Source organism: Anarhichas minor, unplaced genomic scaffold, assembly GCF_050575085.1.
Source record: "Anarhichas minor isolate MPS153535 unplaced genomic scaffold, ASM5057508v1 ptg000012l, whole genome shotgun sequence".
NCBI lineage: Eukaryota > Metazoa > Chordata > Actinopteri > Perciformes > Anarhichadidae > Anarhichas > Anarhichas minor.
The window spans coordinates 3,190,593-3,257,500 of record NW_027466458.1 but is presented as its reverse complement, the minus strand read 5'-3'; the positions used below and the strand labels follow the sequence as shown (position 1 = coordinate 3,257,500).

The following is a 66,908-nucleotide window of genomic DNA, read 5'->3' as shown; positions in this document are numbered from 1 at the left end:
CCAGATGACATACATGCATGATTAGTGTCCCTTGTTTTTAGAAATATGTCGCAAAATGCACCACAAAGTGATCTTCTCACTATGTGCATATAAAGTTGAATATTAATAACAATTCAAAAATAAAACTGTGATTTTATTACTTCACAAAGCAATGAAATCACAGACCGTGGGCTGCTCGGTATCATCCCAGTGACAAAGAAAAAGCCCCACATGGTACTCAATTAAATGCGATACATTTGGGATTCATGAATTGTGCAATCTTTGCATGATGTCGATGGAAGCATGCAGTGATTCAAGTTTAGTTTAGTTCATGTCTACTCATGTCTACTGCCTTTCTATTCATTATTTTATATCTAAATCAACAACAACACAAATGAAACTGCTGACATGTTTCATTCTTGGTTGAACCTTGTATGTATGCTCTGGGTCAAGATGATGTGAAGTGTATCATCACAGATCATCACACACATCACGGATCTATGGAAACACCTATTGTAAACACACACATACAGTCCAAACTATTTACATTTACACAATTTACTATAAAATAAAATCTCTCTCACACACGCATGCCTGCGTTAGTAGAGGGGGCGTGGCCACATAATAGTGACGTCATCGAAAAACGGCCTTTCTGAGTTGCACTTCAACCTAACAAGTTTACCTGCAGCACCTAAAAGATTGAGCTCTCAGAGATCTGATCACCTCGAAAACAAACTGTTGGAGAACTGAGTTGAATACCTACAGCAAACAATACCTGTTGGATACAATGGCTTCCAGTGGACCCCCGGCGTGCAGACCAGTGTGCATCTTCAGACCTACAGGTAAAGATTACTTTTTTTTTTTTTTATTTCATGCCAAATGTGTTTATTAATGTTCCTTGAATCCATAAAAGGTCATTTCAGTACAAAATGTGCGTTTAATTACGTTAAATTGTTGAATATTAAGCTAAAGAATGTTCAGAATTGTAAGCTAGCTAATTACAAAAACTCAGATTTTGAGGCCACTCACAGTTTCTGGTGTAAAATAATAATTATATGTTAAGACTGGACTTTCTTCTTCGAAATGGGTGTGGAATATGTTAACACATGTGTAGGGACATGAAAACACCGTTATTTTTGTTTGAGGGGATCAAATCGTCGATTTTTGTGTTGAAAATCTCAGAAACAAAATGGCGCCTCCACCATTTTGAGAAATAGAACCTTCCTAGCACCATGGCAAGATAGCACTAACATAAGGAGCATTTCAGAGCTAGCTTCAAGATATTCATTAAAATGCACCAACGGATCAATATTGTTACGAGCCTGAATGAAAGAGATGTAGCGTTAACGTTAGTGAACGTAAATGTCTGACAGTTAATGGACCTAAAAACTAAAGCGTTCAGTCATCTGTCAGTCATGTTAGTGTCATCATAACATTGTGATTTGTGGTTCATGTAGTTTTATCTGTAAAGTGGTTTGTCATGCAGCGGACTAAATAAAATAAATTAGTTTGAGGTGCCAAGACGCACATATTTCACTGGATATTTTGCAGAAACCATGTTGTTACTAGCGCCTGAATTAATGGCAGGGACCCACGTTTTGGCGTGTGTAATTGCGTGCGTAATTGCGCACACGGGTCTCTGCGCATCAAACCTTTTGGCTTCATCGCAGTGTTTTTCAAAGTTTATTAGAAACTTTAGATAGTATTGGAGGCAGTGTCATCTCTCACTGAATAGAGTCAGAATCACCACAAGGTCCAAACTATGATGCAACACGCTTTGTTTTGACTTATAATATAGTAGTCTGACTTTTATTATGGCTATACAATGTGAAGAGGGTTGTTATGTAGAATTGTGTTGTGCAAACAAGGGTTAAACTGATCCATTCTTCCCTCACCAAGTAGACAGAAGTACTGTATGCCAAATAACTAAATCTGACTGAATACAACTCCACATCACTTTAGCTCTTTAGCCCTTCATTACTGCTACTGTGCTCTTTAAACAAACGATAACAAATGGATATGATTTGGATCCATTCATCACAATTTAACATGTGTTTATTGCACAGCACCCCAGTCAATATGTTCTTTAAGTGAAGAAACAGATGCTATAAGAGCATGATGGAGTATTTGTGTGTAGTATTTTGCAGTGTGTACAGCATGGTACAATGGAGGACAACAGCTTTTACCAACACATCTCTTACAGTACAAGGTTGCATATACATGAAGGAGTGGAAAATAGTTTGGGCAAATGTCTGATTGTATTAGTGTATGTGAATGACGTTTTCTGAATCCAGTTCCAAATGTAAGAACGTTTTTTAAAAGTGCTCGGCTGGTGATAATGTGCACACTGGCCTTTCCCTATAGAATAAGTTTGGACCGTGGCTATGGTCTCACATGGAAATAGCATTTTCATAATTTGCTCCTGATAAATACTGAAATAGCTGCCTTTTGAAGCAGACTAGCGGTGGCTTTGTGTTAGTTGGTGGCTTGTGGATGTGACTTTTTTTAAATAAATGTTTTTCTTCCTACCTCAGTCCGCCCTGATGCCGCCCTTATGCCCGACGACCCGGTCCTTCTTGATTACGAGGACGAGGAGGAAGAGGTTGGCGTTGGTGCGGATCATGTGGACGGGCTTCAGGAGGCTGAGGGTGAGCTGCAGTTCCCACCACCACACTTTGTGATGGAGGGACAACAACAAGGCTATGTTCTTCATCCTGTTTACTACCCTGTTTACTACGCTGTTTACTACGCTGTTCCTGTCGCTGTTCCTGTCGCTGATTTCCCTCACGCTGACCCTTACGCTGACCCTCACGCTGACCCTTACGCTGACCGTCACGCTGACCCTTACGCTGACCATGCTTTCCCTCACGCTGACCCTTACGCTGACCCTGCTTTCCCTCACGCTGGCCCTTACGCTGACCCTCACGCTGACCGTCACGCTGACCCTTACGCTGACCATGCTTTCCCTCACGCTGACCCTTACGCTGACCCTGCTTTCCCTCACGCTGACCCTTACGCTGACCCTGCTCTCCCTCACGCTGACCCTGACCCTGCTTTCCCTCACGCTGACCCTTACGCTGACCCTGCTCTCCCTCACGCTGACCCTGACCCTGCTTTCCCTCACGCTGACCCTGCTTTTCGTGACGCTGAACCTTTTGATAATAATGCTTTTGAAGCTGCTTCTGAGCTTATTATGGACAGGTACGGGTATTTGCTACCTGAAGAGGAGGATGACCCTGAGATTGATGTCTTCGGACTTGAGGACGAGGACTTTGAGTTTGCATTTGAGCTCCCTGTACTGGATCTTGAAGAGGAGGATGACCCTGAGATTGATGTCTTCGGACTTGAGGACGAGGACTTTGAGTTTGCATTTGACCTCCCTGTACTGGATCTTGAAGACATCGGGCCATTCTCCTTGGAAGATTCTTCAGAAGAGCTCACGGATGCAGCAGTTCCCTCAGCTTCTGGCCTCGGCTCCTCCACAAAACGACGCAGGGAAGAGAGCGACGAGGAGGAGGAGGCTGCTATGAAGAGACCGAGGTGGTCCGAAGACAACGACTCGGATTGACTCTACGATGGGACGGGCTGACAATACTCCCAGAAACGTCATCGGAGCAACCACTGAGTCCACATCGAAGCAGGACCAGTGGTTCTCATGGTAGCCTTTGCATCTGGCAGGGCTGATGACACCCCATGTCGCGTCTTGCACTGGGGCTTTTCTGTAGTATCTCTTCATTTTTTCACAGCTCAACCTTTCTTTATTCTTGAGGGCCGGCCTTTGCATCTGGCTGAGCTAGTGACACCCCATGTAGTGTCTTGCACTGAGGCTTTTCTATAGTATCTACTCATATATGCATGCTGGATGGATCAATCCTCCCGGAAACGTCATTGGAGCAACCACTGAGTCCACTTTGAAGCAGGACCAGTGGTTCTCATGGTAGCCTTTGCATCTGGCAGGGCTGATGACACCCCATGTAGCGCCTTGCACTGGGGCCGTTGGATTGACCCACTTTAACCCTGAGGGCCTCATATCTGCACGCTGGATCGATCAATCTTCATTTCATCCTGAGTGCTGGCCTTTGCGTCTTCAAGGCTGGAGAAAACCCATGTCGCGTCTTGCACTGGGGCTTTTCTGTAGTATCTCTTCATTTTTTCACAGCTCAACCTTTCTTTATTCTTGAGGGCCGGCCTTTGCATCTGGCTGAGCTAGTGACACCCCATGTAGTGTCTTGCACTGGGGCTTTTCTATAGTATCTACTCATATATGCATGCTGGATGGATCAATCCTCCCGGAAATGTCATCGGAGCAACCACTGAGTCCACATCGAAGCAGGACCAGTGGTTCTCATGGTAGCCTTTGCATCTGGCAGGGCTGATGACACCCCATGTAGCGCCTTGCACTGGGGCCGTTGGATTGACCCACTTTAACCCTGAGGGCCGACCTTTGTGTCTGGCAGGGCAAGGAACCTTTAGCTTGATCGGTGTTCCAATGAGCACAATATTTCTTGTCACAGCACCAGTGGCTCATAGTAGTTGGTCTGCAGTCTGCACAGTGGGGGGTGTGCTTGAATCACACACGTCATGCATCCCCCTCAGTGTCTGTAATCCTCTCCAGGTCAACACTAAAGACATCAGCTTTCAGTGATATCTTGCAAACCTCGTTTTCATGAGGAGCAAACCTCATGAAAACGGGACCAGGGAAACTCCCCAAAGACAGTTTGGTTAAAGTCTGCGGGTTGAAATTGCCTTAATAATATTGCTCAAAAAGGTATAGTAACATTTAAAATATATTAAATTCTTAATTCAATAATTCAAAGATCATTTCTGTTACTAACCATGTTTGTTTTCCTTTTGGCCGGAAAAAGTAAGTAGGAGCTTCTGTTTTGTTGAGAAAGTGACCTAGAATAGTCTACAATATAAAACAAAGTAATATTATGTAACATACCTACAAAGTGTATGCTACGTCTATTTGTTCACAATTCATTTCTTATTTGGTCATTCAAAGATTATTTGTCCGTCTTACTTACGATGATTTATTGTTCCCTCTCTTACTCCATCACCGTGGACAGAAAAGGTGAGTCAGAGCTTCTGATTTAGAATCTATAATGTGAAGGCAACGTTAGAAATAGCTCAATGTATTATAATGTTAATCTGTTTATGCCTTTAGTATGTTTATTTTATAATTGAAATATTGTTTTATTAACCATTCTGTCTCATACTTAACTTTTACAATACTCCACCACCTGAGCTGCTGCTGTTCACCATGGACAAAAAAGGTTGGTATAGCGTCAAAATATATTATAAAATATATTAATCATTTACTATCTTTGATTCACGCTGACCCTGATTTCCCTAACGCTGACCCATATGATGGTGATGCTTTTAATGCTGCTTTTGAGTGTATTATTGACAGGTACAGGTGTGGGCTACCTGAAGAGGAGGAGGACCCTGAGATCGATGTCGTCGGCCTTGACGACTCCTCCACAAAACGACGCAGGGAAGAGAGCGACGACGAGGAGGAGGAGGAGGCTGCTGCGAAGAGGACGAGGTGGTCCGAAGAGAGCGACTCGGATTGACTCTACGATGGGACGGGCTGACATTGTGTTCCCTTTGGCCGGAAAAAGTAAGTAGGAGCTTCAGTTTTGTTGAGAAAGTGACCTAGAATAGTCTACAATATAAAAACAAAGTAATATTATGTAACATACCTACAAACTGTATGCTACGTCTATTTGTTCATAATTAATTTCTTATTTGGTCATTCAAAGATTATTTGTCCGTCTTACTTACTATATGAATCATTTAGTATCTTTGATTCAATCAATACAATATGCCGTGGTCCTTGTTAGTGAAATAAATATATATATATATATATATATATATATATATATATATATATAAAGTAATGTGTGTTATTGTGTAAACACAGAAACACTGAGATAATTAATGAGGACGTTTCTTTATTTACAGATGTTTCCTGGTCATTCTTCTGCAGGATTGTGTGAACTGCTCCGACTCATTTCTCAACTTCACGGGTTTTGTGTTGCATTCAATAAAACACTCAAGTCATCTAAAGTGACACTTTTGTATTGTGAGATTTTCTTTGGTTCAACTTCAGTCATGTTGAGTTCATGTGAAGCTTCTTAAATAGTGAATATAACATGTATAGTGGCTTAAAACAGCTTTGCATCTGTCAACAAGCAGCTACACCGAGTCATGAGGATTACGTTGTAGAACACAGGATTTTAAATCAGTCCATATACAGATCAAAGCATTGCCACATATCCAACAGCTCTGAGAAACCATCAACGGTCAGGGAGGTAAGAAGATGAACACATAAGATGGATTGTAAACACTTCAGGAATAATACTAAGTATTTCATTAGGTAATTAAGCATTAAGTTGGGTTTGTTAGACAGAAAAAACAATGCTTTCTCCACACATACAACTAACAGGCCATGCTGGCAGTAAAGATGTGATGATCATTAAACAAAAAACATTGAAGGATGAAAAATTGAGGGAAAAGAAACATTGCTATTCTTGGATACCACTCTGCAAAGAAATAAACCAAAAAAAAAGTGAATTGTGGCCTGAAGGTGGACCCAGACAGGATTTCTTTAAGATCTTGCAGTACTTGTGTCTGCACAACCTTATCTACTTCACGCATCAGAACACATGTAATCCTTCAGGTTTAGAGACATTTGTACATACAGCAGCATGATTTAACAGCAAGTAGGCATTAAAGTCATTATAGTGGATAATATACATGTGTATACATCTCTTATACTGGAAACAATGCAGCCTTGATACACATACTGTTGCCCTGTACCTTGGGCCGTCCATTTTGTACTGAACTGTGTTCTTCATTAAGTCATAAATAAGTCATATTAAAACAAATTCAGTTTATAACAAGGAACACAATTGAAATGTAGGTAACTTTGTATCTGAAATGCACATTTGCACTTCCTTAATGACTTTGACCCTTATCCATTAAAATGGCACCTTTGTGATATAGCTTTGTGGCAAACAAATGACGTCCTTTTGGTTGCCATTTGCAGGGGTAGGATTTTCCAGAGCTAACACACTAGTATGAGGTTATGGTCCTTTGACAGCTTGGCTCGCATGTGGCTTTAACACGTGTGAGGCATTTCTTTGACAGCTACACTACCCAGCCCTCTGGACACTAAAGACAAAGGCCAGACTTTGTTGAAAGCTCTAGCGTGTGCCTGTCTTGTGTGAAGCCAAGCTCACGTGAGGAGGACTTCAAATCACAGATGAGCATTTTATACAGTATATCTAAGAAGACTACGAAGCAACAGAGCATCAATCCTTGTCACCGACCAGGACCGAACTGCACACATGTAAATTCACTCCGGACCTATAGGTGGCAGTAATGCAGCTACTGACTCACCACCACCGAAGAAGCTCAAGAATCGCACGTGCAACCCACTGTCAACATGGGGAAAAGGAGGCAGACTAAGCAGCTTCTCACTAATTTAACCAAAAAACAGAAGAAACACTTGAAGGAATTCGGGGAGGAGCATCCATTTCATGATGTGTAAGCAGTGCTGCGAACTTCGGGCAGTTTTAAATGTATAATTAAGCTACTTTTATGTTAGCCAACTAGCTACGTTGCCTTTAGACGACGGTGGTCACAGTCGAGACAGATTCAGTGGGCTATGTGTTAGCTATATGTATACGTTACTAGTAAAAACCAGTGGCGGGCCGTGCATTTTATACCTGGGCCTTCACTGCTGTCTTACCACCTAATAACCTCATGATGGCGCCACAGCTACGGTTATTTGTTTCTAGGGGTGTAACATCACGTATTCGTTTTAAACCGTTCGGTACAAGGCTTACAAACCGAACAATAATACTGGTGCATTTGGAAAATGCAGAAGCTTAAATTGTGGTAAATATAACGTTTTCGGTGGACACCGGTCTGTCTGTCTGTTTAGTTTCCGGGTCAGCGTCTGACCCCGGAAGCAAAACAACACGCACAAACTCGCGCTACATTCTCCCCGCAGCGTTTAGCTGTTCCCTACTGATTCAAACAGGGCTAAAGCAATCGCCACACAATTCCCATTTCTCCAGACCATAATTCTTGTTTGTAAAAGAAAACAGCCCAAACTGATTCAATTATCCGGACCCTAAACCCACGCAGGACGGTATGCTTCGTAATTAACGGACAATGCATATGGTCAAAATCGATGTAATTAACACAATGACAAGAGCTAACTCACAAGAACCGTCACATATATTCACAACAAAGCATGACAAAACAATCCAGCAACGCTCACACTAAAGAGCAAGGGCCATTCAAATATTATTTACATCAGGGAACAAAATAGCTGTTAAATGTTTATATAGCTGTTAAATGTTTATACCTACATCTGTTCTACTTTTTTGCTGCCCTTTTTTATTCTTATATATTTTTCCTTGTTTATTGTAAAATAGTGTATTGTATGTACATTGAGAGCGGAGTGGAAACCGGAGACAAATTCCATGTATGCGTACGCATACATGGCCAATAAAGCTGATTCTGATTCTGATATCCATAAACGACACGATAGGCAAAATTAACACACTGCAGATATAAAGAAAACAAAAGCAGTTTCACTTAACAAAAGCTGTTCTATTTAAATACAAAGTCCATCCTCCTCTTTGTTTACAAAGAGTTCAATAACTCGGCTGTGCAGTACATCCGTGCGTTTCAGTTCCAGCAAGAGGTCCTTTTCAGTATTTCCCTATTCTTCTTAACTTTTTCAATGTGGAGCTCCGTTTCCCTGCGAACTTGTTCGTTGATCTGGAGATCCACTCGGGTCCCTCCAAACGTTTTCAAGAGCACCGTAGTTTGTACGTGTCCCGCCGTACTTTGGTGTCGCGTAGCGGTCTTGCTCAGGCAGCTCAGGTTACCTTCAGGTTAACTTCATATAATCTATTTACTCGTTTTGTCAAAACAGCTTCAATGACAAAATCAAATATTTGATGAATAAATAAATAAATATCTTCTGATTTCATGTTCATTTTTGTTCAATTTTTAACCCTTAATGTTTCTGAGTAAATTTAATAAGACAGGCTGAACACACGTGATCCGTCCTCTTTGTTTACCTTTTTGTTTACGTCTCCATGCGTCCACTGGTTACCCCGTGTTTAACGTCACATTGCAATGATTTGTGGGTAATTCCCTTAGGCTAAGTCAGCATCTACTGCTGACTTACGGAAAGGGTTCATAAAGGGCTCAAAATGTCTGCAAGAGAGCCCTCAAACACTTGACCATTTGACAGTGGGGCAGAACTAAAGCCTCACGGACTTCGCGGGAGCGCGCCTCAAAGTCCGTGAGTCTGTAAGGGAGGACATTGGGATTGGACCAAGGACACCTTGTCACAGCTCTCACTTTTCCAGGAGACCATAGAAGAGGAAACATGGGTGGGTGCTTGTGTTATTCTACTGTTGTTAACTTTCAGCTTATTGTTTAGATCACCTAACGTGTCATATTTGAACACAAGCCTGGACTGCATCTGTTTTTTATTCCCCTTTTTTGTGGTACTTTTGTAGCTTGCTTACTATCCATGCTATTTATATCCACACACAGGCTCGTTACTGTGGCTCTCTATTTGTAAAGATGTGTTATGTAACTAGAAAGTCCCCTCAAGTCCTCATACCGTATGATAATGTTGACGTGCAGGCAGTGGTGTATAAAGTACCCAAAAGCCATACTTGAGTAAAAGTAAAGATACCTTACTGGAAAATGACTCCAGTAAAAGTAAAAGTCACCTATTAGAATACTACTTGAGTACAAGTCTTAAAGTATCTGATATTTATTGTACTTAACTTCCATTGTAAAACTGGACATGAAAAAGTATTTCCCTCCACTTCAAACATGCAACACTTTTACCAAAATTCACCCGTGGCCTTTTTTATTACAATTAACCTCATCGCCTCAATTCCTCACACACAGCAGTCCTCTTCCTCCAACCAACACACTCTTATACCTATTAACCCCTCCACCGTCAAAACTTTAGCCCTATTTCCAAATGATATTGTCAATCAGTGGAGTCCTTTCTCTTCAAAATCCATGCTGTCATTCATACTGGATACTTGCAGATCTGGCTAGTGAGCCACAAAACTAATGTAAAGTAAATGGGGCCACACTTCAGTCTGTACAAACCCAAAAGTTGTCCTTGGTCATGGTGGCCACAGCACTTAAAAGAATAAACTTCATAGTTCTCAAAATTCTGACCCTTTGCTTTTTTATTAACAGCATTTACTTTTACTTTCAATACTTAAGTACATTTAATGTCAGAAAATTACTTTTGATACTTAAAGGAGGTCACTGAAAAGGCACCTATCTGTACTTTCACATACACTTGAAATGTATGGGTGGGTTGGTCAGGATGAGATTACACCTGTGCTGTAAAAAGATAAGGCAGAATGTCAGTGTCATTTTTGTAATGTTTGTATAAGTTAGATGCTGTGTATATAAAAATTCTTCAATGAAAACTCATTGACCAGTCACAAGTTCGTATGGCTGAATCATGTAATACCAAAAGGAACACATCATCATTTTGGAAAATACACTAACTGGCCACCTCCCCCACAGTCAGATGCAGAGATTGATCTTCATCAATCATCTTTGTGTTCATCTTTGTGTGTCCAATCGCCCCAGAGAGAGGTCCGGGTGAATTCTAGCCGGCCTTAGCACAAGGACTGAGCATTAAGGATAGCCTAGGAATGCTCCATCAAAATAGAAGAAATACAACTTCTTAATTAATTCACATGTGATCCCATGCCCCAGGAGAGTATATTAAGTATTTGAAAACATGCACCACCCTCTCTTAAAGCTAAAATACAGAGAGATAACCCTCCAATCAGTCATGTTACGGGGATGTAAAATCTGGGGCTGCTCCATAAATGATTAATGAAATGTTTGTATTGCAGTTACAGATAAATTTGGTTTTAATTCCGGTTCAGGCCTTCTAACAATGCTAGAATATAAATCTCACAAGCATTTCATGGCCTCATAAATGTAGGCAGGTGAAATTTGATATGACACCGGACACAAAACTATTTTTAGGGATCTTTATCTCTCGACTACTCTGAAAAGAGAGAGTAGTATTAAAGAAATTGGGGATGTTAAACTGGTGATAGATTTAACAAAGATTTCCCTGTATATTTAAAATTACACTGTAGACACAAATTCTCCCCTCAAAACCCTGGTCAGTAACCTGTACAGTGCATTAACCAATCTGATTAAATCCTAAACTAATTTAAGGTGCCTTGAGACTATAGCTCAGTGCATCAATCTAGTGCATGCTGTCAATGCATAAATAACTGTAGTGGTAACTCTTCTGTTCGTACAAAAATAAAAGAAGAAAACATACAATACCACACAGTTCACTCTCTCTCTCTCTATATATATATATCTCAATATACTCACAACGTCTTATCTTTGTGCTAGCTCAAATGCACATTTGGCGGCCACGCACACCACTCCCATACAGCACTACATAACCGAAAATAAACATTTTCAGTACAGTATACACACATTAAATGTTCTTAAACATGAATGATAACAGAATGCATAGAATGTATGTAAACTGTGATGAATGTGTTAGCTGTTCTGACAGAAATACCCTATTAGCTAACGTTAACTGATAAATGCATGAACTTTTCCTACAGAAATATAGATATAATTAGTTAATGTGATAAATTTGCATTAGCCTTTATGACAGTAATAAATCAAATATTATCTAGAAGTGATGAATGTGTTAGCTATTTTATCAGAAATACCGCTGATATTATCAGCTAAGCTTATCGGTTTGTGAGGTCAAACGTCTCTCGTTGCTGAGCAGAACAAACAACGAACCCGTTACAGTCAGAGAGGCCCGTTTCTTATAAACCAGCTGACTTCACCTGCTTTTCTTCACTTTAGTCACCGGCAAACCTCCCTCTGCAGCTGACAAATAGAATAACAGAGAAGATAAGGAAGTCATAACGTAACTGAAAGTAGACTGACCGGGCATAAATACGGCCATGGACTGCACGTTTGTACAAAGGAGTGAACAGAAGGACACCTGTCACAGCTCTCACTTTTCAAGGAGACCATAGAAGAGGAAACATGAGTGAGTGCTTGTGTTATTCTACTGTTGTTAACTTTCAGCTTTCTGTTGTTTAGATCACCTAACGTGTCATATTTGAACACAAGCCTGGACTGCATATGTTTTTTATTCCCTTTTTTTGTGGTACTTTTGTAGGCTTACGATACATGCTATTTATATCCATACACGGGCTCGTTACTGTGGCTCTCTTTTTGTCAAGATGTGTTATGTAACTAGAAAGTCCCTTTGAGTCGTCATACCTTATGCTAATGTTGACGTGCAGGTGTGGTGATGAAAACTAATGTGATGAACTGATCATCAACAGGTTACGGAAACATCATGAGGGTTCAAACTACTGGTGCCTCGTCGCAAACAGCTCGGCACGACAACCCGGGGTCCACAGGTAAACACTAAGAAACACAGACGCGGAAATTGTCGAAAAAGTAACGTAGTGTATATATATATAAAATTCACATATTGTAACGCACTGAGTGAGATGTGACATGTAAACTTGTTATATTATTAGTGTTATTGTGTACAGGAAGAAGTTGTTCAAGATAAGAGTAATGGTTATTGCATTTACTGAGTTCAGGAGGTCAGTGAAGGTCTCATGACCTGTGAAGCTGTTAAACCTGTCAATCATTCCAGCTAGCTATGGGGGTGGGTGGCACAAGAGAACGTACCTGGGATTGGCAGAGAGAGTGAGATGGGATGTTTTTGTTGTTGTCCTGCTAGCCTTTTGGGGAGTTAGTTTGTCCGGGAGCAGATTGTTAAGCCTGTTAAGAGAGCGTTTATCTCTGTTCTGTTTGGTTTCTCTCTTAAGGTGTGAATGCATCACACGCCATGGCACAGACGGATTTAGGCAGAATGGAAAAGTACAGGTCCATGATCAACAGAGTGGGAGGCAAAATCGATCCAGCTCTCATTGCTGCCATCATCTCCAGAGAGTCCAGGGCTGGAAAGGCATTAGACGGAGGCTGGGGAGACCACGGCAAAGCCTGGGGACTGATGCAGGTGGAAAAAATGCTACTGTTTTACTCACATTTACTCACTCTTAATAGAGTCCCTCATTACAACAGTGTTCATTTAATTACTATTTCCCTAGGTTGATGTCACTCCAAATGGAGGCAATCACGCTCGACGTGGTGGTTGGGACAGTGAGGAACATCTCTGCCAAGGCACTGAGATCTTGGTTTATTTTATCGAACGCATCCGTGACAAATTTCCAAGCTGGAGCGCGGAGGAGCAGCTGAAAGGTTTGTTTTACTGAATTAGTAGATTCAAACACGCACAAAGCTCTCGTCACACCTTCTCATTTGTGTTTGTGTCCGCAGGAGGGATAGCGGCCTACAATATGGGGGATGGAAACGTCCATTCCTATGGTCGCGTGGATGAAAACACAACAGGAAGAGACTACTCCAATGATGTGGTTGCCAGAGCGCAGTGGTACAAAAACAATGGACGTTTTTGAAACCTGGAGCTGTGTCTCCTGCAAATAATCACTCTATGTGTGTCATTTTGAAGCTTTGTAATGAGTCACACCCTGTATTGTCATGTCTCCCCTCTGGTTTTATTGTTTAATTCCGTATACAACTACAGGAAATAATCTTCCTGTTAACTGCTTGTTGGAAACTTTGCTTTGGCAAGAATTAAAGATAGACTTGAGAAACCTGGAATTAATGGAGGATATCTGTTTCAACCTTTTTGATGCACATAACTGATCTGATCAGAAGACATTTACAGAGGCGCCGTCTAAAGTCTGGGGGGCGTTACAGTTTAATTGAGTCCTGCACAGGAAGGAAACACCCGTTCAGTGAGCTTGACTGCGCATCCTAAGGACATGAAAATGAAAGAGTAAGGACAAAACAAGTTCAAAACTAGTGACATATCATTCTGAAAGGGAATAACAACACAATTAATCTGACTAATGTTCAGGGTAAAAGACTGAATGTTGCCTCAGCAGATTTAAGTACCAAACCTGCAAAATATGAATCTATTAAATTCTAGAAAGGAATAAAAATGAAACTGAAGAAGACTTGTGTGCAAATCTCAACATTCCTCAAATGAACGGGAGTTTCCTGGTGAAATGTGCACAAAATCATCCAACATGCTCTCTGAAGGCTGCTACTTTGCCTGGTTTGCAGCCTGACACAGTGAGCTGCTGACTGAGCAGAACAAACAACGAGTCTGTTACAGTCAGAGAGGCCCGTTTCTTATAAACCAGCTGATTTCACCCGCTTTTCAAATCACACAACCCTATTTAATCAAGTCCTCTGCAACGGACAAATATAATAACAGAGAAGGTGAGGAAGTCATAACGAAACTGAAAGTAGACAGAGCGGGTGTAACATACTTGGAATGGCATTAAAGGAGACAACTCAGAGGGTAGTTTTCCAGCATTTATTCGCTGCAGAAGACAACATAAACCACATTAGTTTCTTCCTGGTCTCACTCTCTTTATACATCCGCTCCCTCAACATTACGAAACGCCACTGTGAGGGCAAGTCGGGACTACGGGGGCTTTGGAGGTACAAAAGAGGCGAGACGCCGCTTCCGCAGGAAGCATTAACAAAATAAAATGCTAAATAAAAATAGCTCATAAAGATAGAATTCACACATACTCAACAGAATAATAAAGTACATTTTTAACTCTGTTACACGGGCATAAATACGGCCATAAATCCTGCACAAAGGAGTGAACAGAAGGACACCGGGTCGCATCTCTCTCAAGGAGACAATAAGAGTTAACTGGTCGGTGTTTGTGTTATTTTACTGTTAACTTTCAGCTTTCAATTGCTTAGATCACTTCACGTATTCATATTTTTAACACAAGTCTAGACTGCATTTGTCTTTTATTCTTTTTCAAATTTCATTTAATTTAATTAATTGTTGTAGCTCATTTTTTTGTTGTTTTTCTTTTACTCTTATTTTCCCATGTTTTTGTTTCTTTGGGACAACATTGTTTGAAATGGTCCAGTATTGAGTTAGCTCCATAAAGTAAAGTAACATTGGTCTCTACGGCTGTGAGATGAGTGCGCACGGGCCGTCTACAAAGTGCAACCCGGGAAAGAGACGCTACTAAAATATTTAAAAGCTCCACTGTTATGAAGTGAGGTGCCTCCAAAATAATAGTCTGCTGTTGGTTGCAACACTTACTTGGAAAAACGTGCTTTTGAATAATTTTGGCGGATGTTTATGAGGATATATATTTAATAACTTAACTGTTGTGTCACCAAAATCACTTCACTCTTCAATGGTCTCCCCACACTAAGTTTGGAAGAAAGGTTTGTTCATATTCTTGTCTCAAATAGATTAATCTGTTGATGCATCAGCCCCCGATGTATGAGGTGATAACAGTGCTGAATATATTTCACAATAACAATTCCCCAAAGTTATGCAAAAGCACGTTCTTCCTAAATAAGTGTTGGAGTACAAGCATCATGGTTAACTGGATTAGCGAAGTGTTTCTGGTATTTAAACTTTATTGCAGTGAAGTTATTCATCTTATGATGCCACTTCCGGTTCTTACTCAATTGTATTTGTCTTTCAATAGCGTTGTAATAATGAATGGTATTTGATTATTAGAAAGTCACCAATATTTCAAGATCATTTTTCTAATGTGACCCGAATGGATGTGAAAATTACCATTTTTCAAGCATTTCAAATATGGTAAAATTTTTAGAATATTTTGCACAGAAATACATTTCCAGAAAAGTTGTTTCACCGAAAAATGGCCACTAGAGGGCGAAAGACTTGAACTGATGGGGCCAAATTGCCCTGTGTGATTAATCCTGTGAGCGGCTGTGTGAGAACAGCCGCCTGTAGATAACCTGTGTGATAAATGGCTGAAAAGAGAACATTTATATTCACTGTAGTCCTGTGTACTTAACTGCGGTGCTGTTGAAGCATGCTTCTGTATTTAGAACATTTACTCAATGAAGATGCTGCACTACATTAATTCCTTCCTTTCTTTTCTTTCTCAAGTACACAAGGGCTGAAGAAGGAGGGCTCACCAGTCAAGAATAGACTCTCAGATTGAGGTTCAAGTGGACTATCCGAGGAGAAAATGGAAACTCGTAAGAGCTTGTGTTGTTTTACTCTTCTGCTGAAGAAAACTTGATTTTCAACTGTGACTAACCCGGCCTTCCCTTAAGAAGAAACAGCAGGAAACAAGGAAATGTTTATGTTTCTTATCACTTTATTGTGAATTCTTGCCATATTTTCAAACTCTGCTCTCTATCATTATATTTGTGTAATAGTCAAACATAATGAACATGTTTGTTTATTTTTGTACATGCATGGTGCTTTTGTAGTTAGATGAGTTTTTTTTAAATATATATAATTGTATATGTTGCAGTGCTATTTGTATACTAACCATCTGATTCATGACATACAACGACTAAAGAGCTTGTTAGAAACACTTCCACTTTGACATAACAGCAAAGTCCCTTATAGGTGTGTTGATGCAAAGTAATCTAATAAACTGAACAAACATTTCTCATGGTGACATCAGGAGGGTGGCTGGTGGTGCCTCAAAGGAAACAGCTAAGCAGGACAACCTGACCTACTCGGGTAAACGCTGCAGTAGAGAAACACAGGAGGTGAACTGATGTGACGGTGTTAGAAATAATCATGAAACTTCCATCTACAGTAAACATACATCCATATCTACAGTATAACTATACATCAATATATTGACAGGAAGATACCGTTTGTTGCACTGAGGTTATCATCCTATTCTCTGTTTGATTTCTCTCTAAAGGTGAGAGGGCATCATGCACCATGGCACGCATGGATGCGGGCAGAATGAAAAAGTACAGGTCTATGATCTCCACAGTGGGAAAAAAGTATGGAATCGGTCCAGGTCTCATTGCTGCCATCATCTCCAGAGAGTCCAGGGCTGGAAATGCATTAAAAGGAGGCTGGGGAGACTACAACACAGGCAGAGGAGCGTATAATGCCTGGGGACTGATGCAGGTTGTAAAAAATTCTTCTGCTTTCCTCACAAACTCTTAATAGAGTCCCCCATTACAACAGTGTTCATTTAATTACCATTTCCCTAGGTTGATGTCAATCCAAAAGGAGGCGGACACACAGCACGTGGTGAGTGGGACAGTGAGGAAGACCTCTGCCAAGGCACCAAGATCTTGGTTGGTTTTATCAAACGCATCCGCGACAAATTTCCCAGCTGGAGCGCGGAGTGGCGGCTGAAAGGTTTGTTTTACTGAATTAGTAGATTCAAACACGCATCAGCTCTCGTCACACCTTCACCTTTGTGTTTGTCTCCGCAGGAGGGATAGTGGCCTACAATATGGGGGACGGAAACGTCCATTCCTATGGTGAAGTGGATGAAAACACAACAGGAAGAGACTACTCCAATGATGGTTGCCAGAGCGCAGTGGTACATTAAAATTAAAAACTATTACTGAAGCTGTCCACAACAGAAATCTCCAAAAGAAATCTCCTGCAAATCATGAGGAAACACTAAATAAACATTATTTGAAACCAAACCACCAACGATATCTCCATTTATTGCACTCAGTGTGAACTTTGCAGAAAAGCTCTGTAGGTCACAGATCGGCAGAGAACATGGACAAATCATGTGGGCATAAACTCAATCATCTTCAGTAGTGACATTCATTCTTTTGTTAGGAATCACATGATGACATTTGTCCATTTTTGCTCATGACACGATGTTAATGTGTTTTTCCTGCCGGTTATTCAAAAAAGGCTGCAGATGTTGCCTCGGCTGCGTGTGTCCGAGTCAGCGGTATGTGCAGTGCTGCTCCTGGTGCTGCCGGAGGTCCACTTTTTGCTGGAAGCCGTAGGGGCAGCGAGGACAGCGGTAGGGCCGGTCGTCTCTGTGTTTGCGGCTGTGGGTGATGAGGTTGGAGCTCTGGCTGAATGCCTTCCCACATATCTGACACACATGGGGCTTCTCGCCTGGCACACAAACACAGCACAAGTCATTCGGAGGCACAGGACGCTCAAACCGTGTAGATTAAACACTGCTCTGACGTGGTGAAAGTTTTTCCAGTTGGTCACCTTGCACAATTTCTGACAGCGGCACGTAGCACTTTAATCATTGCATACATTACCTTATTTCATTCCATCGCTTGTTTGGTCCAACTTAGCTTAGCATAGCATAAAGACTAGAAACAGGGGGAACAGCTAGCCTGGCTCTGTACAAAGGCAGCCAAATCCGACCTGCTCTACCGGCACAATATGTTACATCTCAATAGTTCAATAAAAAAAAGACTTAACGGCAAGTTATGTACTGGACTACTTCTTGGCCGGGTGAAGTGACAAGACAACAAAGAGTCCAGAACATAACGCCTCTACACTTTGGTTTGTCGTGCAGATTCAACCGGAATTAAACAGTACACAGATCATGGCTGTAGTGTTCCTATGCTCATTTAGGCAGCAAGTACTGTCTGTGCACATGAACAGTGTTGTCATAAATATGTTTTGCACAGGTAAGAGTACTACAAAGGGACTCTTATGGTGACTGAATACATTATAAACACTATAAACATGTTTGGGCCGCAGATACTACTGTGACTTTGAGTTTGCATGCAAGGAAGGGATATGTGTAGGTGCTGGAAGCATTAGCGATAATAAACATAAGGGATGTATGGGAAAGGGCAACTGCGGTTTAGTTTGATAATGTCACATGATGTCAGCATATTGAAAACAGCCAATGAACCCACCGGTGTGTATGAAAGTGTGTTTCTTCATGTCAGACTTCTGGTGGAACCTTTTGCCACAGTACTGGCAGGGGTAGGGCCGCGTGTCCGAGTGTATGAGCAGATGAGTGGAGAGGGTGGAGGAGCGCTTGAACACTTTCCCACACACGGTACAGCCAAACGTCCTCTCCTAGAACAACAGGCGCTGTGGTTATGGATTCAGAAGTGTTTAGCCTCATGTGTGCATAAAAGTGATTATTTCAGAGTGAGGCAATAAGATACGGGAACAGAAACGTGTTGCCGAACCTTGCCCCTGCATGGTGACCGCTCAGTATCTGTCCTGCTGGACTTGATGTGTGCCGGTGCTCTGCCCCCATGGTTCTTGCATATGTGAGTCTTCAAACTCGACAGGCATGAAAATATCTGCAAAGACAAGACGTGTTATAAAACTAAATTGAAATAAATAAATTCATGTGGGAAACTAGTTAAATGTGTTTAAAAGTTGACATTTCATGGCACTTTTGACTTTATACTGCCCATTTCCCCCTGTTTGTTCAGCTTCAAGTTTAGTTTAAAGTAGATCTGTGTCTTAATCCTTCAGAGTTATTGTTGGTCTATGAAGTAATCTGTAATGGAGGAGTGCCGTACTTTGCTACAGAGTGGACACTCCTGCCTCGGAGCACCGATCTTCGAGCAGCCGCTGCTCCTGGTCTTCCTCAGGATGTAAGGGTGCTGTGTCAAGTCTTCCAGTCCCACAGACAGTTTGTCTGGATATCCTGAGATCACATGAGGTCTGGACCATGACGCTGGTGTGCGAGGGCGAGACTCGACTTTCTCCACATGGCTAAAAGTATTTGTGATGACAGGACTGCAAGGCTCAGCAGATCTACAGTCTGAGTACAAAGACAAACAGGTTGAATGGCTGCTATTTATGCAACACTCTGAAACTTTGGATTGATACACTTTTGAATAATTGAATATATATAAATAAAATTCTGTGCTTACTATAAATACGTTAGCTTTTTTGAAGTTATCTAGAAAGTGTTTTGTGAATTTTCTGTTTCTGTGAAGTCATGCTTGTGATAAAAAAATAAAACAAGAAATAGCTCGTCACCCACCATAATATTTGAGGCTGAATGGCTGAATGTGCTCCCTTCCATCAGACTGGCTGGCAGCAGGAGGATCCTGCTCCAGTAATGTGATGGGCACTGCGTTATTATCTGGTCTTTCTGTGGAGTACTCCAGGGAAGTATACCGGGGCCCTGTCTTTTTCCCAAGGTGGTGCAGCCCCCCTCGCTTCACCAAGAAAGAACGAGGCATCACTCAATCGGTAGGAAGAACTGCTCAACACTGCTCAACACTGCTCAACACCCAGAGATAAAAGAGATCTAGAGGTTTAAAAAAATTTAAAGTAATGTCAGTGTTGGTGATGATATGCAAATATAAAGTTAGCTTTAATTTATTATTCATACAGTTTGACACTGCCTGTTTTGTCACACAGACCAGATAAATACATTTAAATTTTCCCGATCTAAATCTTACTGATGGCAGCAGAACTATACATTCAAAAGTTTGTTTCCTGCTGGAATTAAACAATATATTGAATAGATTAAACAATAACAGTTTAAAAAGATACCCTAAAACATGTAATTTACTGAAGCATCAGGCCCTTTATTTAGTGACGTTACAGTTAGCCTTCTTGTTTCAATAGCTTTTTGCGCCTCTACAGCATTGCACATCTGGATTTAAGCAGTTTGTTCTCCTTGCAGTCCTTCTCTAGCTCTCAGACTGGAGGCTGAACTGCGAACTGCGATGTTTTCACACAGGGGCGCTCTAGACAAAGTTTTCTTCTTGGACCTCTCTTGTGTGATTTGGTCTGATTAGTGTTCCCTATGCTTCGACAGTTTACCAGCGCCTGAGGCGGATTTGTCACATGCGACCAAAGGACTTCTTCTTCTTTTTGTTCTGTCTTTAAAATTCTTCTTGGCAAACTGCGGTTGGCCTGACAGATGCCCTTTAGCCAGCAGTGGCTCACTTGACAGTAAAGGCCTCATTACTGAGATGTTTCTCCCATCTGTGGAGCTTCTGTTAAGCTACATTCACACTGCGAGTGAAGCGACCCAAATCTGACTGAAACATTTAGACCTAAATTTACCACAAACCTGGCCTGTGACAAGATGACACCAACAGTCATATCAGAATTGCAAATATATAACTTAACTCTTAACACTCTTGGGGGAGAAAAAATAAAATAACAGCAGCCGGCTCTGTGAAGAGGACCCGCTCAATATGTAGATATAAACGGCTTATTTCAAGGTTACAAAAACACAACCATTCTGATTTTCAGGAGATTATACACTAAAGGACACATTCTTATTAATATTATTAGTTTAAACTAAACAACTTTACACACATTAGTTTGTTTAGGTCAGTGGTGCCCAACCTAGGGTTCAGGCCCCTTCAAAGGGCCATGAGGTAAATCTGAGGGGTCGTGAGATAAATAATGGGGTAGGAAGAACGAAAAATAAAGCTTTTCCACACAAATATGTATCAATATGTTGGACTTTTCTCTGTTCTTTGTTTTCTTTGTCTTTACATATTTAGCACATTATAATGTGTAATATACATACATAGGCCTGAAATACACAGACACACCAATGGGCAGTGCCCTGGAAGCAGTGGGACTATGGTTCCCAAGTCAAGTCCCCACAAAATTTTGTTTGTACATATATATATATATATATATATATATAGAGTATATATACATACATGTAGTCAAATTCAGTCTGTAAAACTATGTGAAGAAATAGAAACGTTCTGTAATGTGTATGTGTGAGTTGAAATACACTTGACAGCTTCCTTTGAGCTTGAACCATGTTAGAGAAAGCTCGTGAAAACAATTGTGTTTATGTTCTCTGATATAAAAAAATGATAACTTGACTGGAACTACATTTTGAATCACCTTGTTAAAAGGTATATGTGCTTCTTTTTGCTGAACTGAAACAACTAAGAGAAAGATCCACATGGCCCCATCATGGAGATAATTACATAACAAGGTGATTATCTTCTGAATCCATAAAAATCTTTTGAAATAATTCAACAGTTTGTTTTAGCCTAATGTTTGTCCGACAGTAAACGTCGGACAAACATTAAGTTAAGATCAAGAAAAAAAATATACAATGGTCAGAGTCCAAAAGTTTTTTTTTTCTGTTGTTAAATTTAAAAGAAAATTAAAAAAATTAACAAACAAACTGTTGTAACTTTAATTTAATCTGAAATATGAAGATAGTTTTCAGAAATAAATATGCAAATACTCACCAGATTTTTAAATCCCACAAGTTCTTCTTAACGTCACAAACTTCCCACCAATAATTCAACTGAGATTAAAGTCTTATTAGACAAAGTGAAGTCAGTGTCTCACGTGTGAGGTCAGTGTTCACTGAGGTGGATTATAAACCGTCGATGTTCTCTGCTGGTTGGTGTGATGATGAGAGTTAAAGAGGACGAGGAAGTGTTTCAGCTGTGACACCTTGAAGCCGACAACCACACTGCTTCCTCACACGTAAACCCAAATGCTGCACACTCACAGCAGCACTAAATCTGTCCAGTTCTACTTTTAAAACCAATTTAAATAAAACAACCTTTTGGTGCAAATTGTGGACAGATGTGTCGCAGTGGTACACAGAACAAACTAACCACGGCATCACGTTGATTGAGAGAAGACAGATAAAGCCGGCGAGAGAGGAAGAAGGTGGTGGACGACGTTGCTGAAAATTCTTCAGAAAATGTTGACACACTACGTTGAAACACTTGTGTTGCAAAATAACCATCGAGGTCGGGTTCGAAAGAAGTTGGCTCATGAAAACTAACCGAACAGTGATGAGAAAGAGACACAGCAAGAGGAAATGTGAATAAAGTTGTTGAGGTGAAAAACACATGAGTCACATCACTGTACTCACAAGTTCCTTCAGTGTGATGAACATGAGCACAGCAGCTTATTTTGAGTCCCAAATACAATGTCCTGCTGCCTAAAATACTCAACGGGTATCTAAATGTGCATCAATCCGCTGTTGAAAAAGGTTCTCAGAGAATGCACTATTTGCTCCTGTTTGAGTAACGTTTAATTTAAGGGAATTACTGAGCCTTTTATAACAAATGCAACTATGATTTTATTTCAAAAGTCAACGACTTCAGTAGAAACAAATGGGCTGGATAGGAGAGTCGGAAGGCATTGAGAGATGTTTCACACGGGTGCCAACAGACAATGGACGCTGAACACAGCAGATAGGTCAGTGATGATTTCAGTCGAAGAACAGGCAAAGGTACCCAAGGACACTAGTCTAAATATACAGACGCAAGGTGCAAATCACAGATGGAAGTCACCGGGAACAAAAAAGGCTGGGACGTTATTGCTGCGTTCCCACTACAAGTGACGAGAGCATCACAACGGCCAAGCGTGTGTTGCATCATTGGAGCGCTGGGGCTGTGGTCGAATATAGTAAAAACTAAAATGACATCCTTTTCCGAGACACCTTTCGTTGCCCAAAATGGAATCACACCTCCTAAGAAGGATGTTTTCAATGTATCCATAATGTGCAATTTAACAGCGAGGGTTGTTATTGATGGCCGAATGGTGCGTCGCATTAAATGTCGTGGGATGGTATTATCTCCTTTCCCTTTGTAAAGGACGGTGGCAGCGTACCCTATGCTGAAGGAGATAATAAAGGAAGCAATGAGGCATTTTTTCCTTAGCATTTAGAGAATTCGAACGGCTCTTATCATGGCTGCCACTTAATACTTCCATTTCACTCAGTTAGGAACAGTTCGAAACAAGACTATTAAAGTAAAGGATGACAACGATGCGAAGCCAAGTTTTCACACTGCCTTCTAAAACTGATCTGAGAACACAAAATGACGCCATGCGAGTGCGGCCCCAGTTCAGGCCAAAGAATAAGGTCAATACAATAAATATGTGTCTGAGACAGTAGAATTCATGCAGTTTGGAATGAGTGGAAAATGTCCCATTATGCTAACCTAAACTGCTATTAGCATAGCGTTTTGTAATTTGAGGTATAGCCTACTGTGTTTACACTTTACATCATTGTCAAACATGTATTAGCAGCTAACGTTAGCTTTGTCAGGTAGCTCCGTGAGCTATGCAACAATTAGCTACACCTAGCAGGTATTGGGTCTAACAACTTCTTTGCGTGGTGCAACCTGTTTTAATGTAGTGATGATTAAATCTCAATTTAGTGAAAGACTTAACAAAACCCAAGTTACACTAAGCTAACGTTCAACATTTGAGTGAATATAATCAACCCAGTAATAACCAACAACACCACAATCAGGCTTTTGCAAAGGTGCATTGTCAAAGTTTATTTTGTATCATTCATTAGGATACAGAACACTGAAATGTATTTCTCCCCCCCCCTATCATACTGGAACTTATATAATCTTTACCGTCATTTCATATATTTGATAACATCAGTTGAATTGCAAGACAGAAAGAGAGAGATGGTGGGCAGGGTTCCTGGGTACGATGCTGCGGACATCAAACAGCCGTCACAAATGGCAACATGAATCTGAAAAATTAAACACCAGACTAACCAGGAAGAACTCACATGTGACGCACACTGTTTTGCACGGCATTGTCTTATTTCCCGCTTTCATATCGGGGGGAAACACGTGGACGTTCCAGTTTCAAGATTTGAAGATGATACATCTGGAGCAACACAGTGCGATCTGTTCAGTCCACACTTTACATCACATGGCTGGTTTAATGACGGGCGGCGGTGGCTGACTCGCCGCTGAAACCCCCGTTAAACACGCATGAAGTCGTTTAGCATAGCGTGTAAACCTACCTACCTTTATGGCACGTTATACGATGTTTAATCTTTATCATCTCATGTAATGCTGTTAGCAGGAGGAACCAAAGTACTGATGGCAATTATAACAAAATAATGTTAACGATGAGAGCTAGTACCATATTCAAAAGTAATTTACAAAACATATCAAAGTGTTTCGTCACAGTAGATTTCGTTGTATTTAGCCAGTGGTGAGAACAGAGCACCGTCACTGAACAGCAGTGTACAGATGTGTTGAGGAACCGTGTACAGATGTGTTGTTGAAGGAATCCAGATTGGGGTTCATTTTGGGATGCTCAGTCCTTCTTACTTACTTTATGCATTTTAATTGTTTAACTGAAATCCAAACTGAAAAGTTACAATCCTTAAGATTTCAATCGTGGTGCATCTGGCGACGGCTGAAGCCACCGGCACCGTAAAGAACACAGTCAACAATGTTTTCCGACTCATGGTCCGACGATGCCTTTGCGCATTACATCACTCTTTTTCTTGTCAATCCTTTGAATCCCTCAAGGGAAAGACTCTCTGTTAACAATGAGAACTACAGCGCAAAAAGGCAAAGTAAATGCATCAAATAGATAAATACGACAGAATGGTCTTAATGGCAGAATTAGAAGGAACTCAACTGAAACCAACGCTCATTTGGTCAGACGATATCCAAAGACTGTGTGGAGATCTCAGTTGCTACACCCACCAATGACCACTAAAAGGCTGTTATTTGCAACAGTATGGTGGGCACACCAACATCCTCTTTAGCTCTTCGATGGCCATCGCTGGAAGATCCAATTTCCTTATTTCTCAGAGGACAGCAATACTTCTCACCATTCCTTCGATTGTATTGCACAACGGCGTTAGAAATGAAATTGGGCCTTTAGAGAATTTAGACAAAGTCCTACAACATCAGTCCGTAGAATAACGAAGCCCATCACAAAGTCGGGACGGATAATCTTGGAGCTCCGATAACGTCAAGGTGAAGAGCGGACGATAATAAGAAATGATCCCTCCTCGAATCCATTCATCCACACCATCTCTCACTGCTGAAAGTCATCAGCAGACACTTTCTCTGTAGTGCAAAGAGCAGATTGCTGCTCTCCATGTGACACCCTGTTTGATAAAACTATACACACTCACCGGCTTTCAGCATGACTTGACTGACAGTGATACAGCTTTAAATCTTATCCATATACTCTTTGCTCCAGTTACTTTGTATATTTCATATCTCGTCATACATTTTACACCCTCTTTTTCTCTACACAGAATATATTATTGTCTGATATGTAAAATATTTTCCACCCACACACTCTCTGTTGGCATCCTTAGGATATGAACCTCTCCCTCCACTTTCATTGGGCCACATGCTGCAAGTTTTAGCTGTCAAAAAGTGATATGAGCACATGAACTGGGGATTCCAGATCAGCGCCGTTACCTGGGTTTCTTTTGGCGTGTATGGGACTGACAATTAAAAGGAACTGTTTGACATTTTGGGAACTACACTGAGAGGACTGACACCACCCCTCGTGTCCGTCTGTTAAATACGAAGCTACTGCCAGGAGACGGTTTTCTTAGCTTAGCACAAAGACCGGAAACGAGGGGGAAACGGCTAGCCTGGCTGCGTCCAAAGGTTAAATCTTGAGCAATAATGAATGAACGTATCCTCATCCAACGGTTCGTATGATATCTTACGAAAAGTCATTCCTCATTTTTCCCACATTCTCCTACGAAATGTCCAGCATGTAACGAGCTCATTTGTTTAGCTCGTTACATGCATACTGTCTTTTCAATCTAAACTTCGGTCTTCACAGGAAACAAAGATCGTGGTTTGGGTTAAAGTACCTACACGGTATTGGCGTTGCTAAAGTAGAGAAGTTACATGTCAAGTAAATAACCACTGACTTCTGGTTTTCACACGGGGCACGAACAGTGGGGGGGGGAGGCGGAAGGTTCGGTCTTGTTGGAGATGGACCCTGACCTCCTCGCTCTTGATACCACATCACCTGTCCTGGTTCCCGTTTACGTGAACTACATTAAAATGAATTACATTACATACAAATTACAGTGCATTACTTTTTTTACAAGCTGCTTCAGCCCCACTTGGTCTCGTATGCCCAATAGCTTATAATGCTAAGCTAATTTTAGCGAACCTATGGTAGATATTGCATTGCATTTGCAGTTGTAATCGACATTAGACTATTATCCTTTTTTCTATGTGTGCTAATGAAACTTTAGCATGTACCATTGTACCACTCGTGGCTACAATGCAGTTACTCAAAGAATTGTGTACGTTTTACGTGCTGGATTTTTTGTGACTCGACACAGAAAGTCACTGTGCGTGGCTACGCTACGCTAACTATCTCCTGGCTTCAGCTTCATATTTAACAGACAGACGGGAGAAAGGTCTCGATCTTCTCATGTAATTCTCAGCAGGAAAGCAAATGAATGTCCTGAAATGTCAAACTGTTCCTCTAACTCGAACGTAAACAATGATCATGCTCGGTTTGGAAGAACATTGTTTCCCATCTTTGCTGAATGTTGAGAACCTCCAGGGAGGAATCAGGTCAAACATGGAGGATGCATGTTCACCTCACAAAGATTACAACAAAAACAAAAACAACAACAACAACAGAAAGAAAAAAAATAGGAGAAGTAAATCCAAAATCATAGCAGCACATTTCCGTCTCTGAAACACTCGGGGGTGTCACAGTAATAAACCTGTAACAGACGACTAGTTGGCACAAAGGACGGTGTAGAAAGTTTGGCCTCTGTCGGTATCTCTACACTCCTATAGTTTCATATAGATATATAAAATATATTAAAAAATATCAAAATAAATTACAACATATAAATAAGAAAAAAAAAATAAGAAATAAAAAGATTTGGCAACATCGAGTTTCTTCCTTCCTCGTTCTCTGGGTTATGGTGAACATGCTTTTTAACATGAACTGTTGCATTAACTCGCTTGGCGTCACACATATTTAGTATGTTAAGTACAATAATGAATGCCATCTTGTGATATCCCTACAGTTTGATGGGTACATATTCCTACACTGCACCTCTCTCTTTTCTCATACTCACCTCCTGTTTTCTTTTAAACACTACTGTAAGTGAGTAAATGGATGGCTGATATACGTCGTTTCTTTTTTGTGCGTTTCTTCCTAACGAGAGCTTAAAAAGGGAAAAGAGAGGATATTTAACTCTGAAGGAAGGAGAGTCGTATCAGGGTAGACAGAGCATACAGTGTGTCAAGTGTCTGTCACTCAGTTTTTAGGGAGAGTTATTTTCTGTCTACCCAGGTTTCCCTTCTTGTCACGGTCGCGGGAGCAGGTCCCGTGGTAGATGTAGAGTAACGAGAGGCAACAAGAATCTTGCTGGTCCAGTGTCAGTCCTTTTTGTTTGGTTTGCGTGTCATATCTTTGTGTTCGGATGGTTTCTGGCGCAGTTACACGAGGGAACAAGGAGCGAGGCTTTACGTTACCTCTCGGTCGGGGGAACACAGGACGGGACAGTGTGGGGGAACAAGGTGGAGGAGACGGTAACAGGAGCGGAGAGACAACATGAGTGGTGATGATCAGAAGGGGTCCAATCAATGCCGCTATGTGTGCATCAAGTTAAAAGGTAAACACTGGAAAAGAGGAGGACTGGATTGGATGATACAGCCCCAGTTTACAGTAGCAGACCCGTCCTGAAGAGCTCCAGCGTCTCTTTAGCTCAAACAAATCCAATGAAACCCTCACACCCCCTTCTCCGGGTCTCAGTTGTCCAGCACCTCGGCGCACACCATGCCGCCGTACAGCTGCTGTGGGTCCGGATGTGTCAGAGCCCGCTCCTCTGCCTCGCTGTCCGTGCTGCCCTCGCTGTCGAGGCGGGCAGACGGGTGACACGGGCCGGACAGGCTGGGGTAAAGGGCGTTTGGAGGCAGCGGGCTGGGGAGGAGGTCCTCGTCTGAGCTCAGATAGTCTCCCTCAGCGGAGGCGGGGCTGGCCAGACACAGATCCTGGTAGTTGGTACTTCCTCCTCCGCTGCCGAGCCTGGAGCTGGGGGCCGCCTTCTGCCCTCGCAGCTGCCTGATCTGAATACAAAGAGGAAGGCTTTACTTTAAGTTTTGCCTTTACTTCAGTGGTATTTTTAAAAAGGCATTATTGTGTCTTTTTCTTGACCATAAATAAAAAACAACGTGTTCGTTACCCGTCTGTGGCACTTAACCCATTGGTCTTTGTGTTTGTCATCTTCAAAGTACACTCCCTCCACCGAGATCTGTGTGTCAGCTCTCATCTGACTTGCTAAGCATCATTAGGGGAATCCTTGGGTAATAAAAGACTATGGTTCAGTAGTCTATAAAATGTGTTGAATCTGTTAGATGAGTCCTTTTGCAGGTGCTGGGAGTTTTTGTCAAGAGGTTGTTGGGTGTGAAAAAGAAACCTAGTCGGTGAAACCCACTGACCTGACTCCTTCTTACTATTTGAGGTTGTGCAAACAAAGCAGAGCGGTCTTTACAGCTAAAGCTGATACATGATAAATAAAAAGGGTGCGTTTGCTGGTTGCTGCTGTCCAGCTGTCAGACTGCAGTGGCTGTTCTTGCCTGACACAAGAGCTGCCGCCACAGTTTTATCTACTACTGCATGCCGTCTGCGTGTTAACCTTGCACATGTACCACAGTGACTCATGACAAATCTCAGAGGTTTTTTCTTCCCCCCTATCATACACTCGGGCTGGCTGTAGGGCAGAGGGGCAGGGGAAACCGGTGGTTAACCAATGGAAATGTTTTGACTGCTCGTCAAGCTACAGCAAAAGAAGGAACACAAGTCCTTTTTCAAGCCAGGTTGTTTTTGCAATATCAGTGTCGTTTCATAAGCGTGAAATCATCTGCATTATGTGGAATCTGTCATCGTGCATCATCACATGTATTCTGACTCAACCGTGAGATGATCTCTTTAGAGGACTTCACTGAGATTTCTCTAAAGGGTTCACTGCTTCCTCGGCTGCGCTCACGCAAGTTTCGGTCTCATTTAAAAAAATGCTGCTTTGAAGAAGAAAAAAAAAAAAGGTGGGGAGAGCAGACGAAAAGAGAGGAGCAGTAAAGGGCAGGGCAGTCTCATCACGCCCCCTCACTTACAAGATTAAACACTTCCCTCCTAGTCACGCACTGCAACTCTCTAAATGAACAAACCCTGAGTGCTTGTTTGCAGGGGGGGATCTTCATAAGCCAGAGGGGTCATTGAATTTCAATCAACCCATGAAACTGTGGAAATCAGAAAAAATACAGTTGCGGTTGCCATAATGTTTTAACCCGACAGAGTGGGTGAACTACAGTCTGCAAAAGCCAACCCCCCCCCTTTTTAAGTAAATTAATGTTCACCGTGAACACAGTGATGAGAATACAGCAGTGGTCTCCTCTTTACAAAAAAGACATCGACACAACTGAGCGGGCCCGTTTGGGTGGAAGTGGTGTCTGTTGTGCGGCTGCATGTAGATGACAAGATTCTTCTGTGGTGGCAGACAAGGCTGCATGTATCTGCATGTGTGTGTGTGTGTCTCATGTTCTGCACGCTATTTGGAAGCAGAATTCACACCAGTCAACAAAGATCATATCGTCAACATTATACTGCTGTAACCCTAATAAATAACATAAGAACATCAAAGATGAAATATCAATAGTTTTTGGGAGCAAACAATAAACATTTGCAGACTCTGAACTACATTTTAAATCATCCGTCACTGGGTCAGATTTCAGAATCTGCAAATGTTTTCTGGCACAAACACACTGGTTCCAGACCGAGCTGAAACATTCAAACTTTTGTTGTGACTTTTAGCGGCTGCATCCGCTGGTTGGAGAAACAACCGACCAATCAGAACTTAGTAGGTGAGGTTAAGGCCGCTTTCACAAGCCAACATTTTGTCTGTTTTGATTGTACTCTGGTGCGGATCAATCGATCGGTTTCCTAGCGAACCCGAGTGCGTTCAGTTTCAGCTTCAGACGAGAAAGACCAAATTGCTCCTTTTGACGTAATATTTATCTTTCAAAAGCTACACGTGGCACAATGTTTTGGCGTAATTCATTATGAAATGAAATCCAGCAAACGGTGCTGTTTGGTGTGTGCGTCTAACCTCGTTCTTGAGCTCAGAAATCTGGTCCCGCAGCTCGTTTATGTACTGTCTGGAGTCTGAGTGGTTCAGCTGGCCCTGGATCAGCCCTTCCTCCTTCTGTAAAAACACATTTTACACACCGATGGTTAAAGTCACGATTTCTTTATTGTTACAATGTCGTTGAATCGATCATCCGCATGCAGACTACGAGCACACATTTTAGGTACGTACAATCCTTTCCGGCACGGAGGCACACACACACACACACACACACACACACACACACACACACACACACACACACACACACACACACACACACACACACACACACACACACACACACACACACACACACACACACACACACACACACACACACACACACACACACACACACACACACACCTGTATCTCAAGATCAGCAATCTTCTGCCTGAGTTCAGCCATGGCAGCCATACTGTCTGCTTCCCTCAGTCGCACCGCCATCACCTCCTCTTTGCTCTGCATGGATGAGGGGAGAGAGAAGACGCCATGTGGTTGACAACATGTTGGAATTCAGTGATGGATTTAACAGTCTCTCTCCCTCCACCTACATCCTGCTCTGTCCTACATCTCTTACTTCAGGCCTTCTTAATAGACTCCGTCCTTTTTTGAATGACTCCCAGAATTTAAAGCCAGACTCATTTCTCTGCCATTTTTCCTGAAACATTTTCTATTTCTGTTCTACAAAATCTATCTGGTCCTCCCTTCTTCTTTCCGTCCCTCTCCGTCATTCCCTCCCTCTTTTTATGCTCTTCATATGATTTTTCCCTGTTTTGTCTTATTACTGTATGTAAATATCTTTTACGATTCAATATGCTGGACAGGAAAATGATGCTCTGCCCATCCATTCTCCCTGTTACATCTCTCCCCTCCTGCTAACTCCTTTTCTTTCTCTCTCTCCTCTCCATCCAGACCTTGCAGTCGGACTCGGCCTGCTTCCTTTTCATCTCGTTGAGCTGGGCCTGGAGAGCTTTGTTCTGATTGGCCAGCATCTGGAGCCGGTCCTGCAGGGCGGAGCGTTCCTGGTCGTTGCGACCAATCAGCTTGCTGTGGATCTGGTTCTGGAGTCAGGGAAGTCAAATAGAGAGGGTGAGGAGGGCTCCAACAAAGTCTTGCTTTCATCATTCAAATTGTGGATTGTTCCTGATAAATTACAGTAATGAATCATTTAGTCTGAGATGTAAGACAATTGTGGAAAATGCCCACCAACAAATTAATCTGCATTGACCTTTGCATCCACATATCTGTGCCTGTAAGAAAAGGACAGGGTTACAGGGTTTGTGTGCCCTCTGGGACAGACTGACCTGGCTCTCCAGCTGCAGAGCTTTGAGTTTGACCTCTCGGAGCTCAGCCTGAGCCTGGGCTTCCCTCAGGCGGACCGTCATCAGTTTGTCCTGCAGCTCGTTCATGGCGTTCTTCTTCGGGGACTCCTTCCAGTGGCCGCCCCCGCTACCCGTGCTGCTGCCGCGGGACATGTGGTGCTGCAGAAAACACAGAGAGTAGCACAGGTGTGTAGCTCTGCTGACACTGCACGCACGCACACACAGGTAGTTTATGGACAAAAAGACAGCAGTTTTGTGTGTGTGTGTTACCTGCCAGCGCTGGTTGAGCTCAGTGACGGCGTCCTGCATCTCTTTGAACGAGCGCAGCGTCTCCAGCTCCCTCAGCTTCATCTGCTTCACCTCCTCCTGCAGAGCCGCTATGTTGTTCTCATCGGGCAGACACGTGCTTCTCTGGATTAGAAAACAATGTTTACAGGTTAAAAAAGGACTAATTAGTCTACAGCCATACCAGCGGCTCTGTGGCTCATTAGCATGCTAATGTTTGCTAATTAGCACTAAACAAAGTACACTTGAGGCCGATCGGAATGTCGTTAGTTGTGCAGGTATTTGGTCACGAACCAAAGTATTAAACAAATAAACATTTTGACCCAATGATGACGATAGATGAATTGTTAAGGGGTCAGTTTTTACAATTCATCCCGACGTGGGGACATGAATGTCTGGATCAAATTTTATGGCAATCCATCCAATAAGTTTACCAAAGATTTTACTCAAAACCACAGATGACGACCTGTTGTAAAGTTGGGAGATTACAAAAGTCGGTAGGTTTCATATTCTGGGTATCGTAAATGTAGAAGCGAACAATGCCAGAGGCCTATTTCCCTTTTTCTATCTGTCAGCTGTACATGACAGTAAAATCTTTATCAGGAGGAAGCAGAGCTGTTGTGTCTCAACACCTTGTGAAGTAAAACCGAAAGCTTGAAATGTCACATCGGCCGTTGTTTGGAGTGACTTTAACACTTGAGCGCCTTAAGTCGAGGTCGCGGCAAGATGATCTTTGACACGTTCGCAGCTGCACACACCCGCTCGTCTTTCACACACTGTTCTCTCTCTCACACACACACGAAGATGAGTGTCGGTTAGGTCACCTTCTCCAGGTCCAGGACTTTGTCTTGCATTTCTTTCAGCGCTCCCTGCAGTTCGGCCTCGCGCAGCCTGGACTGCTCCAGCTCGGTCTGCAGATTGTTCACAAACTGCTCCGTGTACTGAAACAGACATCGCTGGTGTTACAAGAGCTACGTGATGTGACAGGATTGTGTCGGCATACAGATATTTACTCACTACTGGGAACATTAGTTGGACGGAGGAGTCGACTGGCCTTGTTTGTTTAGTGTGATTGTCATATGCAGACTGGTTGCAGATGATGGAGTGAGTATTCACGACAGTAGGAGTTCAGCTTTGAACCACAGTGCGTCAATGTTTGTGAATTCTGCCACAAGCTGCTGCTGTGTCTCTGTCTTTTGTCTCTTCCGCTGGTGCTAATTGCGTATTCACACACAGTCATGCATCCTGGATCCCTGCATGCCCTTTGCCATTTTCCTCTGAGGGATGACATTGGAGAAAATGTTTTTGGGGAAGGCAGCCGGAAACTTGTCGCAATACATTTGATGCTGCAGCCAGAGATACAAACAAGAGCTATTGCTTTATTCCTCATTTCTGTCAAAAATGGTAAACTGTTCAAAACTGTCTCAGCTGACATAGTAACCAAACTTCAGAATAGCTAATGAACTAAATGAAGTTGGTATGAAGCCTCCCCACTGTCTCAGAGTGATGTCAGCAAATAGAAAGCTACTGTACATTTTCATGTCACCACATCAAAGTTAAACTGCAAAGTTAGGGGTGTGAGAGCAGCCGAGAGAGTCAGAGAGGGCTGAGTGGAAAAACACTTTCCTACCAGGCAAAATACAAAAGCTTGAAATATGGCAAGTACATAGCGTGCGTAAAAGACTCTCGATTTGTCATTTTGTGCCTTTCAGGCTTGGTTATCAAAGAGGACTGTGAGTGTCTGGAGGTGTGTGAACTCTGGTGGGTGATGAATGCGAATGTCTGAGCTGGAATAAAATCACCATCACAATGACATCATCTACAGTGCTCGAGATCTCGTGTATATAAAAAACTTTTTGCAACCAGAGGAGTCGCCCCCTGATGGCCATTAGAGAGAATGTAAGTATAAGGCCCGTCCTCATTTGTGTCGCTTTTCAGAAGCAGAGGTTGCCGCCTTGGTTGGACAAACAGGACAGCCATTTTGAAACTCTTTTGTATCATTAACATATTGTATCAGTCATCAGTATTCGTGAAAAATAACTGAACAGAAGCCGCTTTGTGCTCTTCACACATGAGAAAAGATGTGGTCTCATATTCCCATTTAATATGTCCTCCAACAGCATCATCATATACAGTAGCACCACACATCATATACACACACACACACACACACACACACACACACACACAGATGATTACTCGGTCTCCTGGGAAGATAAAAATGTTTCAAAGTCAAGTAATGGAGAGAATTTTCAAATTCTTTAAAAAGTAACTGTACTACAATGGAAAAATAATACACTACAAGTTAAAGTATTTTTTGCAAAATGTACTTGAAGTATCAATTCAGTAGAAATTTAAAGTACTCAATGCATAGAAATGCATTCATATACGAGTACAATTTTACTGTTGAAGTGGAGCTTTTAACAATATTACATACTGTTGGGTAGTTTAACTTAAACAAAGGATCCAATTTTATAAATGCATTTATGTTCCGAATATAAAATATTTTGTAATGTAAAGCAATCCGAAACTCCAGCTGTTAAATAACGATAGTGGAGTAAATAGGGCAATATTTCCCTCTGAACTGCAGTGGAGTAGAAGTATTAAGTACCTCAAACTTGTACTTAAGTACAGTACTTGAGTACATGTACTTCATTATATTCCAACCGATAAGGTAATAAATTGGTGATCAAGTATTTATTAAAGTATGATTTCAACCTTTGAGGTCTTCATCAGGTCATACACAGTGCAGTCCATATGTATTCAGACTGCTGCAAGTTTCACATTGTTTGAGGTTGCACTGGTTGTATGAGATTGAAACCTATAGGCCTTTTTTTGGGTGTTTGAAAGTGCCGCTGACAGAGCGGTTGTTTGACTAATGTGGAGGAAGCACAGAGTTTGTAAAATATAAGGCAATGAAAGCAGAATGTAGCTAAGCTTACACTATCAGTTACTATAGGAACAATTCAAACTAAATTCTAGTAGCGCTACGAGCAATGATTTTATTTGAGTTTTTTTATGTCCCCGTTTTTTTGGGCTTCTATGGATCTGCAGGTGGTGATGATGCACCTAAAAGACTAGAGTTTGTGGCTGGATATGCTGGAATGAGTTCTGCATTACATCAAGGAAGGATCAAAATGCCCAGAGTGTTCAATTCCCCACCTCTCTTAAGCCCTAAAGATCGGGCGTTGGCACACCCTGATTGGCTGAGAGGAGAAATGCACCAAGCTGCTGTCAATTCTTAATTAGGAGTCGGTCCACACACCCTGCACAACAGGTGATCTGAATAACCCTCCAATCAACTCTTGTGTCGTTGGGAAAAGTATACGGACAGCAAGTACCAGTAACTTTCCATTTTTTGTATCATAGCTGCCTTCATGACACTAAAATATACATTTTCTATGGCAATCCTCTTTTCCCTGACATTTTCTTGATGTGAAAATAATTTGTGGTTTGTGCAGTTTGAGTCCATGTTGTTATCATCTTTATTTTCTCATTCTTATTTTCTCCTTCTGTAAATCACTTTTAAACTACTTCTACTAAAACCATTAGAGATGACAATACATTTTATCACCTTGTGATTGACAGGACGCTACCACAGCCACCATATTTTCATCTTACAACTTCAACCCTTTCACAGAGTGTTTTAACTTCATGAAAGTTAATTGTAACATTTTTGATCGCCTAAAACAATCTTATTTAGCATTCAGTTGTACTTAGCTCCAACCAACTCTGGTTTTACTTCTCTTTGCAAAAATAATCCCGTTCCCGGGTGACGTCACAGTGACTACCTCCACTTCTTGTATACATTCTGTGGCTGTAAAATAAACTTGCACAGGCAGACCTATCAGGGGGAAACAGAGCTGTTTCCACACGATCAGCACGTCTTTTTTTACAACCTGGTTTTAGCTGAATCGGGAACATTTAACATTTTGTACACAAAGCAGGGCTGCTTTTGGAATAATTTAACTACCAGTTGACCTCATGAACCATCACCAAATAAAGAAATGCTGATGAACTGCTTCCGCCTAGAGAGAAACTACAGGAATCCCTTGTTGGACATATGTGAGGGAAAATGACATTTCGCCTGCCGTCATCGTCTCTGTGTTGGAACCGTCCTTTTCTGTTGCTCCCACAGTGTTTGTGCACAGACTGTGGGTTGGCGTTTACCTTCTGTTGCTGCAGCTCTCTGATGGTGTCCTGCGCTTTCTCCAGGCTCTCGCTGGCTGTGTTGCACTGCTGCCTCACCACCGCCAGCTCCCGCTTGATCACGTAGTTCTCCTCTGCTTCCTGCGCCCTCGTCACCTGACCCTGGAACAGCAGGCCAGAGGGTCGAGATCAGTTGTGGAGTTTAAACTCCGAAACGCAGACTGTATACCAATGTAGGGAAAAGGGCCATTCTGGGCATCAAGGGAACGTTATCACGCTTAAGGTGCTGCATGATGCATAGCAGATACAGCCCTAAAGGTTGGAGATTTGGGGAAATTTGCTTATTTGCCTTCCTGAGAAGATTGAGACCTCTCTCATAGCTGTCCATTAAATACAAATTTACAGCTAGCAGCTAGTTAGCATCGCTTAGCATAAAGACTGGAAACAGGGGGAAACAGCTAGCCTGGCTTTGTACAAGGTTAAAAAAACAAAATCTGCCAACAGCCCACTAACAACATGTGACATCTCTTTTGTTTGAACCCACAATGCGTCGTTTGGACAGAGCCAAGCTAACCGTTTCTCCTTGTTTCTAGTCTTTATGCTAAGCTAACCTCCGCCTGATGGTAGCTTCATATTTAGTGTACAGACACGAGAGACTACTTATCTAACTCTCGGCAAGAAAGCTAATAAGTGCATTTCCCAAAACTACATAGGGAATTTCATTCACATTTTGATGAGGTGTATTTTAAATGAAAATGAGAGGCAATAATAGTAGTTATAGTTATAACCCTTTACTTGCCACATGCAGGGATTATACAACCTCATTAGACCGTATTAGGATCTCCATCATGGATAAACATTACATGCAGTCAGGGATTACAGGACCGTCTTGTGGACTGAAGATATTCAACAATATTCCTACATGCACTTTTGGCAGGTAGATGTTAAGAGGAGGGAGAGAAGCAGTGCAGGAGAGCAGGAAGAGGAAGAGGAGGAGGAGGAGGAGGAAGACGTGAGTAGGTCGGAGGACAGTGAGGTCAGTGGGAAAGTGGTTCGCAGTACTCTACCTGTATCAGCCTGTCTGCCAGAGCGGCACTCTCCTACAACGCAGCGACGGGGAGGAACAAGAGGGTGAAAAAATAAAGAGATGAAGAGAGAGTGAAAGACAGCGGGACACCAGGGAGGATAAACCACAACAAAGCCCGAGAGGAAGAGCAAGAAACGGAACCACAGGTGAGAGGAATTGTTCGAAACAGATTCAGAGAAGCGTGTGAAGAAAAAAGAGGCAGCAGGGAGATCACTCAGGAAAAAAAGAAGAAGAAGTGTTTCAGAGAGGAGGAGAAGATTAAAAACTGCAGACACACACACACACACACACACACACACACACACACACACACACACACACACACACACACACACACACACACACACACACACACACACACACACACACACACACACACACACACACCTCAGGAGAAGAAAACCATCGGGGGAAAAAAAATGTAAACAAAATTTAAACCCACATCTCGTGACAGTGTTTAACTAGATCTGATCAAAACGCCAAGAGTCCTGTGCTGAGCAATTTGTCTGTTTCGTGTCAATGCACAAACCTGATTTATTTTAGAATTAAAACCCATCTCTTACCTTCTCCAGAGTCTCAATCCTCTGCTTCAGCAGCCTATTTTCTGTGCGTAACCTCTGAGCAGAGAGCGAGGTGGGAGAGAAGTGCAGAACAGATATATTATATATATATATGTATATCATATTATTTATGTTTTAAATCCTACTAAAAGCGTTTGTAATATCCACATCATGCACACACACACAGCTGAGTAGACACACACCTTGATCTCAATTTGTTCCTCCATTTCTTTGTTCTTGATTGTGGTATATTCTTTCTCAAGTCTGGTAAAAAATAAAAATACACAAAAACAACACAGGATTATGCAATGTTACCTCAACATCAAAATGTTTAGATTGGCGCTCCATTGTAATTTTAATTGCTGAGCAAAAACTAATAGTTAGACTGAAGTACAAATCCTACTGGGCAACGTTAAAGCCTGTTCACAGTCTTATTAGTCGTTAGTTGAGTAACAAGCGCTCTTACTTCTTCATCCTCTTGGGGTTGTACTTGACCTGGTAGGCCCTGAGGATCAGCTTGTCTGTGCAGCTGTCAAACTGGTGGGGGATCACCTTCTGAAAATGCTGGCAGACCCGGAGGGAACCACACACAAGATTAGAGAGCACGAGACAAGAGATGCTCATTCATATTTCATGCAGCAGCAGGCAGGCACGTTGTATAGAAATGAAGGAGAGCATCTGCCCTGCGTTGTGTCGAGCAATCGGCTGCTGCATTCAATTAAGTTCATGTATTCATTCATCAGCACGATAAAGAAATTGAGTTTACGGATGAATTCATTTTTCAATCACAAACTCTAATGATTTGCTCTTTTTCTTTGCGATGTATGACGATAAAGTGAACGTTTCGGGTTTGGACTGTTGTATATAAATAAATATAAAGGCCATTTTTTATGATTTTATCAACAAACCGTTTCAATTAATCAAGGGAATAATTGACATTATAAATGATGACAATAATAATTATAGCTCGTTGCAGCCCTATTTTATATTGAATTTTACTCCAAAATCAAGAGAGAAAAGAAATGAGAAACAAGCTTCTGACAGGTGAAACCTTTGTCTCTTAGATTTTCATCTGTTATCAGAAATCAGATAATATAAACACAAATCAAGATCGAATTCACCTATGTGGTGGGTTTTTTTCAGAGTGCATTCAGGGCAACAACAAGCTTCACAAAGACCTTGATATACAAGCATGTTACACAATCACCCACCGAACGCTTCCTGGTTTCAGTTTCAGTTTTTTTTTTTAGAGTGTAACCGCTTGAAGCCTCTTTTTAATTTTTATTTTTTTAATCAGGGCAGATCTGTAGTTCAGGAAGCTCGCGTGCAAAAGGGAAAGCGGGACGTGGAGCCTCTGACTCGTGGCTGAATCCACACATTAAACTCATTTTTGCTGCAAACGTCATGAAGCTGCAGCTGCTTACCTGCGACATGCCCTCCATGTCCAGCTGAATGAGGTCAGTCTGGTTGTACTGCAGGATGGCCAGGCCCACGCGGAAGATAATCTCTAGGCCCTACAGACAGGTCGCATGTTTTTGTTACGTGAGCTCAGTGGACTGAAAGGTACAGATTACAAAAAACGAATATACACACATCCCAATACTCAAAATGTTTCCTACCTCATACATGAAGATGTCGAAGATGCGCGTGGCGACAGGCAGGGGGAGGAAGGTGAGGAAAAGGGTGAGGAACCAGGACGAGGCATACATGGATGTGTGGAAACTCTGGGATCGAAAATGGACATTCAGCTCTGGAAGTTGCTCCTGAGGCGAAGAAAAGAGGATGATTTTCATGCCTCGAGTGACATACAAAATGAAAGTGATGTGCTGAAGATACAAACGAATGCTTTGCTGCCCCTCTGTGGAGGAAAGCTACGCTGCAAGCCTGGTGTTTGTGGATAGACTCTCCTGCTTCCTCTGTACCTGTAGCAGATACTCGAACTGGTAGATGCAGAGGCCCAGCTCGGCCATGCTGGGTTTGAACAGCTCCCTCAGACGGTACTCCTGCATCAGACGCACAAAAACACAAAACGCCTCCTCCTCGGGCATCTGGGAGGAGGGGAGGCGGGTGAGTAAAGTTCCCTCATTTCAGCTACGAATTAGACATTGCTTATGTCGAACAGTTTATTATACACTGACTCTTATATTTCCCCTCTAGAGACAACTTTATTGCCTTGCAACTGTTTCCAAATCCCACAACGTAATCAACTGTTTGTGGTTGTAGCAATCAGAGAAATCTAGAGGGACTGATTACGGTGAACTCCGGACGTATTATAGTGACCCTGGCAAAATATCCTCATGATAGATCATTTTAAACATGATATATTTGATCATTACCTGCATGAGCAGCAGACCAGCGATGAATGCGCTGCCTTGGCAGTAGCCCACCTCTCGATCCACCAGAGAGTATGCCTGAAACAACACACACACACACACACACACACACACACACACACACACACACATTACATTTGCTATGCGATGTATTTATAGAAAACAGCACAGATGACATCTGTAATCCAGGCCGAGCATTCAGCTACGAAGAAGTCACCAGAGGTCCCTTCATTTCCTGCCGAGCTGAGCCACCAGGAAACATGACTGGTGTGTAAACGGGGAACGAGCAACAAATCTCCACATTTTGTTTCCCTAGAGATTTGGTCTCATGAATAAAATGACATTAGGAAGGAAACACTGGCAAGGGCAAAATGCTGATCACAGCAGAATCTTTCCAGTTCAATGCATCTTTTTCTGAATGACTGCAGGAAGACGTGTTTCAAAATGGCACACTGATTTGATTACTGTTACTTTTGTCATGCTGAAACACATCATTTCGAATATAATGGAACTGTATAGCAGTTGGCTTGTGGTGTTTGAAAAACTCTTTCCAGAAATCATGACCTCGGTTACTCAAGATAATCTACAGACCTTGAAGTGAGGCCGATATCTCCAAAACTAGGCGACTCGCACCAGAACGATCTAGATTGATAAACAGCACTAAAAGGAAAATCTTTGCGACCGGAACCAGAGGAGCAGATTTATACCTGATTTGGCACAAACACATAATCTGAGCTGCAACCACCAAGTCACTCACAGCACGCCAAAGGAAACTACCACTTAACAAACTGTAACCCCGGCTAAACACACATACAAGCAAAATACATTGATTCCGACAGACGCCAGTCTCACCTCGCTGAATATCAGGACTCAGAAGTCCAGACCTTGAGGTGATGTGAGATGCCGCAGTGCTCACCTTCATGACGTTGAAGAGGACCTCCTGCCCCAGGCTGTCCTGGCCTTTGAAGAACTCGTGCTCGGGGTAGGTGCGGGCGATGTCTCTGCGGATGAGCTTCTCGCACGGGGACGACATCTTCAGCAGCTCGGAGTACTGGTTCTTCACCGGCATGTCGGTGGCGTTGCCCAGCAGCTGCCAGACGATGGCCCGGAAATGGTGAGGGATGCCCTTCCTGATCAACTCCTGGAGGGCGCAGAGAGAGAGAGAAAGAGAGAGAGACCTTGCTCTGTTATGTGGCGAGGGATGTAAGTTTAAGCATCTCTTGAAGAGCAAAGAGAATGCAGAATCAATTACGGGATTATAAATAGATGTATTTACAAGGATAATTTAGCATCATGTCATAATTACATCCACTAGCTGCATTATGAGGTATCACATCAATCCTTCACCTACTCATGTTTTTCATCATAATCATCATTAAAGCCGAACTCTATGTAGAGTTTGCAGGCAGGCCGTGTGTCATTTTTCCTGGTTTGTCTGCTCTCCCATTTCGCTCTAACTCGTTTTGCTGTCCCTCCTCTCATCCATCCTCTCCTCCCCCGGGTGTTTCCTCTTTTTTCGTCACAGAGGACGCCGAAAGACACGGGCGAAGAGAGAGGCGTGTTGGTGAAGTGCAACTTAAAGCCATTGGTGGAATCAGATTTAGTAGTTTTAAATTGAAAAAAAAAAAAACGGGGCTCTCAGACAACACTCAGCTCCACGTTTCTGACACACACGCGGCTAAAAGGGACGCACACTGTGACCTTATGGATAAAAACAGACGGATATAAATAGCCAACAAGCCTCTGCAATGAGTCAGGGATTTACAGAGCTTTTCTTCTGTATGTTCCGGTAAACAAGATGTGAAAATGAAACGAGGAGGCCGATAACCGTCTTATTTATGTTCTCTTTTTTAATTATGTTCAATGACTCAAATCTTCAGAAAACCAGGTAATCTTTATCTTTTCAAATATCCAGTCCCCACCTTCAGGAGTTTGTCCTTCTTGCGTCTCCACTCTTCCCACTCATTGACGATGCGGCCCCACAGGATCCAGGTGTCCTCCTCCAGGTGAGACAGGTTGGAGGAGGCCGAGGAGCTGGACACCAGCGAGGAGCCGCTGTTGCGCCGCGAGCCGCTCATCGACCGCATGGACTTGGAATCGGCCTCCAGCAGCCTGCATGAAGAGACAGCTTATGAAGACGGGGAGGCACATCACTCCAGGCGCCGTGTTTGTCTTATACGAGCAGGTACACACACTGGAGAGTGACAGGGAAGCTGAGGCACAGCAGGCAGACCGACATTGGGACGATCAGCAGAGTTTTTTTAAATACTGAAGAACGTTTTTCGCTGTATTTCTCACAAATAAAAATAAGTCAAAGGAACAGTTTGGGGGGAAAAGGAGCTCTTTTTTCGCACTGAGATTAAGATGAGAAGGTCAATACTGCTGTCACACATGTCTGCACAATGAATATGAAGCTGCAGCCTTTTATCTTATAGCCAGTGCTGGTTTGTTTGTAGTCTTTATGCTAAGCTAAGCTAACCAGCTGCTGGCTCTAGCTTCATATGTCACGTACAGATATGAGAGTGGTATCGATCTGCTAATGGAACTCTCGGCAAGAAAACAAATTAGCGTATTTTCCTTGACTTTTTTTTTTTTTAATTAACCTTGTATTACTTGGAGTCTGGGAGAGGAGGAAGCAGAGATAAAACATATGATGGTGGAAGAATTGTACAGGATGTGGCTTCTTCCACAGAGCTACCTTTTGTCTTTAAAAAGGGATTCACTGTCTTTTTGAGTCTAAACAAAACTAAATGTATTTTTGTGCAGTGATACAAACATGTGACCAGACATTTCCCCTGGAGAATCTGGTGCTGCTCATTGTGTGGGATTAAACCTTATCTAACTCAGGGATTAAACCTCACCCTTCAGTAGAAAAGTCCCTTTCTGAAACATGACTTTGAAACCAGGTGATTACATTACATTTCAATGATGGGCTTTCTCAGAGGCCATGTAGAAGCATCTCGGCTACATGTATGATATCAGTACAAGGCTATCGCAATGATGTGTACTTTATGACAAACACTGGATGAAATGGGATTGTTCTCAGGAAACAGACACTGATTAATGCTTTTCTTTATTTCTTCTTTTTGTTTCGGGGTCATGGCGCCTAAATCCCTGTGTATGAATGATCCGAGTCATGTTCCGCTGTTTGTAAAAAGTTACAAAAAAGATATGAAAAGATAAAAACTGACAGCGTCCAGGCCTGCTTTAGAGATTTAAAAAAATGAATCTCACCTATTCAGTGGTTTCAAAAACACTAACCTACATACCCACTTTCTGTTCTCCAGTGTATTGTTGCGAATGTGGGGCAAGCAGACTTGTGATCCAGGGTCGACTTGACATCAGCTTGTGGTCATTTCACACAAATTTCTTTTGCAGTGAACTGGGTGCTGCACACCTTGAACAACGACAAAGTTTCAAGCCCAAAGTGGTCTGTGTCTAAACGCTGGGAAATACAGTATACTGACCTATTTCTCCAGAAATGAGTGGGACCAAGGCCATCTGCATGCTATGTTATACAGGGCCAAATACACGATTTCAATCTCAATCTTCTCATGTTCAAAAGTCAATCTTAGATTCGTGTATCACTTTAAGTCTCACAAATAGACAACGGTATCTGATATTTTTTTATGTGCTCTTTAACATGAGGGAAAGATTCATTAAAAAGGTCTCGTAAGGAAACTATTACTGTTTTATTTAATTTACTTTTGAGGTATCAGTGGTTGCTATGTGCTGCACAATATTTGGCTTTAATACAGAAAATCTATCTACCTGTACTACTGTCGTCGTTTCACAAACTTCCCCTGGAGATCGTATTTCTTTATCCCCCATCATGAAGTTCTAATTATCTCATTAATTAGTCGCTGTTTTAACGCTACCTTCAAACCTCATTATGTTATGAGCTTCAGCGTCTGCTGCTGAAGTCAAACTGTAAATACACTTGCAAGTTGACCTATTTGTCTCTTCTTTCATCTATTCTTGAGTTTGTGTTCTTGTTTGATCAGAAGATTTTACTCCAAACGTCAACCATATACAGTTTATAGACTCTTCTTGTTCATTGTTGGTTCATTGTAGGTAAACTTTTATTTTTTTTAATTTGCTTATTCACCTACCTACCTGCCCACAGTAACAACTGTAACTAGCAAGCTAACTGAGCTAACATTAGCACCATGAACTGAAAACAACTGTTTCCTGCTGAATATTTTTACGTTTCTAACTGACTAGTTTTAAAATTACAAATGTAACGATAGATCAATCTGGATCGATGTTTGGATTCAATGATCAATGATCCAATGTCATCGATGCAAAGTGTAAACAGCGACACATAAAATCATCTATAAGATGTTTTTTATTAGAGTTGATTGTTTTTCATTTAAATGTCAAATTTGTAAATGGGTATGTGATATCATCTCGTGTTGATCGAAGGTTTTTTAGAAAGAAAAAGACACGACCCTTCAAACATGCAGAGAAAGCTTAACGAGCTTGCTGAATGGACAATGGTCAATTGTTTGGAAGTCTAAACGTAACATACAACTACTCCTTCAGTATTAACTGGTTGAACCTGCTACAATACAACTATAATAACTGTCTCGTTTTCACGAGGACAGCTACTGAGCTCACCTGTTCTGCTCCTCCAGTTTGGCCAGCAGCTCCAGTTCGTCAGGACTCAAGTTCTCCGAGTCTGCTGGGGAGGCTGCCGGCGCTGACAGCACTGCATCATGGGAAGATGAGTCTGGGCTGAGCATTGGGCTGCCCGTTGATGGGGGGTCTGGGTCCATGCCGGGAGGAGAAGAAGGGCACTCTAGCTGAGGGGGAGCCCCACTGGAGCCCTCTCTCTCTGGGCTGCCGCTGGGTATAGACATGGTGGTGACGATGGAGTGGGATGGGTGAAGCGGTGTGGGTGAGGTAAGAGGGTCTTCCAGTCTCACTGTTGGTCTCCCTCCTCAGTGAGCCTGGCTATCGCCTGATTGGCCACCTGGCTGGCCGTGGAGCCGATATGATCAGAGGTCTTCAAACCTGTCATGGATGCAAAGAAGGCACAGAAAATTAAAGCGTGTCAAAACCTCGGGTTACACTGCATGACATGTCCGGCCTTCGTAAGTTGTATCTTTTAAAATAAGAGCGACAAACAACAATTTTTTTTTTGTTGGTTTTATTTTTTGTCTAAACCCGAAGATTCTTAATTTCCAATTACATCAAACACATTTGAGAAGCACATTTTTGATTGAACAATTACTTAAACGCTATGATGATTATAGCAATAGTGTTTTGGGGGATTGGCGCCCACCTCACAGGTAAACAAACATAAATGAAGGACGCATCATAGTTATCCACATGTGCAAAAATACAAATCCTTTGCATTTTTTGTTTGTGCACTCTAAGATGCGAGATGTCATGTTTGGCTTGATGGACTGAATCGAGTAAACTGGCCACATTAGGATGCCAACGATGCACCCTGGCTTAAGTAACTACTTTGAAGGAGTGGCCCTGAGTCACTATAATGACATCATCCTGACAGAGAGCATCACGGTCCATCACTGCACACACACTCGGCTATCTGGGAGCTAGTTTTCTTCACACTAAAATGGACGGAAACAATGTTGTTGTTGTTGATGTTCATCACTGTAAAAGGAAGTGTGAGAACGAACGTGTCAGCAGTGTTGCGCTTATGTTGACTTTCAGAAGGTCTGAGCCGTGGTCACACCTCCTGAGCCATTAATGTGCATGTAGAGATAATAAATCAGATGATTAATTGAGGGAGATTAGAGAGATAAGGCAGGTAATCTCTGAGCTTAGAAAGAGCTGAAGCCACACTCACACAGCCAAAAAAGGTGCTAACTAGAACCATATAGGACCTTTCCACCTCCTAAGGGTGCAAACAAGAATCCACACTAGGCGTTCTACCAAGAGCCCTTTCATAAAAAAGGCTTCTTTTAATAGTTTTCCCTTCTAATATAATCACCAAGAAACAAGATCTTTCATCCAGTGGAAAGTGTATTCAACCGTACCGTTTGGGCTCGAGCTTTGGGCATCAAAACGGATTGCTTCCAGTGATAAAGTGCGTACAAGAGAAAGGCATTTTTATCTTGAGTGCAACATTTCACTTGCTAATGTTAGACAGCACATCTAGACCCCGCGCTTTGCTTTCCCCATCACGTTCATCTTAACAAATACGTCCATGAGATAGCCAGCTGAATATTAGAGGACAGTGTTAAGATCTCACACATCCAAGAGGTCAACAATCATCTCAGAGCTTTGCTGTTGTGCTGAAATGCCAGCAACACACACACACATACACACACATGCACACTCACACACTCTGCTTCTTTGTCTGTCTATGCTGCAGCTAGCAATCAGAGATGCAGCTGAGGAGGGATTGCCTTTAGTCAGTGGAGAAATTGAGCGAAAAGGCCAAGCTGCTGCTCTGTAATAGGGAGCAAAATGAGGAGTTACAGTCCGCTCCCCCAACTCTCCTTCCTCTGCATTATGGATGGCAGCTCTTTTACTAGGGGAGCCCAGTAGAAATTACTTTTGACCACACACACACGCACGCGGTGCAGCTGACCAGCTAATAATATCTCATATTGGCACTTGTGCAGAGGAGAGAAATCCCAGCCAGAAACCAGTAAGGTGCACTCAGAAGAGTGCAGATCTCCGCCAGGTGTGTCTGCAACAACCACTGCTGTAGTGTGTGGTTGAATGAATACAACCAACAATTGTCTATTAGCCGTGGACAGACGAAGAGGTGCACACTCACTCGAGGATGTACGCATGTGAGCGATCGCATGATTCTCCTGGCGGAGATAATGACAAAAATACACAACATACACAAACAGCAGTGTGGTCATAGCTGGCACATGCAGCAACAACAACAACACAGCTCATTGATCGACAAATGCCATGTTGAATTAGAAAAATCAATGCAACGGGGAATTGATTTTGGCCGTGTGATCAATCATGAAGGTCGAGAGAAACATACAGATGCAGGCAAGCAGCGCAGACAAATAGCCTGCAGGAGAGGAGAGGAGCATAATAACAGTCTGAACAGGGACGAGACAAGGGCCACATTCATGCACAGACACCGGCCCAATCAAAAGAGCCATTAACAAGTCAATGAGACCAATCACATTTGTAAAAGGCCTAGGTCAAGAGGCAAATCTGAAATGACATCCTTTGTGGTGTTAATGTGAACCCTACCCATCTCTAGATTGCTTGTGAGAGTTTACAATTTTGTATCAATCAACGGTCAGACGGCTGATACTGTAATGGATGACGATGGTGATTAATCTCGCTGATCATAGCACTCGACTGCATCAATGCAGCCCAGATGAAATCAAATCAAACCAGCTGTTACTGCCAAGCTGTGTAGCCCAATGTCAACAAACCATTCTCACTTTACCTCACAGCTTAACTTTAAAACCAAGAACATATTAGCCTCCTTCAAACCGGTGGTGCCTTTGTTTACGGAGCTGGTTGACGGTGGTACTACTTGGCCATAGCTTTGAGTTAAGTCAATTTCTAGGCTAGCGACCTGCAGAGAACACTGACTGTCACAGCAATTCTCCACCAGGCGCTTGCCTCTTTATTACAATACATTTTGCCTACGGCCTTGCAGCGTTTGAACACTACCACAATGTATTGCAAAATAGCAACAACCAAAGAAAAGGAAAGCTGCAAATGGTATTTTAAATTGATTGAAATCCACGACACGTTTGGTGCAAAACAAGAGAAAGCTGAGATCTGTTGGGACAAGTATCTGGACCTATTCAAAAAAGGACGTTGTTAGATTGAAGATCAGCCCGTTAGTCATGACAGTACAAAAGAAGAGAGGCTTTTGCACCACAGAGTGCTTTGCAGCTGTGTCGTTGTGGTCAGACCTGACTGTAAAAAGGTATGAGTCATGCAGGACTACAGCAGAGTGGTACTGAAGTGGGAGTTTTTCCTCTCTCTCGCTCACACAGGTACACACACACACACACACACACATAGGTTAATGGAAGGACATTGTGAAGGTCTCTGACAAAGCAAAACAAGCCAGATTTTCTGAGCTTGGCTGTTGCTCTCTGTATGACGGCAGGCTCCCTCTAATGCCGTTGTGCACTTGGGAGAAACTGCAGAGGACTGTGACATAAAGGAGGGTCGTGGAGTCTTTCACTGCAATCCATTTAAATTGGTGTTTCTAAAGCATGTTTTTTTTGTGTGCCTGTGCTACATGAAAGATTACTGTTTAGCATGGGCACTGACACGTCTCCATGCTTGGTGTGGCCGGGTTTATATTGCTTAAGTTCCACCTCAGTGTGTGTGTGTGTGTGTTGCCCTGCATGGGTGTGTATGAGTCCTGCAATTTAGAGTGTTCATGTTTAGTCCCTCCTTAACTGATATCACCATGCACAATTATTGTATCGTTTACATTCTATGCCTGAACGCATCCTCTCCGAGCTCGCACTGTCTACAGGAACAGACAGTGCCATTGTTTCCTCTTGTGACCCCCCCCCCCCCCCCCCCCAACAAGAACCCGTGTCATCCCCTCCATGTTTTGAACGTTGTATCCGTGCTTTGCATTCAAAACCCTCGATCTGTCTGATTTACAAAATACTTGTGAATACGCTTTTCACAATCTCCATCTGGACGTGGCGACGTTGAGCAGGCCTTGGGCAATTCAAATAAGAAGGGTTTAAAAAAAAAAAAAAAAATGGTGCCCCCCATGATCTCTTCACAACACCCCCAACAGCAGCTCCGTCCATATTTTCCCTTTTGCAAAAATAAGAAAACGGTAATATTACATGCAATCATCACACACGCTGAGTCGTCAATTATTTTACCAGAGGCCAAAAAAAAACCACCCTGGAATAACCCGACCAGCATTTCAAGAAAGAAAAACAAAAAATCAGCTAGTTTCAACCTCGCTGATGGATCACCCCCTCCCTCTTCTCCTCCCCCCTCTGTCTATGTGTGTGTGTGTGTGTTTGGCCCTCGGGGCCTTCCAGGCCTGACATTAAGGGCGACCTCTTTGTTAATCCGTGGCTGCTAACCTCGCTGTTGTTCCAGCTCATGATCTCATGTTTTGGTTACTGACACGTGGACTGTTCATTTCCACGCTATTCATCTACTGGGCCCGCTGTCCTTGTGACTGCTGTTGGGCTCAACGCTGCTCAAAGTGTCTCTTTGTAAAGGGGGGGGGGGTGTTGTGGTTCTTTTTCCAAAGCTCTCTCCCTCAGTGTTTGTGAAAGGCGTAACTGGAAACAGAAGGACTTGATTAGCTAAAACCAATGGGTGGAATTAGGTCCTTGCTGCACTGATGCAGACAAGTTAAACACCCTCCACATACGGTGCACAAGGGCAACGGCGTGTTGAGTAGAAACCGATCAATTTGTGTATGACCAAAGCAGGCTTTTAAATGGCCGTACAGGATCTGCCTGACGGGGTGAAAAACACCTAAGAACAACTACACAAAAATACTGTCGTTATCGGGAGTAGCCTACAATTTTGAGGTACTTGTACTTTACTTGAGTATTTCTATTTTACGGTACTTTATATTTCTAACTAACTGCGTTTCAGAGAGTAATATTGTAATTTTTACAACATTTATTTCACAGCTATTGTTGTTGGTTACATTTTTAGATTAAGATTGTAAATACAAACATGTGACTTGTTTATAAAATAAGATGTTTGGTTATAAATCAAAAAGACACAACACTATATGAGTACAGTACATTTAAAGTTAGCCCCACCTTGACCAAATAAAACATTAAAGTGCCACTTACATAGTAATGCAAAAATGATCCAAGAAATAGGATTGTTGCAAATAATGTTGTGTTTTTACTTTAAGGAGTATTTAGCATTCCACTGCTGTAACATTGTTGACTTCCCGATGAATAGTTTAAGAAAAAAAAGGGTTAAAATCAATGCAGCCATACCACACATATCGTCGTTATTATTCCTCACTGTCAAATCCTGTACAGTCGGAGTGTTATGCTAGTAGTGATTAATGTAGCCTCAAACAGATGTGAGGAGCATCTACAGAGGTATGCTCACTTCTTTCCAACTCCCCACACCCCCACGTTTATTTTTAATTTTCAAACGTCTACGACCCAACCAACGCTGACTCAAGTGACATCACTTGAGGCAGGTTATCAGACTCTGTGCAGCCCCCTATGGAGACACGAATACTTTATACAATGTGTTTACAAGACCTTGAAGTTTTGACTATTTAAGTCAAATTTAGAATGCATGACTTACGTGTATTGGGATATTTTTATACTGTGGTATTGGTACTTTCACCTCAAGGTCCCATATTGTTAAAAGTGAGATTTTCATGTCTTTTTTATTATAAAGCAGGTCTAGGTGCTACATAAATACTGTTAAAGGGGCCGTCAGGATTTCCGTTTAGTTTAGGTATATTCAGACAGACAGTGTGAGAAAAACAGTGTATTTTTGAACATTAAAGCGTGTAAACACGTTCTAGTGGAAACCCCAAATGTATGAACCTGGAAATGAGCAGGATACGTCTCCTTTAAAGAAAATGATCAGAGTACTTGGTCCACCACCACTGCTGCCTAATCAGACTGTGCTGATAGCTTGTGTGGTTTATGTTCATGTCTGTGTACTGGAAATGTCTACCCATTAACCCATCAGCTTTCCAGCAGCATCATTAGAGTAACGACGGCCTGTTCTCCAAACAGCCCCCGTGTACCCACTCATGTAATCGGTAACTCTCTAACGTGTGTGCTCTCCAACAAATGTTTTCCTGGATTTGTTCATAAGTGTGACATTGAGCCTGAATGAGGCGGAGACACATTCAGGGCAATCGAAGGGACACTGACGACGAATGCTGCCCAGACTTGGTCCCATAAATCTACTGACCACGTTCACTTTATATGACTAATGCTTTCCTGCTCCGAATTTGGTTAGTATCCCTCTCCAGATCATTCATCTCCCCTGAGTGCCACTGTGAGAGGAAATTGTCTAGAAATAGCCATCCCCCACAACCCATCAATTACCTTCAAGTACAGGAGACGATTTTGCTCTATTCTACCACTGAATGGTCAGTGCATTATTTTATAACAAGAAAATGCAAGATAACACAGACTGCAGCATCCACTAATCACGCACTGATCTCTAAACTGGATTACATGAGGTGGCCATGGAGGATAAACAGCTACAGACTGGGTGCTACTACAGGCACATAGCCACTGCTTAATGTGATGCTGAATGGCTGACATTAGTCTTCCTGCTGCATGCATTATATTATCTTTTAATTTCATACTTTCCCAGCAGCGCCGTCACGATCACTGATCAGTAGCTGAGCTGCTGTGTAATCACCCGTTCTGATTTCAAACATCTGCCGTTTGCGTTGGAAATGGCGGGGAAATTCACAAACTACAACTCAAAAATCAGATTAATTTGAATGGTTTGCTTGTTTTCTTGTGTTTCATAACAACCTCAAGCCTCCTGGGGAAATGAGAGAAACTAATCAAATTTCAAAAAAACACTCCAAAGCAGAGGCTCCTTGACGGCCCATTGGCTGACAGGACACATCACGTTACAGGTCGACTGTGCAAACGGAGCATCATCCACAGAGGTTTCAAAATGCCTCAGTCTCTCATTCAGTAACACGTCAGTGTTGTTAATCATACTCCCACAGATTGAGCCTGCGGTAAATCATTCCCTCGTGTTCATTTTAAACAACATCTTGACTTAGCTGATGAAACGCTCCGACCTTTTGTACAGAGAAGCAGCATGTTTGTACCCGACTACCTCCAGAATCACAGATATGTTTGGTAACTATGTGTAATGCCAAATGCTTATGAAATATTTGTCCTCACCGTGCATTCATATCCACTCAGCTTACCTAATGACAGTGGTGTAATTAGGGTTGACCGATTTTGAAAAAAATATCAAACTGCGATTATTATGACTGATATGGAGAATGCGGCATGATTTTTTTTTTTTACAATTTTTACATTATTACATTGATTATACTTATTTTCATTGAAAACCATTAAAATTATTGTTATGGTGTGATTGTAGCGATGCGCTGTACCAAACAAAAAAGGTGCTAAATTCGATATTCAGAGCAGAGGGATTGCCTCCACACAGCTCTCAACGTGGCGACGACTGAGCTGGCGGCTTGCAGCTAACGGTGCTAACAGCTTTAACAGTGCAATCAACAGGGCTGAGAGTGTTTACCTGAGGGGGAACCGGAGGTTGGGTGCTACCTCTTGTTGTCTTATATTAGTTTGCTGCTATATTATTACTCTGTATATCATATAGAGAACATTTGAATGATTGAACTTTTTACTCCGCTACACTACACTTTAGTGATAGCTTTAGTTACTTTTCAGATTACACATTTGATAATCGTATAAAATACAAAGTGTGAACCAATGGTGCCCAACCCTTTAGGCTTTGACTCCTTTAAAAATCAGTGTCTGGTTGGGAAAGCTTCACGTTTCAGATGTCTGTGAATTGTTAGCACCAAAGAGACATTATTTTCACTGACAGAGAAAACATTAGAGGAAGCTATAATGAGCTAATCATAATCATTTTAATGTTTGTCAAAGAAAATGAGAATGATTAAAAAAATGATCACTCCCTCTAATATCACAAATCCTATCACAATTGTAATATCAGTCATAATAATCCTGATTAGATATTTATACAAATGGCCCTATGCACGTCTGCCTCATTATTTGAACATAATTTGATTGAGGTTATAAATCCAACATGCAGCAGTCTGAAAACAAGATCATGATTCAGTCATTGTAAAAATCTGCAGGGCTGCACAGATCCAGATACAAAACTGCAGTCGACATGAACAAAAGGGGTAGAAAGCAGAGCTGTGGAGGAGCTGCAGTCGTAGTGAGCTTGAACCACATCAGCCAGGTCATCAAGCTGCTCCATGTTTCCATGTGTCAGCAAAGGAAATGGAGTGCAGTGCACACAGGCCGGGCCAGCACCAGAACAGTCAACCAGCAAGCCAACCAGTTAGACAAGCAGATCCAGGACAGATGATACTGAAGGCTTTAGAGCGACAACATTTTGTCTAAAAAACATTTAGTAAAGCTTTACCACCTTTTGTGTGGCTGGTGTGCTGTTATTTTATTGACGCTTTGTTAAGTCCCGCCCCCTGCTGCCACTCCGTCATGCTGTCAGAGCTACGTTACCATGGAGCCCACACTGTCACTAACTGCACTCAATGACTAAACATTATCTAATTTTTAGAAAAAGGCGACTTCAGAGAGAAGCGGAGAGACGGGTCAACAAAATGAGCCTGACGAATACAGCCAGATGTGAAACTGATTCAGTAGCTCAAACAGGTTTAAAAGATAAAGATAGAAGCTAAAGCTTCAGATCACAGAGTAAAAGTGAACCACAACATCACCTGGTGATCGAGACAGAAGACAATGGAATTGAGGAACAACACTGTTCCTCTTTATTCACTGTAATAATCATTAAAAAGCAAAAGCAGCATGTGTAAACATTCAGTAAACCTTCAGCAGCTAGCGTAGCACAGAAGTGCTAACACTAGTTAATGATGTGCTAACGTGCTCTGCTAACAGGTTTTTACATAGAAATATAATGTTTTAGAAATGCATATCTCCTCCCCACCTCTCTCCGAGTAACGAGTATCATTACTACACAACGTTTAACCACGAAGAGCTAAAGTCAACAAAGCCAGCCTGAACATGAAGACAATCTGGTTGGAGCTGGCCGATGCTACGCTATGATTGGCCAGACTGCGTTCCATGGCAAAGGCCATGAATTCGGTGAATATAGGAAAAAATGTCCCAACTGTCCAAATCAGGCGCATGGTATTTTAGAGCAGAAGCACGTAAAAATGACAAAACTTCTCAGGTTCCAGCTTCTCAGATGTGAATATTTGCTTGTTTTGTTTGTGTCCTGTGATAGTAACTTGAATATCTTTGGGTTTTGGAACTGTTGGTCGCACAAAACAAGACATCATTTAACATCAACTTGGTCTCTGGGACATTTTATGACCCAATACTGAAAATTATTGTTAGTTGTAGACATATATTTTCTCCCCTAAACTTTAACTGAGTGACAATGTTCCCAGACTTTACCACAGTCAAACAGCCACTAGAGAAAACACCATTAACCTCATAAACTAATAAGGTTTACATTTATATTTTGAGGAAACGTATCTCTTGTGTGAGGCACTGGAACAGAGGGAACATCTGAGGTCTTATCAGGGGCAAAACGAAGCCTGCTGAGTTACAACACGGGACTGAATCTTTTAACAAAAAAAGATGCATACATACATGTAATAACAGTGATAATGACTGTCTACACAACTCCTGCTACAAATGCTAGTTTATCAAAAAGTCATAATGCTCCTTTTTGATTATTCATCTAAAAAGGTTTTTCTCGCTGGGTTAAGCCACTAGGGGAATGAAAGTTAGATCTCATTGTAAGCTTGTTAAAGAGACATAGCCTCACCCTTATTTGCACAATTTATCAAAAGGCAAATCTTGTTTTGAGCGTGAGGGAAATCAGTGAGTCCATCCTTGCTACGACCCGTACACGTTGCTCCTGTACGTCCCTGTTCAACAACCAAACACGGTGGATGGCAGCAAGCGGACAAGCTGTACAGCACAGAGAGATGGCTGCGAGATGATATCCCTCCTCCTGTTGATGCTGGAGGCTACACACACAACTTCAAATCCACGCACACACACACACACACACACACACACACACACGTGTACAAACGACTCAGAAACTGTTGATCCTGACGACGCTATCCAGAGCCTATTAGCTTACCGCTCCTCTCACACTAATGTGGCAGCAGCAGCAGTGAGTGCACAGGAAAAGGTTAGCTGGGATAAGCTGCGGTGTGATCGCCTGTCGTGGACATAGAATGCAATCTTTTGTGTGTGTGTGTGTGTGTGTGATCGTGGGATCAGTTAAAGAAGTTTCGAGGCTGCGGCACATGAAAACAAGGTCACCAGGATGTGAGAATCAGATACCGGTTTCCTTGACGATGAAACGTGTGAGGTGCTTTTTAGCATTTGGTGAGTGGATTTTAAACCTGAGAATAATCTCACTGCATCTCACACACACGGATATGATGTACCCATTACTCAGCGGTACGTGGCTTTAGTCACGGGGCAGTCAAGCCGTATTCACAAATCAACAGAGTAAGATAATTAATTCCTTGAATAGTTTACTCACTCGTAAAAAAAAAAAAGAGGAAAAGATAAGTGCCTGAGGGAGCTCTTCCATTTTGTTTAGTCAGCAGTATCCTTAATCTTTTATTATCACACCTCAAAACTATGTCAGTCATGCCTACTTTTTATTCCACTTGGGAGGTAACAATAATGTGTGTCTGGCCAGATCTAAACAGTCATAACGCAGTGGTTTCTCTCAGCGTCATAACGCAGTGGTTTCTCTCAGCGTCACAACGCAGTGGTTTCTCTCAGCACTTTAGAGACCTGCAGGTTTTTCGGTCTTGCAAGCCAGACATTTAAAAGGGATTTACCTTTGGACCACTCTCTGGTCAGATGGATAAAGTAACAGCAGCTGGATCGAGGGTCAAAACAACCGAAATGTCACTTTTAGCAAAGGCGACCAACGAATTGGGCAGGTGGGGGCCCAGCGTCTGTTTTTCCCCAAGGACAGTGACATGTTGATTGAAACACACAGGTGGATACAACACGGTAGCCCCCTATGTCACCCATCCACTGTTCTTACAAAAGAAGAAGAAAAAAAAAGCCTATTTATTAAAAGGTGACAGTGACTCCTACAGCCATTTGTCCCGGGGTTTCATTGTGAAAGAGCCTTTAAATCCCAGTGACTGGGGTTTCATTTGGACATGACAGCTCATTATCCCGGCCTGTTGTTGCTGGAGGATGCCTGGACGACAGGCCTACATGCTCTGCAGTCGACTCATGAGGCTCCGCTGGATCATCACATCTGTGGCCGAAATGACACATCAATCTTCGCGGCACCAAGTGTCCTTGCATTCCAACAACAACACGATTGTGTAAGGTACACATTAGACACGAGGACACTAAATACACAATAAGTACGGTTTACAGGCTAATGAATTGGCCGCGTCTCCGATGGCATGCCGTACAGTGGAATTTTTCCCTGAGATAAATGGAGCAGAAGGATGAAGCTGCTGTGGGGCTTCAACAACCAGCACCGATACCGCTTTGCTGTGTGGGCCCGTGTGTTTTTTACGTTGATTTGATACACATTAATAAGCCAGTTGGCCCGTGAATAGGCTCCACGCGATAACATTGATATTACATTTAAAATAAATAAACATCTAAAATACACAAATACAACAGTGAATGCCTACCTGGGCTGCTTTTCCATAATCACAGCGGTGCGTTTTGTCGTCGCTCCCACATCAGTCCGTCGTAAATGTCAAACGTGTGTTATCAGCTAATTAAAACCTTTAATAGACCACCGAGGACAAATACAGAGAGATTGTCCAACGCAGTGCCATCGTCCTGCCGCCGCTCAACCGGGAGGCAGCGCCGCGTCGCACAGCTGGTCGCGAGCCTCGGCGCGCGGAGAGGCTCGCGTGTGTGAGTTCAATTAGAGGAGAAGAATATTTCTGGAGAGATTCGCAAAAATGACCATGACAGCCGTGCGGTGTAGCCTGCGGTTCGACGGGGATTTCATATAAACGGCAGCATCAGTCATGACGAGTTAATCACACCGAGTGGCATCCTGTGCCTTCAGCTGAGCACGAGGCGGGGGCGCACCAATCAGGTGGCAGAATGAGATATGATTGGCATGCCACGAACCAATGGCCTGTTCGGACGGGGAGATCCCTTTGGAAGGACAACAAAGACAGCCAATCAGTGCAGATCTTTATTTGGCAGGAAGGCGGGACCTGCAGGTGTCATACAGCGGTGTCGGATTATCTGTGTATGGTATAAATAAACGATTAATTATGTGAGATTAACGGTTATATATAACAGTTTTAATATATCTCTGGCTCAGCACACGATTATACCATAGTAATTAACTGTCGTGTCACAACTACAAGCGCCTGTATATGTAATTGCTATTTTCAGTGTTATGTCTTGAAAAAAACATTTTTATTTGGCTAGATTTCAACAACAGCCACAATTAGAAGTAGTCTACCTGTTCTGTTTAAATTGACCTTGACCTAAGAGCGGCAGCAGGTAGGCTAGCCTATCACAGCACAGTGGTGGAGGAAGCCTACTGCCTTCAATACTCAAGAAAATGTAGCTATACACTGTACAAACACATTGAAAATGTTACTAAAGTAAAACTATATTATCAGTGCTATTATCAGTGAAATCTTCTTAAAAACAAAAACGAACATTCGTTAATGATAACTAAACTGTCATACATAAGCTGAAGGGAACATTTTGCTGGGGATATCCCAAACCTAACATTGTTTCCTGGGAAGTTAAGTACATTCGTGATAATGCTTCTGTTCAACTCTTCACTTGAAGTACAATTTCAAAAGACCTGCAGGACTTTTACTCTGCAGCATTAATAGTTTTACAATGTATGATTAATACTGTAGTTTTACTTTAGGAACATTTTTGACCATTGCCAATACCCACAATCCCTAAACAGCTTCAGCAAGACGTTGCTGAAGGACAATTAGCCCTACTATATCTTCATTTTTCTATAGCGGCAGCATAGATAGCATTTCTCTGATCCATTGTTTAAAAGAGGGCGGTTTATCTGATTTTCACGGAAGAAGAATGAGTCTTTGAGCCATCAATGTAGCACATGTGTCTGAAATACAGAAACCGTTATCTCTGGTGAAGAAATCCCATAGATGGCAATGTGTGAGGTGGGCACTTTGTTTTCCTGCACATTATTCATGAAAATGCTTCGAAAACTTGTTCCAGGATTGACGCCACAGAAACATATGGCCTACATTAGCTGTGGTACGGTGGCATCTTGAACATTCTGGGCTTATATTGGGTTACATTTTTGCAAGTCTTTTGAGTAGTAGGCGTTGTACTACCTTAAATTGAATAAGGCACTGTCTTATACTGAAGGAAGAAGTATGGATGCATTCAAGGCTGAGTTTCCAGAAAGCATCTTTTAATCCACTTCAGATTAGATCTCTAGATGCTTTTTACCACAGGCAAGCCTTGAGGGATGTTCTCTGCCTTTGTATTGAGGCCCCATATAACAAAAGTGAACATATTATGAAATACATTTAATGCCATCGGTCAACTGGCCAAATATATTTGCTTTATTGCCATCAAGTGGATTAAATGGATACTGCGGCTCCCCAGGCTCTTGGACCATTGTGAGGAACAAATGCTGCAAATGCTTTATATCATTCAGATACTTATTAATTGACAATTTAAGAACTTAAATTATCACAATACTTTCATCCGAAATATATCATATCAAAAGACAAAAGGATCAAAACGCCCAGGATTGGCTGTACTGTATTATAAGAAGGGCAGGAATAGTTCAGTCACCATACACGACATAAATAATCTCCAGAAATATTAAGGCATAACAACAGTTCATTAAATGTTACAGCTCTGACCCTTATCCCATACCTCCGTGATTCTGACGAATCACAGCCTTGGAAACGTGCACGACGTTCTTTCTGAACAGGCGATGCTGTGTGGTGACAGATGCATTCAGGTGTTATGGAAAATATCGTAATCGCATTATAAAGTAATGGACCCGTACTATTTGGACAGTCGAATAACCGGTACATGGATATTTATGACTATGGTTCAGTTTACGCCGCGGAGACCCAAAAAGCCCTGCCATCATTTGATGATACATTTGTGTATTCAATATGAATGATTTTGTATATGTTTGTTTAAATGGAACAGTTCTTTCTCAAGGCTTTGTCCCGCATCACATGATATATAAAATAAAAACAACAGCATCCTGATAATTTTGTTGCGCAATTCATTTCGTTGTTAGTCTGTAGTTGTTATCAGGCAAAACATCTGCCGTTCCTTTTTTTAGGCAGTGGTTCGGACCGGGTCAAGAGTGCAGGGGTTTTTCGAGGTGTACCCGAACGCACCATACATGTGTGCCGTGAAGACTTGCTAGCTCAGTAGTATCACGCACTTTGACATCGGCAGGACATAAGATATATCACAGCAAGGTAACGGTGCAGTTTTTTCACACTTTTCACATCAAACTTGACAGTATGTGTATATATGTAGTTGTTATTAACTGAGAAATGTTTTGAATACTTCGTAGCAGTTGCTAAAGTTAGGATTTAGAGATTTGCTTTGGTAGCTCACACGCTAGCCACATTAACGTTAGCTTTGTTTTGAGTTCGTCAATTAGCTTTAGCTATCTATACTTGTTTTTCTGACCATTCGTCCACTATACAATGATGTTAACGCCGTATTGATGATGCTATGTTAGATAATAAGACACGGTAGAGCGCAATGTTGCTTTAATGTTGATTGATAGTAATTCGTGACTCGCGTTCAATTGTTAGCTGCTAGCTTGCTAACTAACTGGTTTGAATGAACAAGAAGGACGAGGAGCGCAGTATCGCATCGGTCGGCCATTGTTTTCAGTCTGCGTAATTGTAATGGCTAAAGGGACACAACGTTTACATTTTAACTTGTTTTTCTTCCAAATAATTGATTCTTTCAGTTTGATGTGAGCTACAACCTGCTAGCGTTAGCCAAACGACCCTCCTGCTAACTTTGCAAAATTACGAGATAGCATATTGGGTTTCAGTTAATTTTAGCATCGAGCTAGTATTAACATTTTTCTGTGTTAAATCTATTTAACACCGGAAATTCCGCGAGTAACTTATTTATAGTAGCCTACCACACAATTGCTGACGTGAGTAATAACGATAATGAAACATTATTAGATATTTATAATCATATTTATTACTAATGCATGTGTAATATTAATTATTTTAATTGTTAGGGACCACCCAGGTTTTTTTTCTCAAATAAGCTTTCATATTAAGGAGAACTTTACCACAATCATTTTGTTTTGGAAAAGCTGTGAGACACAGATTCACTGATTTACACTTTGTTCCTACAGATGGCCGAAACCGACGTTGATAATGAACTTTTGGACTATGAGGAGGACGAGGAGCCCCAGGGAGTCCCTGAGAGTGGGACCCCAGCAAACAAGAAGGAAGTGAAGGGTTCCTATGTTTCCATCCACAGCTCGGGCTTCAGAGACTTTCTCCTCAAACCAGAGCTGCTGCGGGCCATTGTCGACTGTGGTTTTGAGCATCCCTCAGAAGGTGAACAGCGGTTTTGGGTCGTTTAATGTTAAAAAAAACGATGTAAATAATCCTTATTGTAAAGCAACAGCTGTATAATACAATGAGACTTACACCTCTTCATAAACTCTAATTTTTTAAAATATCTTCTGTGTTTTTGGAAATATATCTCATCTTTAATTGCCATTTGTTTCATTTTCAGTCCAACATGAGTGTATTCCACAAGCTATCCTGGGCATGGACATCCTGTGTCAGGCCAAGTCTGGTATGGGAAAGACGGCAGTGTTTGTACTGGCCACCTTGCAACAGATAGAGCCTGTGGATGGTCAGGTGAGTTGCTCATCATTGGTTTTTGCTTGCCTTATATGCTCAAGAGTCATAATGCCTCTCCTATAGTTCTGTACTAGGTGGTGTTTTCAGCACTGTTTTGTAAACCCTGCGTCCTCTCGATTACATTTTGTTTGCAGTCACATGTTTCTATTTGTCTAGATGGCAATACAAAAGTACAAAATGCACTACATAAGGACTTAACAGTTAATACGACTAATGTCCTCATTTCCCCGTATGCCAGGTGTCTGTCCTCGTAATGTGCCACACGCGAGAGTTGGCCTTCCAGATCAGCAAAGAGTACGAGCGCTTCTCCAAGTACATGCCCACTGTCAAGGTGTCGGTGTTCTTCGGTGGCCTGGCCATCAAGAAGGATGAGGAAGTCCTGAAGAAGAACTGCCCTCACATTGTCGTGGGAACTCCGGGACGCACCCTGGCCCTCATCCGCAACAAGACCCTCAACGTGAAGAACATCAAACACTTTGTGCTTGACGAGTGCGATAGGATGCTGGAGCAGCTGGGTGAGTAAGAGGTGGATGTTAAAGAAAGACGTAGCTTTGGTGGAGGACTGTGGTCGGTATGTAACACAGTGGAGGCTACCAGTTGACTCGGGTATCGTTCTGTGAATTCATATCTTGCGTATAGTAGTGTAATGTCATCTAATATCTCATATGCTCACATCTTTTTAGTCTTTCTCACTAGCTGTCGTGCATTTAATGTTAAAAATGGGTTGTGGGGGATATCATCCCACTCTGACCTAATAGGGAATGAAGTAATTCGGTTTATTTAAAAATAGACTTGAACATTTCTGGTATTCCCATGGTTTAAACATTTCTATTTGTTTTACAAAGAAGGCTCAAAATACAATTAATGTAATTTTGAGAGTATAATTTCTTTCTCTTTCCGATAGACATGAGGCACGACGTCCAGGAGATCTTCAGGGTGACACCCCACGAGAAACAGGTTATGATGTTCAGTGCCACGCTAAGCAAAGACATCCGCCCCGTCTGTCGCAAGTTCATGCAGGATGTGAGTTATCCTTGAGATTTACTAATGTTTCAAATTCAAATAAATTTGCAGTTTATTTAGTTTTTAGCAAAATGATAAACAGTGCTGCAAGCCCGAGATTGTCTTTTCAAATGCCATTTTAATCCTGTATTAAGTAATCTTTGTTGATGAACACTGATGTATCAATTACTGTGGAGTTAGAGAAGTTATACATCCCTGGAAAGTAAAAGGGCAACAATTGCCCTTCCCTCTTTGCCACGACTGAGGTGCCAGTAAACTCCAGCAAAGCTGCTCAGTCTGAAATGTATCCGACGATGAAGTCTCCCTGGAGAGTTGACGGTTAAAATGGGTGTAGACACGTATTCACTGATGTTTTAACAGACACTAACGGTTAAATGATTAATAGATTCAATTGCTTTTAGTTATTAACCTGTTAAGATTCTGTTATGTGTAATCAACGAATGAGATGGTTTGGGTAGTTCAGTGTTTGTTGCCACGCCCCTCTTTGCTTTGCCCACTTGTGGCTGTCGGTGTCATAAGTGGCCATATCTGAGGGGCAGAGTGATCCTCCATGGGCAGATTTGGCTCGGTCAGGACAGTCTGTCCTCCTGGCTCTGCTGCAGTCCAGGAGAACAGGTTCAGTGAGCCACCATGTGCAGTTCATCTGCTGGAACTTATTGGAAGTTCAGAAAACTGTATGAAGTCGTAAACTTGAGTGTGTGTGACTAACGTTTGGCTCCTCTCTCTTGCTGTGTAGCCCATGGAAGTGTTCGTGGATGACGAGACCAAGCTGACACTCCACGGCTTACAGCAGTATTACTGCAAGCTGAAGGACAGCGAGAAGAACCGGAAGCTTTTCGACCTGCTCGATGTCCTCGAGTTCAACCAGGTATAGCCGGCAGTTATCTGAATCAGTGATGTTTTGGTATTTTAAATCTTTATCACAGGGCTTAATTTTCCCATGTCCTCCTACTCATAATTTTGAAGTCAAGTGTTTCTTGTCCTCTAAAGGGAGATATTTATGTTGATTTCAGCCATTCGGTCATCTCATTGCCAGCAAAAATATGCAAGACTTTTCTTTTGGTTCCTTCTTAGGTGGTGATCTTTGTTAAGTCGGTGCATCGCTGTGTGGCTCTGTCCCAGCTGCTGGTGGAGCAGAATTTCCCTGCCATCGCCATCCACAGGGGCATGGCGCAGGAGGAGCGGTAAGTGCCGTTTAATTCAACAGTAGCTTTCTTGATTTCAATGTCTTGAATTTGAAAACATCACATCACTGTAATTTGCTTTTCATCAAGTAACCGGTGAGAAATTTACAACCATGCCCCCCCCCCAGGTTATCCCGGTACCAGCAGTTCAAAGACTTCCAGCGGCGAATCCTGGTTGCGACCAACCTGTTTGGCCGAGGCATGGACATCGAGCGCGTCAACATCGTCTTCAACTACGACATGCCAGAGGATTCTGACACATACCTCCACAGAGTCAGTCCAGCTATATTATTTAATGTTTTTTTTTATATCCCAGATCTGTGTATTTTACAATCGCACACAGCAGAGCCCGTTTTGAGCCCGATCTGTCTGTTCCTCAGGTGGCCCGTGCTGGCAGGTTTGGTACCAAAGGCCTGGCCGTCACCTTCGTGTCCGACGAGACCGATGCCAAGACCCTGAACGACGTCCAAGACCGCTTTGAGGTCAACGTAGCAGAGCTACCAGAGGAGATCGATATCTCCTCCTACAGTAAGTTTTGGTGTTGCTCCAGTCTGTAACTAACCACACTGCTGGAGGCTAAAACTGTGTATGAAAGTGCATCACATATTTAAAATAAACATCAAAAAACCTTCCTTTTTCTCTTTGCAGTTGAACAGTCCAGATGAGTCTGAAGCAACTTTGCAGTGAAGCTCGTGCGTGACCCTTGGTGTTGCTGTATTTTGGTGGAGGAAAGAAACCCCCTCAACATTTATTTTAAGGCCCCCCCCCCTCCTACCACCTTATCTTGGCACGTTCATGATTAAAAAAAAAAAAAAAAAACTTTTAATTTCTTTTATCATGTCTTTGCAGGGTGCTTGTATTGTTTTCCTTGTTTAAACATTGATATATTGTTTTGGTTGCATAATTAAATTTTTTTTATACCTTATTTAATTGTGATCTTTTTTGAACATTGATGTGATTTCAGACTTTACACACGTACAGTATTCTCTAAAATACAAACTGTTGTAGTTCACTATTCTCACCAGCAGAGGGTGCCAGAGTCATAGTTTTAAGACAAGCACTGTTTTACAGTTTACTACTTTGAAAATGTACAAGTTGAGTTAAAGTAAAAAAAAAAAAACTAGCAGGAAACATGGATGGACCAACAAAAACATGGGACAACTACGCTGCAGCGTCTTAATCCACAGAAATGTATAATTGTGACAATACAAACTTGGATCAAAATAAAGAAAATATATTTACAGAAAATACTGTGATCCAAAATAAATTCTCTAGTAAGACATTCCTCTGAGCTGCATTTAATGCACAAACAAGAAATCAATTGGCGTTGGTCCACTCCTTGCTGAACACTTGTCAGTTCATGATCGTGTTCCTCAATAACGGTTTGAGTAACAGCGGAACATGTCGTCCATTGCTGTGTTCATATCAATGGCAGCGTGTCAGCTTTTTAAAGAGTCCACATTTTCTTTCCACATAAAGCTGCAAAATATGATTTTGCTTGTCGCTGAGTAGTCACAGTGCATTGTGGGATATGGAGTCATTCACCATCAGTGTGTGCGAGGCTATTGTTGCAGGTGAAGTGATTGTGCACTGCCGTCATAGTTAGCGTCCTTAAGTTTCAGTGCTGAACAAAGTGCTTTGTTGCTCTTGTAGTGTTTCTCCTCAGGCTGATCTGAGAGTCTACAAAAAAAAGAATCCAACACACCTGAACCAGCATTCAGTCCAATAGTGGAGGAAGTCCAGGGGCGCCTCGTGGCTCTAATTTAGGGCCCATGTCTGTTTGAACAGGAAAGTGTACAATCCACTCCGGTCACACAATAATATCATAATTAAGAGGTTGCCTTTATGATTGAGAATAAAACTGAGGCGTCCTGTGCTCTTCACTCATTGGGAGCCAGATGTGAAAAATGGCCCCTGGTCTGAAAGTGTCTTCATTCATCAAGAAAGTTGACATCACATTAAACATTAAAATGACACAAAAAGTCATCCTCGGTACTAGTCTGTGAACTGGTGCGTGTCTCCGTACATCCACTGCTGTGGGGGGAGGGCCACTTCGTTGAGGTGGCCGCAGTCGTCGCTGCATTTACACGACTGGATGAACATGGCCGACCTCCGGAAGCGCTCGCCGTCCGGGCAGACAAAGGTCACGGGTGCGGTGCGCGTGCGGCGTGGTGAGCAGCACCGTCCGTCCGCACACACGCCGCAGTAGTTGGGCCGGTAGAGGCGGACGCTCGCGCAGTCTCCGTAGTACAGGCGGGCGGGCTCTGCGGCTTTCTGGGTCGGGGAGCACTTCTTCCCTTTCTGTGGTTGGATGATAAAAGCAGAGCGATGCGTGTCATCGTCTGAATGGTAATAATAAGTGTTGTTGCTTACTGGCTTCAGTAGCAATAGTCACCAAAACAAGTCATATGAAGATTTTCATAAAAAAAAAAGAAAATCGAATAAACTGACTTTTATCTGCCCTGACCTTTTACATAATAGCAGATTTAAGCAGCTTTGCACTCAAACTCATTAGTTTCACATTAAGGAGGGCCAGACTTCAATTGGTTATGCCAAAACAGGGATTGCGAGAGGGATTATTTTTAGATTTAAGAGATTCATTTTAAGATTAAACCCGTTATTTAACATTTGAGTGGCCTTTTCCGCTAAACATACTGACACCTATGATCGCTCTTGGCACCAGAGCTCAGTAGAGCCGAGAAAAGAGCTCCTAGTGCGTGTCCAACATGGAGGATTAATATAGACACACCACGTCCCTAGACTCCGAGTACACAGACGGGGCCTAGCTATGGACAGTTGCTTGGCAGGAATGCCGGGGGTGGGGGGGGGACTATATTTAAAAAGGCGCCTGCTTGCCACCAAAACACCGCTGAGTAAATCAGCACTGCCCGGTTCCCACTGGATGCAGAGCTTCCCCGAAAGTACCACTAAAATAATCTCCCTTCTTAAACTCGGGATAAACATGGCTTTAGCACTAAGAGGAGATTTACTTAACGCCAGAAGGTCAAACTTTTTCATTCTTTGCGGCACAGTTTGGACGTTTTCAGCCTCTGCTCTTCAGAAGATGGAAACCAGGGAGCAGAGCGATAATGAGAGGGTATTATTATTTTCCCCCTGCGTAGTCCGACATGTAGATAAGAAGAGAAATAATTCCTCATGGATGCGTGTTATCACAAGGCGTTTAGGTTTCACTGTGCGAGAGATAAGTTGTCGTGATAAGATGTTATCTTGGCAGCAATGAGTGAATGCTCGACCTATGCTCTCCGTCTGTCTCCGCTTTGGTTCAAGTCAAGTTCAGCCTGCCTCACCTTGGCCGGGGCAGTTAGGCGGCGGCACGGCCGAACGGTGCAGATCCTCGTCTCTCTCTCCAGCTTGCACTGAGGGTTCTTGTTGGTGATGCGAGAGGAAACGCCCATCCCACAGCTGCTGGAGCACTGGGACCAGTCCGTGGTCTGGACCGGACACTTCATCTCCTTCAGATGGTTCCACACTGAGGAGACACAAAGGAGGGTGGAAAAGAAAAATCATAAATTAGGCCAGTGGTGCTTAACCTGGAGGGGGGTGTGGAACCATTGAGGGGGGTCACAAGATGAATCGGAGGGATCCGAGGTTAAGCAGCAAAAAACACATTTTCTGCCGCACAAAACATTTATTCTTTCAGATTTTTCTCTTTT

At 42.3% G+C, this 66,908-nt stretch overlaps 6 protein-coding genes across 6 annotated transcripts in view; 3 read left to right on the top strand and 3 right to left on the bottom strand.

The window, feature by feature from the left end:
- The first annotated feature begins 7,480 nt into the window (after nt 1–7,480).
- Nucleotides 7,481–13,774, top strand: LOC142948321 (lysozyme g-like). Its single transcript, XM_076090279.1, has 6 exons — nt 7,481–9,404; nt 11,911–12,100; nt 12,402–12,479; nt 12,900–13,090; nt 13,182–13,332; nt 13,411–13,774. The coding sequence occupies exons 2-6, from the start codon at nt 12,097–12,099 to the stop codon at nt 13,545–13,547; spliced, it is 561 nt and encodes a 186-aa protein (XP_075946394.1). The 5' UTR covers nt 7,481–9,404; nt 11,911–12,096; the 3' UTR covers nt 13,548–13,774.
- A 3,070-nt stretch (nt 13,775–16,844) lies between these two features.
- On the top strand, nt 16,845–17,547 carry LOC142948318 (lysozyme g-like). The gene is made up of 3 exons (XM_076090277.1): nt 16,845–17,053; nt 17,140–17,290; nt 17,368–17,547. The coding sequence occupies exons 1-3, from the start codon at nt 16,859–16,861 to the stop codon at nt 17,484–17,486; spliced, it is 465 nt and encodes a 154-aa protein (XP_075946392.1). The 5' UTR covers nt 16,845–16,858; the 3' UTR covers nt 17,487–17,547.
- Nucleotides 17,548–17,591: 44 nt separating this feature from the next.
- Nucleotides 17,592–20,144, bottom strand: LOC142948317 (uncharacterized). The gene is made up of 5 exons (XM_076090276.1): nt 19,881–20,144; nt 19,411–19,655; nt 19,069–19,185; nt 18,787–18,952; nt 17,592–18,019 (listed from the first exon to the last, which is right to left on the bottom strand). The coding sequence occupies exons 1-5, from the start codon at nt 20,080–20,082 to the stop codon at nt 17,841–17,843; spliced, it is 909 nt and encodes a 302-aa protein (XP_075946391.1). The 5' UTR covers nt 20,083–20,144; the 3' UTR covers nt 17,592–17,840.
- A 3,962-nt stretch (nt 20,145–24,106) lies between these two features.
- evi5l (ecotropic viral integration site 5 like) lies at nt 24,107–45,615 on the bottom strand. Its single transcript, XM_076090278.1, has 18 exons — nt 45,109–45,615; nt 42,411–42,600; nt 41,405–41,629; nt 40,492–40,566; nt 40,078–40,203; nt 39,775–39,918; nt 39,580–39,669; nt 38,622–38,719; nt 38,359–38,419; nt 38,159–38,212; nt 36,530–36,670; nt 33,184–33,300; nt 32,345–32,485; nt 32,057–32,233; nt 31,667–31,813; nt 31,116–31,211; nt 30,729–30,824; nt 24,107–28,692 (listed from the first exon to the last, which is right to left on the bottom strand). Exons 1-18 carry the CDS (start codon nt 45,348–45,350, stop codon nt 28,375–28,377), a joined length of 2,538 nt encoding a protein of 845 aa, XP_075946393.1. The 5' UTR covers nt 45,351–45,615; the 3' UTR covers nt 24,107–28,374.
- Nucleotides 45,616–59,488: 13,873 nt separating this feature from the next.
- On the top strand, nt 59,489–64,159 carry LOC142948316 (ATP-dependent RNA helicase DDX39A). Its single transcript, XM_076090275.1, has 10 exons — nt 59,489–59,596; nt 60,508–60,715; nt 60,897–61,024; nt 61,266–61,542; nt 61,932–62,050; nt 62,787–62,918; nt 63,125–63,234; nt 63,363–63,507; nt 63,615–63,762; nt 63,883–64,159. The coding sequence occupies exons 2-10, from the start codon at nt 60,508–60,510 to the stop codon at nt 63,897–63,899; spliced, it is 1,284 nt and encodes a 427-aa protein (XP_075946390.1). The 5' UTR covers nt 59,489–59,596; the 3' UTR covers nt 63,900–64,159.
- A 1,070-nt stretch (nt 64,160–65,229) lies between these two features.
- Nucleotides 65,230–66,908, bottom strand: part of LOC142948612 (CCN family member 1-like) — a 5,777-nt gene continuing 4,098 nt past the window's right edge. Inside the window, exons 5-6 of the mRNA XM_076090742.1 lie at nt 66,543–66,724; nt 65,230–65,535 (exon numbers count right to left, since the gene is read on the bottom strand). Of these exons, the coding sequence (XP_075946857.1) occupies nt 65,230–65,535; nt 66,543–66,724 (488 nt within the window). The remainder of the gene's footprint in view (nt 65,536–66,542; nt 66,725–66,908) is intronic.

Coding starts and splice junctions, on each gene's coding strand:
- LOC142948316 (XM_076090275.1), top strand. CDS start 60,508: ATGGCCGAAACCGACGTTGATAATGAACTTTTGGACTATGAGGAGGAC. Junction 61,543..61,931: donor TAGGATGCTGGAGCAGCTGG/GTGAGTAAGAGG, acceptor TCTTTCCGATAG/ACATGAGGCACGACGTCCAG. Junction 63,508..63,614: donor CTGACACATACCTCCACAGA/GTCAGTCCAGCT, acceptor TCTGTTCCTCAG/GTGGCCCGTGCTGGCAGGTT.
- evi5l (XM_076090278.1), bottom strand. CDS start 45,350: ATGTCTATACCCAGCGGCAGCCCAGAGAGAGAGGGCTCCAGTGGGGCT. Junction 38,213..38,358: donor AGGAACAAATTGAGATCAAG/GTGTGTGTCTAC, acceptor CTCTCTGCTCAG/AGGTTACGCACAGAAAATAG. Junction 31,212..31,666: donor AGGCCGAGTCCGACTGCAAG/GTCTGGATGGAG, acceptor TCATCCATGCAG/AGCAAAGAGGAGGTGATGGC.
- LOC142948321 (XM_076090279.1), top strand. Junction 12,480..12,899: donor CGACAACCCGGGGTCCACAG/GTAAACACTAAG, acceptor TTCTCTCTTAAG/GTGTGAATGCATCACACGCC. Junction 13,333..13,410: donor CGCGGAGGAGCAGCTGAAAG/GTTTGTTTTACT, acceptor TTGTGTCCGCAG/GAGGGATAGCGGCCTACAAT.
- LOC142948318 (XM_076090277.1), top strand. CDS start 16,859: ATGGCACGCATGGATGCGGGCAGAATGAAAAAGTACAGGTCTATGATC. Junction 17,054..17,139: donor ATGCCTGGGGACTGATGCAG/GTTGTAAAAAAT, acceptor CCATTTCCCTAG/GTTGATGTCAATCCAAAAGG. Junction 17,291..17,367: donor CGCGGAGTGGCGGCTGAAAG/GTTTGTTTTACT, acceptor TTGTCTCCGCAG/GAGGGATAGTGGCCTACAAT.
- LOC142948317 (XM_076090276.1), bottom strand. CDS start 20,082: ATGCCTCGTTCTTTCTTGGTGAAGCGAGGGGGGCTGCACCACCTTGGG. Junction 19,186..19,410: donor AGTGTCCACTCTGTAGCAAA/GTACGGCACTCC, acceptor TTGTCTTTGCAG/ATATTTTCATGCCTGTCGAG. Junction 18,020..18,786: donor ACACACTTTCATACACACCG/GTGGGTTCATTG, acceptor TTTGTGTGCCAG/GCGAGAAGCCCCATGTGTGT.